The sequence below is a fragment of the Amaranthus tricolor genome, chromosome 10 (genome assembly GCF_026212465.1).
Source record: "Amaranthus tricolor cultivar Red isolate AtriRed21 chromosome 10, ASM2621246v1, whole genome shotgun sequence".
NCBI classification, from domain to species: Eukaryota; Viridiplantae; Streptophyta; class Magnoliopsida; order Caryophyllales; family Amaranthaceae; genus Amaranthus; species Amaranthus tricolor.
In genome coordinates, this window is record NC_080056.1 from 11,705,592 (window position 1) to 11,773,240 (window position 67,649).

General features: G+C 35.6%; 3 protein-coding genes across 4 annotated transcripts; 2 read left to right on the forward strand and 1 right to left on the reverse strand.

Annotated features, from left to right (window-relative positions):
* The first annotated feature begins 21,044 nt into the window (after window positions 1–21,044).
* On the forward strand, window positions 21,045–34,698 carry LOC130825057 (lysine-specific demethylase JMJ27-like). Of its 2 annotated transcripts, XM_057690087.1 has the most exons (14): window positions 21,045–23,138; window positions 23,986–24,113; window positions 24,282–24,381; window positions 24,468–24,600; window positions 24,730–24,793; window positions 25,888–26,072; window positions 26,361–26,560; window positions 27,756–28,085; window positions 28,410–28,599; window positions 28,755–29,113; window positions 29,204–29,276; window positions 29,357–29,442; window positions 29,899–30,018; window positions 34,376–34,698. In XM_057690087.1, the coding sequence occupies exons 1-14, from the start codon at window positions 21,285–21,287 to the stop codon at window positions 34,448–34,450; spliced, it is 3,897 nt and encodes a 1,298-aa protein (XP_057546070.1). In that variant the 5' UTR covers window positions 21,045–21,284; the 3' UTR covers window positions 34,451–34,698. The 2 variants fall into 2 exon arrangements, with proteins under 2 accessions (XP_057546070.1, XP_057546069.1); XM_057690086.1 differs by having other exon boundaries at window positions 21,046–23,138; window positions 25,888–26,560.
* Window positions 30,278–32,661, reverse strand: LOC130825059 (zinc finger BED domain-containing protein RICESLEEPER 2-like). The gene is made up of 2 exons (XM_057690088.1): window positions 32,369–32,661; window positions 30,278–32,283 (listed from the first exon to the last, which is right to left on the reverse strand). The coding sequence occupies exons 1-2, from the start codon at window positions 32,659–32,661 to the stop codon at window positions 31,365–31,367; spliced, it is 1,212 nt and encodes a 403-aa protein (XP_057546071.1). The 3' UTR covers window positions 30,278–31,364.
* Window positions 34,699–41,069: 6,371 nt separating the features above from the next.
* LOC130825060 (CLP protease regulatory subunit CLPX1, mitochondrial-like) lies at window positions 41,070–58,172 on the forward strand. Its single transcript, XM_057690089.1, has 14 exons — window positions 41,070–42,114; window positions 42,565–42,623; window positions 43,238–43,335; window positions 46,623–46,702; window positions 48,791–48,841; window positions 50,486–50,560; window positions 50,646–50,723; window positions 55,255–55,311; window positions 56,401–56,471; window positions 56,561–56,660; window positions 56,736–56,840; window positions 57,269–57,331; window positions 57,440–57,562; window positions 57,663–58,172. The coding sequence occupies exons 1-14, from the start codon at window positions 41,572–41,574 to the stop codon at window positions 57,876–57,878; spliced, it is 1,719 nt and encodes a 572-aa protein (XP_057546072.1). The 5' UTR covers window positions 41,070–41,571; the 3' UTR covers window positions 57,879–58,172.
* The last annotated feature ends 9,477 nt before the right edge of the window (window positions 58,173–67,649 follow it).

Genomic DNA, 67,649 nt, shown 5'->3' on the forward strand with positions numbered 1-67,649 from the left:
GTACAAATTATAGAGGGGGGGGGGGGGGGGGGGGGCGACTAGTGATGTGTTGTCATCAATGCATGAAGATGTTTTTCATGGGTAGATGGGGTGGCAAAGGGGTAATGTCTGTTGGGTCATGTAAAAAAGGCGTAGTGTTAGGAAGATAAAAAGGTAATGGGGTTGTAGGGTGTGTAGGTTTTAGATGATAGGGAAATATTTTTCATGGAAAAGGATATCCCTGGATACACGAAATTTTTTTGTCTTCAGATTGTATACTTAATATGCCTTTTGAGCAAGTGGGTACCCAACAAAAATGCAAGGATCAGATCTAGCTTGGAATTTCTTTCTTCCTTGTTTCAAAGTGGTCACATAGCATAAACATCCATAGGCCTTTAGAATGGTATGATCTGGTTTAATACCATAAAGCTTCTCATAAGGAGATATATTACCCAAAGATTGTAGAGGCATTCTGTTTATTAGATATGTTGTACTTTGGACAACATCTCCCTAAAAAGAAATGAGCAAATTAGACTGAAACGACAACGCCCTTGCTGTCTCAATGAGATGGCGATGTTTACTCTCCACAACCCCGTTTTGTTGAGGGGTTTCAGGACAACTTTTTTGGTGTAGAATTCCTTTGTCAAGGAATAATTTCAACATATCGCCTTCAAAAAATTCTTTCGCGTTGTCACTACGAATTTTTTTGACATTAGTATCAAATTTATTTTCAACATCTGAAAGAAAATGTCGTAAGGCAGTTACTCATTGATTTTTGGATTTTAGAAGATATAGCCAAGTTGTTCTTGTATAGTCATCTACAATAGTAAGAAACATAGTACAACCATTGTATGTAGGATGAACATAGGGACCCCACAAATCTATATGCAACAATTCAAAAGCATGTCCTGATTTTATCTCACTATTTTTAAAAGACAACCTCCTTTGGCATGTAAGTGGGCATATTGTGCATACTAGAGAATCTTGAACATATGAGATAGGGAGATGAGGATAGATGATTTTTAGTCTTTCGAAGGGTATATGACCATGACGCAAGTGAAACAACTTATTTCATTAATCATGTCAAGGCTAGTAGTAAGATATAACAAGCTATCTTTAGGAGTAGGTGACTCTTTATGCAAGTCTTCATAAGGTCTTTTGTCTTGTGTGTAATATAGTCCCTTCTTGAGTTTACCAAGATGTGAGACCTTTTTCTTGGAATGGTCCTGGAACCAAAAATCAAAAGATAAGAAGGTGAGTACAATATCACTATCATGACAAAGCTTCTGTACCGAAATTAAATTGAAATGGAGTTCGGGTACAAATAACACGTTCTTGAGAATAATGTTGTCACTGAGTTGTACATCTCCCATCATGGTTACTCTTAGTTTGGTTCCATCAGGTTTGGTAACTTCATGTTTGTTACCATCAACATTTTGACAGTGTTGCACAAGTGATCTGTTGCACCACTGTCAATTATCCAATTATTTGAAAAAAATTTTGAAACAAGGCAAATGGTACCTGCTAAGTTCCCAGAGACTATCATATTAGCATCATCAGTAGGTCTAGCTTCCTTCTCTTCTGCATTACTTTCTTTCTTGTTGAGAAAATTAAGCAAATTATTCAATTACTTAGTGGTTAATCCAGTTCCACCAAAATCACCATCATGCTCTTTGTTATCAATTTGGATGTTCGCTGCCATCTTTTTCCCTTTTCCATCTAGATAACCGTGGATCTTGAAACATCTTTGAATAGAGTGTCCCTTAATTTTGAAAAAATCACAAAAATAATTGTTCCTCTTGTTACCTCCACCATTGTAGTTAAGAGTTCTTTTAAATCCATCAACCTTTTCATAACCTTTGTCATAGTTCTTTCCTCTCTCTGTAGTAAATGCCATTGACTCAATTGGTGTAGCAATTTTGGCTATATCCTTGTGTCTTTCTTCCTGCACCAACATTCTATATGCACTTTGAATAGTAGGTAAATCATACATTAATAAGATATTAGTACAGACCTGATTGAACTAGTCATTAAGTCTCATCAAGAAATGTATAAGCCTTTGATCTTGCTGTATCTTCAAGAACTTTTTGGTTAATGCACAAGAACAGCCGTTACAGGTACACATAGTGTAACACCCTGATATTTTTCCGATATATTAAATGATTTGCTAGTAATATTATTATTATTATTATTATTTTTTAGAAGACTATATTATTTATTAAATTATATTAAATTAATTATTTTGTTAGTAGGTTAGATCATGAGACTTCAACTTTTAAGGCAATTTAAACCATTTTAAGTCCAAACCTTTTTCCTAACCTATCTTAATTTCAAAAAAAAAATAAAAAAATAAATGGGAAGTGGAATGGATGGCCGGCCATATGGAGTAAGGATGGGAGATTAGTAACTTCTTAGGAATATTGAAAGGTTAAGGAATTATTGCCTTCCATAAGTATTGCCTTAATTTTCCTTAATTGCCTTATTTCCTTAATCTCTTAATTTTCCTTACATCTTTTCATTCCAATCCATTTGCAAGTAAGAAAAACACTCCCAAAACCCTCAAATTCCCACGCCTAATTCTCCATTGATTCATTAATTTTGGTGTTTTGTTCTTGAGCAATTGTGAGTAATTCTTAATCTAGTTTTTATTTTTTAATTTTAATTTAAATTTCTATGATTTTTATGTGTGTTATTTTATAGTTTATGATTTGTTCATGATTTAAAAATTCATGTGTGAAAGTATGATGTATTTTCTATCTAAATTGATGTATGTTTTTTTTAGGGTTTTGGATATGTTTACATATGTGTGAAGAAATTGTTTGATGGATGATTGAAAATATATATATATATATATAAATGGATGTTCATAGAAAAAAAATGTATGTGGTGTTAGGAATTTATTTATTTTTATTGATTAGTAGAAGGAATTTATAATGTTGGTAAAAAAAAAATATATATGTATATATGTGATGTGTATGTGTGAAAACATTTGTGTAAAAAGAACTATATTGAAAAAAAATATATAATAATAATTCATTAAAATTTATTTTTATGTAAATTTTGTTGTTTAGATTTAATAGGACATAAAGCATTGATATTTATATTTTTGTGATAAAAAAAATGATGGAATGACAAAATCCCGTAGGTTTTGAAAATGGTGAAAAAAATGTGTTTTTAAAACATTTTTGGCTTTGAAATTAAGTTAAAAATACTTATACTATGTTATAAATTATGAAAATTGGTACCCGGGGGTTTTGACGCCTTCTGGACACAACGGTGAAGTCGGATTTTCAATTTGACATTTTTAAGTTGAGTTTCTGGACAGATTGTATAGGCTGTCCTGTTTTGTGTATTTATCATGTTATAGTATGAGATAGATGTTCATGATTGTGTGTAGTATTCTAGGTATGGATGTGATTGAATATGTGTATGTTGGATGATTTGAGGAAAATGTGTATGTGTGCTTATTTCCCGAATACGATTGAACCTTGTAGGAAGTCGATTCGTGACCGGAAATTGATAAAGACGCTTGTGAGTTGGTTATCTTGCTTAAGGTATGTACACGCAGCGTGGTTCGCATTAGTCCGATATATCATATAATAATGATATACAAAAGTAAAGCATGGATATATAGTACGAATAATGTTATCTTTCGAATCAATAATTTTTATACATTGTTTTGATAAGCAGAGGTAGTATGACCTCACTAACTTTAAAGTGGACGTAGTATGACGTCAATTGGTGGAAAAGAATTACTCGCGGTATATGAGGGCATTATGAGCCACCGCGGGGGTATGCATACTTAACCATAGGCACCGAAGTAAGGCGAGTGTCTATGGTAGAGACTTGCTTAGGGGTTAGCTCCCCCTAATGTATTGTCTCACTTATGGAGTTTGGAGTGTACCGGCAGTATGGCTGGATAGTACAGCAGTATGGCTGACTAACCTTTACATGAAAATAATTATTCTTAATAAGCATGATCGAAGCATAAGGTTCTGTGAATCGTCAGCTAATAAATTAAAACTTTCTCTTGTGTTTTTATTTATTTGGTATGCGACGTTTGCTGACGTGTACTTTTGGTCTTAACGACCCTGCGATGATGTTGTTACCTATCTGGGCAATGACTAGCAGTAAGTTAAGTTGCAGGTCTGGGAAGTGAGGATTGTCCCTTGAAGAAATAAATTACTAGGATAGAGAAGTCTTGATAAGAACTTCAAATTTTAGTTTAAAGAACATTTGGTTTTTATGAGGCGATTTTCGTTCACAAGTTGTAATAAGTAGATTTAACTTTTCGTTCTTATCCGCTGCTAAGAATTTCTTATTATCTAGTAGTTCGTAATAACGCTATTAGAACTCGATCCGCACGTTTTCCTTAACTTCAAAACCGTTTTAAACTGTTTTCTAACATCCCGGTTTGACTCGGATTATAGTTGTCTCGTTTTTAAAAGGTCGTCTTCTCTTTTCGTACGACCCGAGTTATTCCGAGATGTTACAACTGGTATCAGAGCGGGAGTTTTATTTAGTGTTATTTATCTGTACCGATAGGCTAACGTAGAAAAAAAAAATTTGACGAGAGAAAAGGGGTAGACATTAAGGGGATATGATGTGTTGTGCTTGGTGTCTTCAAGTATGATGTCATGGATAACTTTGATATGTGCATGATAGGATTTCTGTGCTTATATCTCTGATGCTCTGAATTATCTATCTTTGTCTTATCTTAGAAAATTAATTGTCTTGTTTTCTTTCTTTGTGAGTCAGGAAGTTCGATTATTACTTTCTTTCATGGATAAAGGAAAAAGACCGGCCGAGGAGGGAAGTATTACCCGAGAGGAACCCTGGAGAGCTTTAGTTAATGCCCCAGCCTGGGCAGAAATAGAGGCTCTGGGAATTTGGGATAGAAAAAAGGGAGAAAGTGATTTAGATTACACACGACGAATGGAAATGATCTACAAAAGGTCCAAACAAGTGTATGAAAGAATAATGGAAGAGCAGATGATTGCACTGAAAGAGAGGAGTGACCAGTTTCACCTAGAGCTTGACAGAAGGGTAAGAGCAGTGCAAACTGAGGGTCGGGACGGAGTTGACGTTCCAGAGTCTAGTGGAGCAAGGAGAGATAGTAATGAGGAGGATGTTCCCGTAGTAAACCCGAACTCAGTGTCATTTATAATCTTCGACGAGTTGGATTTCGAGAAGGATCCCGAGGAGGATCCAGAAGAGGACCCGGAGGAGGACCCCGATGAGGACCCAGAAGAAGAATTTGAGGAGGATTTCGAAGAAAATTCTGATGAGGAGCAGGGAGAATTTATGGAGGAGGATTCTTTAGGAGTGGTAGAAGAGCCTGATGAGGAAAACATAGGGGATGGATATAATGCTGATGAGGAGGGGGAACTAGCTGATAGAGATGGAATGTTGAGTGATAATGATAGCGGAGTAATTATTCTAGGGGGTTGGCCAGTTAGGCGAGAGGATCTCATGAGTGAGGAAGAAAGGGAGATAATGATGTGGGAGGAGGAACCACCTGAGCCAATAATTGTAGAGCTTTCTGATTCCGTAGCGCGACTTACTACGAGTGATTCCTTATCTGTAGGAACCCCTTATGATTCCGATAGCGCGTCTAGCGATGACTCTGGTGATGCTGATTTTGACCCTGATCAATACATGGAGGATCGGGACCGTATGGATGCGTCACCTTTATTTTCCTGATTGTTTTTACTTTATTTGATTATGCATGTGTACGAGTTCGTATGTTTAGTTCCTTAGTAGAATAAATTGTGAATTATTCTGTTGGTTAAGTGAATTAGTTGGTTATCTCGTACTTTTGTAGTATTTGAACAATGATTATGTGGGAATTTATACCCAAGTATTCTTTTAGATTGGAACTATATAGTATTATTGTTTTGAATTTGAAATTTTGTTTTAAAAGTCTAAACATTAGTAAGAAGAATCGACTCAGTATTGTATTTATGGAAAAATGAATAGATTCGATTATAGACTCATTGTTCAACCCTTTTTCCTTTAGGGCTACTACCTTGTTTAACCTAATGCAGTATACCTGCCATCATGCCACCCTTTTTGAAAAGGTCCGTGCCAAGAGGAAACTCTGATCGCGTGCTTCGAAATCTAGTTTAGGCCCTAGCTGGCGCAAGGAATCTGAGACCGAAATCTTCGGAGGAAAAGGCTTCGTCAATTAGTAAGAGAATAGCCTAGAGTAAACCCTCGACTTATAGTGGAAAAGGTGAACCTTCTATGTTGGAAAACTGGCTGAGAGAATTTGACAAGCTTTTTAGTGTGGTGAGATGTCCTGCTGAGCTTATGGTTGACCAAGCCGCGTTTTTCCTAGTGGAAGACGCTGACTATTGGTGGACGCATAGTAAGATGAGGTTGATATCAGAAAACGACGGTGACTTAAGCTGGGAAGGATTTAAGGGGGCGTTAAGGGACCAATTTTATCCGCCTCATGTTAGGAAGGACAAATCAAATGAGTTTGTTAGGTTCGAAATGGGAAACCTAACGGTAGATGAATATTATCAGAAATTTATGGAATACTTGAAGTTTCTGTAACAGTAATCCGGAAATGACTTTACCTTCTGTGTTAGGACTCAAAGTGCTAGGTTCCTCTGCTGTAGTAATGGCAAAGAATTTTCCTCCTCCCAGGCGCTGGTTCCCCTTGCCTCCAGAAGATGAGGCTTTATTGCCTCCTTTATATTCAAGGCGAAGCTGAGAGTTATTGTTACGCTGGTTCCCTTGATTTCCTGAGTATCGTGCTCCACCATTCCCGGGGTTTCCCCGGTTCTTGCCCCAACAATCTCGAGCCAAATGACCTGGTTTTCCACAATTCAGACACACAGCCTTACCCTCACAGTTGACTCCCTTAGAGTGCCATTTCTTACATCTATCACACAGTTGTCTTTTTAGCGGGTTGGAGTTTTGTGGGTTTCTGTTGCTGTTGAAGCGGTTTCGGTTTTGAAAGTTTGTGAGGTTTTGGTTTTGATTCCCCTTGAAGTTTCCCTCAGCTCTGGGCTTCTTGCTCTGACCTCCCTGGTCTCCTCCAGATCTCTTTTTTCTCGCATCTTCCTCTCTCTTGCAGACCATTTCTTTCTCCACAGCATGTTCATACATAGCTTGAAAAGACTCATATTGACCCATCAACTTTTGGTAGCTGAAGTTGAGACCATTGTAGAAGCGATCCATCTTTTTCTTTTCATCAAGCACATAATCTGGGGCAAATCGAGCCAACTCCAAGAACTTGTTAGCATATTCGGTAACGCTAAGAGAATGCTGCCTCAAGTAAAGAAATTCTGATTCTTTTTGTCTCTGTAGAGCAGCTGGGTAGAACCTCTCCCTTAGTTTCTTCAAGAAATCTTCCCATCTCCAACTGGTGGGTTGTGTTGCTCCACCAGCAGATGTGGAGGCAGCTGAGACACCTTTTAGGGCTCTCCACCAAAGCTCTGCAGGTCCCACTAGATAGAATGCTGCAAGTTTAACCTTAAGATTTTCTGGACAGTTTACCACCTCATGAATTTTCTCGGTTTCATTGATCCAATCTTCAAGGACAACTGGATCTGTAGCACCATTGTAGGTCTTAGGCCTGTGGTAGCATGCCTTTTGTAAAACTTAGTCTCGTCATCCACACTAGCATGTTGGTTGGCTATGAACTGGACTAATTGAGCATTGGTCTCTTGAATGACTCTGAGTTGCTCGGTTAGGAGATTCAATTGGGCTTGAGGATCCATTCTTTCCCCAATTTCCTCTAGGTTCCTGCCAAGAGGTAATAACTAATTAATAATTATGCCTTTAAGACAAATAGATATGTACTTGCATAATACACTTTCTTAACTTTATTGATTTAATGACTTAATAACTTCATCAATTTCCATCTCATTGGATCACTTGTTTAGCAGTTTTTAACACTTTTAATGATGATTCCTCAACTTAATTTACCACCATGCATAGGTAACTTAACCACATAATTGGATCATCACTTGCTTATAAGAAACCTTTAAGACTTCTAGTTTACTAATGGTACTTAGTAATCTGATTTAAGTTAGACTTACTACTTAAATCCTTTCTTTACCAATAATCCCTAAATTTTAAGCTCATTTCTTAATTACTTCCATGAGTTACTCGTTCTCTAATTTTCCTGATATTTTAGACAAGCTTCCAGAGCCTTTTAGATCTCGTTATTTTATTTGAGAGACTGTTAGTTTAGATTTAGACTATTTTAAGGATGTCATTTGAACTTTGGACTTATTTCGATTTGGTTGTAATTTTCCTATATTTTGGACAGTTAAGACTTCCGTTATATTTCTTTGGTTTGGTTCAAGTATTATACTTGAATATTGGTTTGACCTTTAAGTAACCCCTTAATTGTGTTGGCAAAAGTAAGCTTCCGCTTGATTAATACTAAATTCCAGTTAGTGTTTGCCTTCACAATTCGAGGCGGTTACATTTGCCCTGAGGATGTCCCAACTGAGGGAAAGAAAATACAGCGTTTTGAGTTAGGTCTATCGTATGAGATCCAAAAACACATTGAGACTGATAGATATGATACGTTAGACCAGCTATACAAGAGAACTGCGCAAATTGGAAATGTTATCAGGAAGGAAAAAGAGAAGTTGGGCCATAGCGGAGAAAAGAGAAAAGAACTCGTGTATCAGAATGATACGAATGCGAGTAATCAAGTCCAAAATCAATTTAAGAAGCACAAACCGTTTGGAGGCTTTCAGGAGAAAGGTTTCCATTCTGGTCAAAACAGCAAGAATGGGGGAAATTCGAGACTAGAGGCTAGAATGCAGAAGCCTTTGTATGATCGTAATGGGAAGGAAAGAATCTTCAACTGTAGGAGATGCCAAAAGAACCACCCAGGTAGGGACTGCCGGGGTGCGTTAGTGGACTGTTCTTACTGTGGTAAGCCGGGCCATAGAATGTACGAGTGTTATACTCGCATAGGACAACAAGAGTTGCAAGGAGGAAATCATAGAGGTTTCCAACAACAAAGACTCACTAACGGACGGAGTAGTAATGAAGCTGGTAGGGGGAATCACAATGGTGGAAGTTTTGGCCGAAACTTGGGAGGCGCCTCAAACCTTAGGTTTCCGGGAAATAACTCTGGTGTTCAGCAACGACTGGGAAATTCTAAAAACGAGAATTTCTTTTCAAGCCAACGTGGTAATCAAGGAGGTGTTACTACTTCTACCCAGAACGACGGCAGGCTTTCGGCAGTTAACTCGAGGGAGGCAGCGCAGGCGTCGGATGTGGTCATAGGTGCGTTCTGTATTAATACAAAATCCGTTAAAGTACTTTTTGATTCTGGTGCATCGTGCTCGTTTGTTTCAAAGTCTAGAGTTAAGGATTTAGAATTGGAGAACCCCGAGGAAACATCTTTTTCAGTTTCTACTCCTTCCGGGGAGATTTTTCATTGTAATACGTTGTTCCGTGAAGTGCCGGTTAAGATAGGGAAAGTAAAATTTCCAAGTAATTTATTTTCTCTAGAAATGGATGATTTAAATGTAATATTCGGGATGGATTGGCTAAGTAGATACAAAGCGATAATAGATTGTAAAGAACAGTCAGTGACTTTAAGTGGACCTAGGGGAGAGAAGGTTAAATATAGGAGTTTTCCTAAGGGACCGAGGATAAAAATTGTATCGTCATTGAAGGTTAGGAAGTTAATCAAGCAAGGGCAACCGTGGTTTCTGTGTAGTATAAGTAAAGTAGGGGAGCGGGAGTTGCAGCTTGAGAACATTCCAGTAGTCTGTGATTTTAGAGATGTTTTTCCGGAAGAACTTCCTGGTATGCCGCCAAGAAGGGATGTGGATTTCTCGATTGATTTAATCCCTGGGACAGGGCCAATTTCAAAAGCTCCTTACCAAATGGCCCCAAAGGAGATGGAAGAATTGAAAGTCCAATTGGAGGAGTTGTTAGAGAAGGGTTATATAAGACCTAGTGTGTCGCCTTGGGGAGCCCCAGTGTTGTTTGTAAGGAAAAAGGACGGAACGATGCGTCTCTGTATTGATTACAGAGAACTTAATAAGGTCACTATTAAGAATAAGTACCCATTACCACGGATCGATGATCTTTCTGATCAGTTGCAAGGGGTAGGTGTCTTTTCCAAGATTGATCAACGGTCAGGGTATCATCAGTTACGTATCAAGGAGGAGGATATTAGTAAATCAGCTTTTAGAACCAGATACGGACACTTCGAATTTACCGTGATGCCTTTTGGGTTGACCAACGCACCTGCAGCATTTATGGGGTTGATGAATCGGGTTTTTAACGCGTATCTCGATAAGTGTGTGGTGGTGTTCATTGATGATATTTTGGTATATTCCAAGAACCAAGAAGAACATCGAGAGCATTTAAGGATAGTCTTGCAGATTCTGCGAGAGAATCTGTTGTATGCTAAGTTTTCGAAGTGTGAATTTTGGTTAGAGCAAGTGGCTTTTCTGGGTCACATTGTTTCTAAGGAAGGAATTTCTGTTGATCCAGCAAAAGTAGCAGCTGTTCGAGATTGGTCTACACCTCGAAATGTTACAGATATCCGGAGTTTCTTGGGATTAGCAGGATACTATCGTCGTTTTGTGAAGGACTTTTCTCGCATCGCTCGTCCACTGACAGCCTTGATGAAGAAGGAAAAGAAGTTCGAATGGACTGAGGAGTGCGAGAGGGCATTTCAGTTGTTGAAGGAGAAGTTAACTACAGCCCCTGTGTTGACCTTACCTGATCCATCCTTGGAATACTCCGTCTACAGTGACGCTTCCAAACATGGATTAGGTTGTGTTTTAATGCAAGATAGAAAAGTGGTGGCGTATGCTTCACGTCAACTAAGGACTCATGAGGTGAATTATCCAACACATGACATGGAGTTAGCGGCTGTGGTTTTCGCATTGAAAATCTGGCGACATTATCTTTATGGTGTCAAATGCAAGGTCTTTACGGATCATAAAAGCTTGCAATTTTTGTTCACTCAATCCGAGTTGAATTTGCGCCAACGACGTTGGTTAGAACTTATCAGTGATTATGATTTGGAGATTTCATATCACGAAGGCCGTGCGAATGTAGTTGCTGATGCCTTGAGCAGAAAATCGAGGCATTCAGTCTCAGCGTTAATAACCTCTGAGGAGTTGTGTAAGGAGTTTGGGAGAATGAACTTGGAGATAATCCAAGAAGGGGAATTGAAAGCCAAGTTGAGTGCCTTATCTATTCAACCTATCTTTTTCGAAGAGATTATGGCTAAGCAACTGGAAGACCCAAAGTTCATTAAACTTCGGGAGCAGATCAGTGAAGTGAAAGCTGAAGGTTTTACAATTCATAAGGACGGTAGTCTTCGTTTTAAAGGACGGTGGTGTGTGCCGGATGGGTGTGACTCCTTGAAGGAAAAATTATTGAACGAAGCTCATTATTCTAGATACTCGGTTCATCCTGGTGGAGATAAGATGTATCAAGATTTAAAATGCATGTTTTGGTGGTCAGGTATGAAAAAGAATATTGCAGATTTTGTTTCCAAGTGTTTAACGTGTCAAAAGGTTAAGAGTGAACATCGAAGACCAGCTAGGTTACTGCAACCTCTAGAAGTCCCGGTATGGAAGTGGGATGACATATCTATGGATTTCGTGTTAGGGTTGCCACGAACTAAGGCTGGTAATGATACTCTTTGGGTAATTGTGGATAGGCTTACTAAGTCTGCAAGGTTTATTCCGATGAACTGTAAGTGGGATATGGAACAACTTGCTCGTGCCTATATTAGATACGTTGTTCGATATCACGGAATACCTCGTACTATTGTCTCCGATCGTGATACTCGATACTTGTCACATTTTTGGAAATCATTACAGTAGGCTTTGGGAACCACTCTTCTTCATAGTACGTCTTTTCACCCTATGACGGATGGTCAGACTGAACGTGTCAATCAGATACTAGAAGACATGTTGAGAGCAATAGCCATGGAATGGCAAGGTTCATGGGATGAACATTTGGATTTAGTAGAATTCTCTTATAATAACAGTTATCAGGCAACGATTCAAATGGCTCCGTTTGAAGCACTTTATGGTCGTAAGTGCCATAGTCCTGTATGTTGGGATGATTTTACTGAATCTGTCACCTTAGGACCTGATATGCTTATGCAAATGACTGAGAAAGTAAAGTTAATTCGCGACAAAATTAAGGCAGCCCAGGATAGACAAAAATCGTACGCCGATCTCCGACGTCGCCCTGATGAGTACGAAGTAGGCGACAAAGTTCTACTCCGTGTGTCTCCGATGAAAGGTGTGGTTCGTTTTGGTGCTCGTGGGAAGTTAAGCCCGCGTTTCATTGGTCCCTATGATATTGTGGAGCGGATTGGGAAGTTAGCTTACCGGTTAGCGTTACCTAATGCGCTGGGTAAGGTTCATGACGTTTTTCATATCTCCCAGTTAAAACGTTATGTTGCGGCTTCTTCGCATGTCTTAGACCCGAAACAGTTAGAACTTGATGAAAGCCTCACATATGAAGAGCAACCTGTTCAGATTTTAGATAGAAAGGTTCACAGTACTCGTCAAAAAGATGTTGCAATGGTTAAGGTTCTATGGTCCAATCATCGGTCACAAGAGGCAACTTGGGAAACAGAAGTTCAATGCGAGAGAAGTATCCGTATCTTTTTCCTCAGTTTAGTAAGTTACGGGGACGTAACTTTTTAAGGGGGGTAGGAAGCGGTAGAATTTTGCGCGCTTTGAGGTTTATTTTGATCTATTTCTTTTGTTGTGTGCTTGTTTTGTCGTTTTTATGTGTGTGATTGTTGTGTGTTTTGTGTTTGATTTTTGTGTGTTTGTGTTTGTACGTTGAGGTTTTGGGGTCAAAACCTTTTTAAGGGGGGTAGTCTGTAACACCCCGATATTTTTCCGATGTTTTTCATCAATGCATGAAGATGTTTTTCATGGGTAGATGGGGTGGCAAAGGGGTAATGTCTGTTGGGTCATGTAAAAAAGGCGTAGTGTTAGGAAGATAAAAAGGTAATGGGGTTGTAGGGTGTGTAGGTTTTAGATGATAGGGAAATATTTTTCATGGAAAAGGATATCCCTGGATACACGAAATTTTTTTGTCTTCAGATTGTATACTTAATATGCCTTTTGAGCAAGTGGGTACCCAACAAAAATGCAAGGATCAGATCTAACTTGGAATTTCTTTCTTCCTTGTTTCAAAGTGGTCACATAGCATAAACATCCATAGGCCTTTAGAATGGTATGATCTGGTTTAATACCATAAAGCTTCTCATAAGGAGATATATTACCCAAAGATTGTAGAGGCATTCTGTTTATTAGATATGTTGTACTTTGGACAACATCTCCCTAAAAAGAAATGAGCAAATTAGACTGAAACGACAACGCCCTTGCTGTCTCAATGAGATGGCGATGTTTACTCTCCACAACCCCGTTTTGTTGAGGGGTTTCAGGACAACTTTTTTGGTGTAGAATTCCTTTGTCAAGGAATAATTTCAACATATCGCCTTCAAAAAATTCTTTCGCGTTGTCACTACGAATTTTTTTGACATTAGTATCAAATTTATTTTCAACATCTGAAAGAAAATGTCGTAAGGCAGTTACTCATTGATTTTTGGATTTTAGAAGATATAGCCAAGTTGTTCTTGTATAGTCATCTACAATAGTAAGAAACATAGTACAACCATTGTATGTAGGATGAACATAGGGACCCCACAAATCTATATGCAACAATTCAAAAGCATGTCCTGATTTTATCTCACTATTTTTAAAAGACAACCTCCTTTGGCATGTAAGTGGGCATATTGTGCATACTAGAGAATCTTGAACATATGAGATAGGGAGATGAGGATAGATGATTTTTAGTCTTTCGAAGGGTATATGACCATGACGCAAGTGAAACAACTTATTTCATTAATCATGTCAAGGCTAGTAGTAAGATATAACAAGCTATCTTTAGGAGTAGGTGACTCTTTATGCAAGTCTTCATAAGGTCTTTTGTCTTGTGTGTAATATAGTCCCTTCTTGAGTTTACCAAGATGTGAGACCTTTTTCTTGGAATGGTCCTGGAACCAAAAATCAAAAGATAAGAAGGTGAGTACAATATCACTATCATGACAAAGCTTCTGTACCGAAATTAAATTGAAATGGAGTTCGGGTACAAATAACACGTTCTTGAGAATAATGTTGTCACTGAGTTGTACATCTCCCATCATGGTTACTCTTAGTTTGGTTCCATCAGGTTTGGTAACTTCATGTTTGTTACCATCAACATTTTGACAGTGTTGCACAAGTGATCTGTTGCACCACTGTCAATTATCCAATTATTTGAAAAAAATTTTGAAACAAGGCAAATGGTACCTGCTAAGTTCCCAGAGACTATCATATTAGCATCATCAGTAGGTCTAGCTTCCTTCTCTTCTGCATTACTTTCTTTCTTGTTGAGAAAATTAAGCAAATTATTCAATTACTTAGTGGTTAATCCAGTTCCACCAAAATCACCATCATGCTCTTTGTTATCAATTTGGATGTTCGCTGCCATCTTTTTCCCTTTTCCATCTAGATAACCGTGGATCTTGAAACATCTTTGAATAGAGTGTCCCTTAATTTTGAAAAAATCACAAAAATAATTGTTCCTCTTGTTACCTCCACCATTGTAGTTAAGAGTTCTTTTAAATCCATCAACCTTTTCATAACCTTTGTCATAGTTCTTTCCTCTCTCTGTAGTAAATGCCATTGACTCAATTGGTGTAGCAATTTTGGCTATATCCTTGTGTCTTTCTTCCTGCACCAACATTCTATATGCACTTTGAATAGTAGGTAAATCATACATTAATAAGATATTAGTACAGACCTGATTGAACTGGTCATTAAGTCTCATCAAGAAATGTATAAGCCTTTGATCTTGCTGTATCTTCAAGAACTTTTTGGTTAATGCACAAGAACAGCCGTTACAGGTACACATAGTGTAACACCCTGATATTTTTCCGATATATTAAATGATTTGCTAGTAATATTATTATTATTATTATTATTTTTTAGAAGACTATATTATTTATTAAATTATATTAAATTAATTATTTTGTTAGTAGGTTAGATCATGAGACTTCAACTTTTAAGGCAATTTAAACCATTTTAAGTCCAAACCTTTTTCCTAACCTATCTTAATTTCAAAAAAAAAATAAAAAAATAAATGGGAAGTGGAATGGATGGCCGGCCATATGGAGTAAGGATGGGAGATTAGTAACTTCTTAGGAATATTGAAAGGTTAAGGAATTATTGCCTTCCATAAGTATTGCCTTAATTTTCCTTAATTGCCTTATTTCCTTAATCTCTTAATTTTCCTTACATCTTTTCATTCCAATCCATTTGCAAGTAAGAAAAACACTCCCAAAACCCTCAAATTCCCACGCCTAATTCTCCATTGATTCATTAATTTTGGTGTTTTGTTCTTGAGCAATTGTGAGTAATTCTTAATCTAGTTTTTATTTTTTAATTTTAATTTAAATTTCTATGATTTTTATGTGTGTTATTTTATAGTTTATGATTTGTTCATGATTTAAAAATTCATGTGTGAAAGTATGATGTATTTTCTATCTAAATTGATGTATGTTTTTTTTAGGGTTTTGGATATGTTTACATATGTGTGAAGAAATTGTTTGATGGATGATTGAAAATATATATATATATATATAAATGGATGTTCATAGAAAAAAAATGTATGTGGTGTTAGGAATTTATTTATTTTTATTGATTAGTAGAAGGAATTTATAATGTTGGTAAAAAAAAAATATATATGTATATATGTGATGTGTATGTGTGAAAACATTTGTGTAAAAAGAACTATATTGAAAAAAAATATATAATAATAATTCATTAAAATTTATTTTTATGTAAATTTTGTTGTTTAGATTTAATAGGACATAAAGCATTGATATTTATATTTTTGTGATAAAAAAAATGATGGAATGACAAAATCCCGTAGGTTTTGAAAATGGTGAAAAAAATGTGTTTTTAAAACATTTTTGGCTTTGAAATTAAGTTAAAAATACTTATACTATGTTATAAATTATGAAAATTGGTACCCGGGGGTTTTGACGCCTTCTGGACACAACGGTGAAGTCGGATTTTCAATTTGACATTTTTAAGTTGAGTTTCTGGACAGATTGTATAGGCTGTCCTGTTTTGTGTATTTATCATGTTATAGTATGAGATAGATGTTCATGATTGTGTGTAGTATTCTAGGTATGGATGTGATTGAATATGTGTATGTTGGATGATTTGAGGAAAATGTGTATGTGTGCTTATTTCCCGAATACGATTGAACCTTGTAGGAAGTCGATTCGTGACCGGAAATTGATAAAGACGCTTGTGAGTTGGTTATCTTGCTTAAGGTATGTACACGCAGCGTGGTTCGCATTAGTCCGATATATCATATAATAATGATATACAAAAGTAAAGCATGGATATATAGTACGAATAATGTTATCTTTCGAATCAATAATTTTTATACATTGTTTTGATAAGCAGAGGTAGTATGACCTCACTAACTTTAAAGTGGACGTAGTATGACGTCAATTGGTGGAAAAGAATTACTCGCGGTATATGAGGGCATTATGAGCCACCGCGGGGGTATGCATACTTAACCATAGGCACCGAAGTAAGGCGAGTGTCTATGGTAGAGACTTGCTTAGGGGTTAGCTCCCCCTAATGTATTGTCTCACTTATGGAGTTTGGAGTGTACCGGCAGTATGGCTGGATAGTACAGCAGTATGGCTGACTAACCTTTACATGAAAATAATTATTCTTAATAAGCATGATCGAAGCATAAGGTTCTGTGAATCGTCAGCTAATAAATTAAAACTTTCTCTTGTGTTTTTATTTATTTGGTATGCGACGTTTGCTGACGTGTACTTTTGGTCTTAACGACCCTGCGATGATGTTGTTACCTATCTGGGCAATGACTAGCAGTAAGTTAAGTTGCAGGTCTGGGAAGTGAGGATTGTCCCTTGAAGAAATAAATTACTAGGATAGAGAAGTCTTGATAAGAACTTCAAAATTTAGTTTAAAGAACATTTGGTTTTTATGAGGCGATTTTCGTTCACAAGTTGTAATAAGTAGATTTAACTTTTCGTTCTTATCCGCTGCTAAGAATTTCTTATTATCTAGTAGTTCATAATAACGCTATTAGAACTCGATCCGCACGTTTTCCTTAACTTCAAAACCGTTTTAAACTGTTTTCTAACATCCCGGTTTGACTCGGATTATAGTTGTCTCGTTTTTAAAAGGTCATCTTCTCTTTTCGTACGACCCGAGTTATTCTGAGATGTTACACATAGGTAGTGGATCAAGGTGGTCAATCTCGTCCTAAAGAGACTTCACTCTTGTGAAGTAATCGACAACGTTCATGGAGGAATTTCGGTTTAGATGCTAATTCTTCTTGCAAGCTGTATAGTTGAGCAGAGGAAAACTTATCAAATCTTTCTTCTAAGTCTTCCCAAATCTCTTATGCATTACTCTAATATATGATACTCTTGACAACAACTCTATCAAGAGAAGCTATAATCCAACCTATGACCATATTATTGCATCTCTCCCAACATTTAGAGTCCTTAGATTCAGACGCAGGCTTAGATGCAGATCCATTAACAAAGCTCATTTTATTTTTGCTGTAAGTCCTATTATCGCGGACCTCTTCCAGTCGGCATAACCGAAGCCATCAAAGGGCGTGAAAACTAGCTTAATTCCTGCATGATCCGAGGGATGCAGATAGTAAATACTTGCTGGATTTTATGTAGAGTCAATTTCTTGTGAGGACATGATTAAAGAATAAGATGAGAGGAAAAAAAAGATGGATAAAAGAGAAATAAAGAATCAGATATTAAGGAGAACCAATAGAGGCTCTGATACCATGTTATAGGTATAGAGTGCACACCATAAATGACTTACTGATGAAGAAGAGAGGTTTTTAGAAGAAAGAAAGAAAGAGCTATTATTATTGATTATTTTGAATTACAAAGTACAGGAGCACTTATATAACAAATATCAAAAGACCTAACAAACTTTGCTAAAGGAAAATAACAAACTGGAAGGCAATAACAAACCACTAGCTGACGTGTACAAAAGAATAACAAACTTAAAGAAAACGATTTAAGTAACAGAATAATCTATAATGGGTTGTGTACTGATAGCCTTGGCGCCAATATTATCAATAGTCTTAACAACTAGTAATAAAGTGAAAATAAATAATAAATAGGAAAAATTATTCTGAATAATTCGATCGATTGACCAATACTTGTAAATAATCCCATCTTTTGAAAAATTTTAAATAATCCATCCTTTTCATTCATTTTGATGTGAATGGACCCTCGAAAAACTAAACTGACTATTCCAGGTTACTTTTAGCCGCTACATTCGACATGTCATCCTCCTCCTTTTTTATAAGCTTGCTTCTACGGAGTAAATCCATATTCAACCCCAAAATAGGAGAGAGAAAAAAACATTTACATTTGTAATTTAGTGAAACTCTTAATAAATTTAAAAGGTATATGAACTGTAATTTCTCTTTCTCTCGAAGTGTTGGTTCAATTTCCAGAAATTATGTGATGTGTTAGCATGGTTTCAAAACAAAGTTACCAAGGGTGAAGAAAGATTTCCCGCTAGTGAGAATTTTTATTGGTATCCAAAATGAAGAAGAAGAGGTAGATTATGACTTTATTAAAGGTTAAAAATATTTTTTAATTAGAAAAATTAAAGGTGTTTGAATAATTTAAAAGGAAAAAGAATTTACTGGTTGTAATCAATTCTTGCAATAAAGGTCTATCCGTAACAAAAAGTATAAAAATATACAATAAGTTAGAATATTTTCGAATCTTTTCCCATAACATGGCTGAAAAAAAAATAATTCCCACTTTGCATTATGTGGGAAAGTATTTCCCATAATACCGTCCACGTGGAAATTTGCTTTTTTTAAAAAAAATTTTCAGACAAAACCGCCACTTGAGATGGCGGTTTGCCTTAAGCACCAAACCGCCACATGAAGTGGCAGTTTGGTCAAGGCAAACCGCCATCTCAAGTGGCGGTTTGGTCCCTGGTAAACCGCCACTTCATGTGGCGGTTTGCTTGTGGCCTGAAATTTTTTTTTCTTTCATTTTAAAATAGTGAACGCAACATGCATTAAACTAGTTCAATACCATCTATTCCATAATAATCAATTACGAACCGGCTTGATTTGAAAAAATTAATTATGAAAATAATGCAAAGATATATTCCATCTAGTAGCTCATGAACTATTGCTGGCCAATTTCCCTCTCCATGACCAATCACTGCTTGTCCTTCAATGGGCAGTCCCATGATAACTGCCACATCTTGCAACGTGATCGTTGCCTCGCCAACTGTGAGGTGGAACGTATGTGTCTCCGGCATCCACCTCTCCACCAATGCAGTGATAAGAGCTCGATCGAGCTCTAAGCCCCTGCCCAACAACCTGTGAATGTATCTGAATCCAGCTAGTTCGACTACCTCTAATACCTTGTCATCCACCTCCCACTGTAATGTACTTGCCTGGTAGTGCTGACGAGTAACCAATTGGGCAGTGGAGCCCTCCCACGCAGCTATGCTCCTGTGTGTCGCTTGAAGCGTAAGCACTGATGGATCAACTGGGCCCGGCATCGCCATGATCACTGTTACATACATAAGTGTCACAAACATGTTTTTCATGTGATTTTACATACACTTTATTGTTGATTATGAGTAAGGGAAGTGTAAATGTGAATACAAGAATTTCTCATATTAAGGTATTAGAACACTTATTAGAACTTTCAATTCAAATATAAAGCTAAAAATACCATGAATATATACTAAAACCATTAAACTAACCCAACAAAGTAATAAACTTTCATTAAGGCATTTCATCAAACACTTTATATGCATAGAAACCAAATCATAAAATTCAACTACAAATGTGTAAAATGTAAGCTCAAATCATGAAATCAAGAGAATGTAACAAGCAATTAATGTATTTATAACTTTAAATGACAACAATAATGAACAAAATATTCAATTTGCAAATTGAAATAAATTAAGGTTTATATTAATACCTTAAATGATGATGAAAATGAACAAGTAAAGAAGGAGAAGATGAGAATGTAGTTGATTAATTTAGTTGAATGAGAGGAATTGTGAATATGAAGTAAATGAGGATTGAAGAAATTTTTTTTTAGAGAACAACCCGCAGCTTGAAATGGCAAATGAAGTAAAGTGAAGAAAGAAAACCAGAAACTGGGGTTTTGTACAGCCATAAAACCGCCACTTGAAGTGGCGGTTTGATCCATATATATATATATATATATATATATATATATATATATATATATATATATATATATATATATATATATATATATATATATATATATATATATATATATATATATATATATATATTTAAAAAAAACGGAAATTCATCTATACCGCCATTTCATATAGCGTTTTAGTTCAGATTTCTAAACAAAATCGCCATTTCATGTGGCGGTTATATAAAAAAAAAATTAAAAACTGATCCTACGTGGACGGTATGTTGGGAAATACTTTCTCATGATACGTAAAGTGGGAATTATTGTTTTTGGGGGCAATATTATGGAAAAACACTCAATATTTTCAAGAGGTAGAGTTATTAAAAAAAAAAGACAAATAGATTGAATAATTCAAAACAACTTTTTCCTAATAAAAATACACTAATACTACTCTCTCCTATTCACCTTAGGAGTCCCATTTGACTTTTTACGGATTTTAAGGAGAGTCAAAAGTGGGACCCTAAGGGTAGGAAAGAGAGTGATATTATGGGTTTTTTAATGTAAGGAAGGAAAATTAGTATGGGTAATTGAGGGTATAATTGAAAATAGGATAAAGTTACTAAGGGCATAAAAGTCATAAACTCATACCAAAAATATAAATGGGACAATTAAAGTGACTTGACTATAAAAAGAAATGAGACACATAAGCTGAATACCAGGGAGTATTAGTTTACGACTATTTTGGGAAAATGTCGTTAGTAGTAACCGTAAGGCATTGACTATAGAGCAAATCTCTAATCTTTCCCCACGTCTTAGTTTTTATACAGTTCTTACTCACAAAGTGACAGTGTGACACCCAATAAATTCACATTTGCAATCACATAATTTTTTGATATCAAATCAATTCCAAAAACATTATTATCATTTACTCCATTTTCCCTGTTAAATACATCATCATATCCTTCTTCTTCATACCATCGTACGGAGATACCCATCAACTTCAATACATCCAATTATTAATTTATTGAAAGGGGAAAAAATGGAGATTCCGACGCCGGAAAACGGCGAAAGATGTCGGAGTACAGGGACACGGAATTGGAGGTGTCGTGAAAGAGCTCTCCCTGGAAGAATTTACTGTCTAAAACATTATAATGAAAGCATTAACCGGAGACAACTTCACCGCCCTAATAAGGAAATCTCCGACGCTAATCTGGTCGGAGATTCTTCTTCTTCTCCTTCCAATATTGCTGTTGAACCGTATCGACCGGTGATTGATTTCGGGTTGCAAGATAATTCCGGTTGGACCGGTGGTGAGCAGGGTTTTGTAGGGAATGATGGAATTTGCGTTAGTGAACCGGGTTTTGCCGTTAGAGAAGTGGATATGATTGGAAATGATTATAATGCGCTTGGAGATCCGTTTGATTGGGTCTATATTGAACCGGGTTTTGATCCCCAAAAACAGGTTTTATTAAAAAGCGGCATTGTAAATGACAATGTAGTCCTTCTTATGACGAGGGAGGCTCAATTTACTCCGAACCGCACCAGTCCTGAACCGAACCTTAAACCAAATGATCAAATTTCAATTGGAGGTGGTAATGAAAACACCAGCATTGCCCTTGGTTTTGTAGAACCGGGTTTTTTTGATGGAAATGATGGTTTTGTTATTAGTGAACCGGGTTCGGCTTTTGAAGGAAAAGAGAGGGTTTTGGGAGTAGCAAAAGACTATAATATCCTTGGGTGTGATGGTGAAAAAAGTACATGTGTAAGTGCTCAACCTGGTGGAATATATGGACAGAAAGAGTGTAAAGAAAAGGGTGTACTAATTGTAGATGAACAGATGGTAAGCAAAAGTATATCAAAAATGATTGGGAAAAACGAGGTTGATGGGAATTTTGATGAAATTGACGCCCAATGTAGTGAAGTTAGAATCAAAGAAATGATGAGTCAAGGGCAAAAACGGAAAAGGGGTAGACCAAAAGGTTCTAAGAGCAAGAAAAAGATGGTTGATGATCAAAATATGAGAAATAGGAGTAGAATTCAGCAGTCAAAAAGAGTAAGTGGGGTTTTTGATAATGAGAGAAATGATGATGTTGGTAAGAGGGTTCGGCAATTGTTTGAGTCTGATAGCGAACAAGAAGATTGCTTTCTGGGTATAAAAGATGTGAGTTTTGAAGATGAAAAGAGAATTGTGGGTTTTGAAGATCAAAAAGTAAGTGTTGATGAACAAGTTGTTAAGGCAAAGAAGAAGAGAGGGAGACCAAAGGGCGTGAAGAATAAGCCAAAATTGGGTGTTAAAAACAGTGAGAAGGAGAAAGAACAAGTTCATGTTAGTGCAGCAATGGGGTTTCGTTATGCTAAGATTAAGAATGGTTCAAAAAAGAGAAATAAGGATGTAACCTTTTCTGGTGAAATGAATCATGAAATTGTGATTGCTTTGGAGCGCCTTGAATCGGCAATGGGGAATAAGGCGGAAAGGTGTAGGACCCATCAAGGTTCAACGGAGACAATGAAGGATATCACTGTAGTGACTGAGTTTGAGAAGAAAGTTGAGAGGCGTGGGCGGCCCAAAGGGTGGAAGAGTAGAATGCAGGATGTGAAGGATGATCCAAGTTTTAAGGGAACTAATGGGGTTAAAGCTTGCCCTTCTCTGAAACGAAAGAAGCGTGGGCGGCCTAAAGGATTGCGAAACAAACGGTTAATCCTTGTTGATGGAGTCATTCACAAAGTTATATCACAAGGCGGAAGGGGATTCATGGTGCAGGAAGATATGGACATTTTGGGATTTCAAGGGCAGTGTGTAAATAAAAAGGTAGATGAAGAAAAAGTGTTTGATACATCAACAAGTAAACAGAAGATCTCTGACCGCCAGTTGAGAGCAAGAATTGGGGTGGAGGTAAAGCTTCCTTGAAATTTTGAGATTTTGTATTATATGAGTGCTAATATCATCTTTAATGGAGTCTTGAAAATTGAAAAGAGTATGCTAAGATCTCTTTTTGCATTTTGTAAGAATATGAACTAACAATTAAATGATATCTATGATTTTTTTTTGGTTGGTCTAGATCCCCAGCTTGTAGAAAATGTTTGAGATGTTTCACACCATTATGTTATATTTGTCAATTTTGAATGTCTCTTAAGTCATAGAAATTGGGATGGATGACAAACTCAAATTTAATGCTTATATAAATAGAGAGAAGAGTGAGATCCGATAAGAAGGGTGTTTAAAATAATTTGGATAATAAGTATTATACATCCTTGATTTCAAAAACATAAAAAAATCTAAGGTCAATGCAGAGCTAGGAAAAGTTAAATTGTAAAGGTCAATATCTATATATACAGAGAGGATACTACGTAAAATGAGAAATGCTCTTAATTTATAACATAATATAGTGACCAAAAAAATTATTCTTATTTATTTAGCTTCTTAATTGATCCTACGTCTATATATATGGAGCCTTCTACAATATGGATAAATTTCTGACATAATATTATTTCATTGTAATGTCTAAAGTTATCCTTGTTAACTTGCATATTTTTCATGGAGCCTTCTTCGATATGGATAAATTTCTAGAATAAGGAAACTTAAGAAGATACTATAAATTTGAGTTTTCATCTTTTTGTAGTCCCTAAAATAATAATTGTTTTGCATGGTTACATAAGCAGCATTGTAGCTAATCGGTTGCGTAATGATGTGTTAATATCATGCTCAGGTTATGTATATCACTCATTAATTTTGTCGTCAGGGTGGCAATAAATTGAAAAGAGAGCGAGCCTTAATGTGCCACCAGTGTCGCAGATCTGAGATAAAAGATATTATTGTTTGCTCATATTGCAAAAAGAAGCGCTATTGTTACTCTTGCATTTCAAATTGGTATGTTTGGAAAACTCAAGCTTTACCATTACAACGATTGCTCTTTCATCTTTTCATAGAGTTGACGTTTTATGATATGATCATTTGCATTTCAAAATTATGAATTTACAGTCATTCATCAGTTAGATGAACGTTTTGATCTCTAAATAAGTACAATGTATCGTTCAGGTATCCTGAAAGAACAAGGAAGGAAGTAGAGGAGGTATGTCCTTTCTGCCGTGGTAACTGCAATTGCAAATTATGCCTCCAGGATAAGCTAGTTATGAAGGTGAAAAGGCGTGCTTTCTCTTTTGTGCTATTTTTGACACTCTTGATGCTTAGAATTTGAATGTTTGAAAAGAAATTTGTTTTCAGGATAGACATAAAAATATGGATAGAAAGATCAAGTTAGAGAGGCTTATGTACATAATGTGCAAAATCAATCCCCTCCTAAAGCGTATACAAAAGGAGCAGAAAGTAGAGCTAGAAGTGGAAGCTACAACACTTGGTAAGCAATTTTGCTTAATGTCGGATATAATTCGACAACTTTTGAACTCATATTACTTTCAGGTTTCAAGCTTTCGAGCTGTTGGTATACTCGAGAGAGTTTTTATCATGTATTTGCTTCTCTTTGTAGGAAAAGCTCTTAAAGAAGAAGATATAAAGACGACTGGACTTGATCAAGATGACCGCATATATTGGTACGTGCCTATCCTTTTGGCTTGCCATAAATGATACATCTCAAATTTGTAACTTGATCCTGGGCATGTGACTGGTGCATAACTTGATAAGAGTGTATTTTTACTGCACCAACGAGTAGTTGATGAAATTTCCCTTTGTTTTTATTTAGCAGTTTGATAATATATTTGATTGTTCCCAAATGTGGATTATTAGTACTTGAAGACCTTGAAAAGTTGCATTAGTTTTTTTTGCTGCCAAAATTCTTAGGGAAAATAAAATTCAAATTAGATCAAGTTGAAATTAGATCAAGTTCAAACTAGGGGACTTGGGGCTGCTTGTTAAAACCCAAATCTCAGGTATATTTATCCGAGAAAAAAAAACACCAGAAATGCTCATATGAACAAGTTTAAAGAACACGCAGAAGACAATTGAGTGTATATGGTGCTGTTGTTCATGTTTATGATTCCGACACTTGCAAGTTTCATCCTCAGCTATTTAAGATTTTTTATGTTTATGGTCTTAAACAAAGTGTCCCATTTCCCATATCCATGTTTGTGCTCGCAGGATTTAACACGGGTACTTTGTGTGAAATGGAAGTTCAAGTATCATAGATTCATATTCTATTGTCTAACCGTGAAAGAGGGGACAGATAAACGATAAAGGAGAAGGATAATGTATGTAGATGATCATTGATTGATTTTTGAGTTGTAGATTAGTCTTAGATAGGACCAAACATAAGTATAATATTTGTTAGCAATGATCACTCACGTTAATTTTTTGGTTCATGTAGCTGACCCCATACTGTTGGGATTCGGGTTTTCGCCTTGTTGTCTACAAACAGCTGTGACTGTGCAAAGGCAGTAGCCAAGCACAATTACTCAATTGGCTAAGCCTAATTATTTTTCCCTTCTTAACATGTATTCCTTTGGCTAATTTGACTGCTTATTGGCATGCACTGCATGAATTTAATGTTGCTGAACTTCCACAAGTACTTAAAATGTGACATTATAAATTTGGCCATCTTGTTTTATTCTTTGTACGTAAGTCTTTCTCCGACACTTAATTTGAAAATTATGGCTAGCATTTGGAACTTAACAATGTTCTTATGTAACAGTGATAATTGCAACACATCCATTGTTAATTTCCACAGAAGCTGCCCCAGTTGCTCATACGATCTCTGTCTATCCTGTTGTCAAGAACTTAGATTAGGTGTTAGATCCGAAGACCTGGATCCTGGATCCTCATATCATGATTCATTGGCTAATAACCACAAACTTGATGCTGATAAATTACAACCAGGTAGAGGTAGCCGGAAATCAAATTTAGATGGTAGCATTATTTGCCCTTCAGAAGGATGTGGTGGTTGTGGACTTCACATACTTGAACTACGACGTATATTTGAACCTAACTGGGTAGACATGCTAATTGAAAGTATAGATGAGGTCACTACTGATTTTCATCTACCCAAGATAGATTCTTGTCAAGAATGCCCCATATGCCTCAGCTTCTCGGATGCTTCTGAAACAAGAAAGGCTGCTTCAAGAGAAAAGATGCATGATAATTTTTTATACTGTCCTAGTGCTGCAGATATCGATGAACATCAAATTGACCATTTTCAAAAGCATTGGACGCGGGGTGAACCTGTGATTGTTAGAGATGTATTCAAAGAAGGATCTGGCTTGAGTTGGGAGCCGATGGTGATGTGGCGGGCGTTCAGAGGAGCTAAAAAGATAATGAAGGAAGACACTCTTAATGTGAAAGCCATTGATTGTTTGGACTGGTGTGAGGTACGTGTTAGGTTTTCAAGGTATGCTATTGGATTCTGAACTTGCTATGTGATCGACCTGAATTGTTTCATATGTTGAAATTTGTAACGTGGTTCGCATTGCTTACCAGTATATATGCTATGCCTAGGGCTAGGCCGATCCTTTAAGTGACATTCTTGTTGCTGCGATGCTGATGGAAGCATCGTATATTCATTCCCTGACATACTCTGATTAGAACAATTGTTTGGGAGTAAGCACCAAGATCAAAAATGTAAAAGCTTTAAACTGGAGATTACAACCACTAATTCGATTACAAAAATGATAAACAAGAAAACTAATGTAAAGATAAAATCAGAATTTTGATATTTCTCTCGAGGCAACACAAGTCTTTGCTAAAGCTTTCTTTCTACCACTTGACCGAAACAAACCCAACATATGTAAAGAGAGAATTACTCAAAACTTAGTAATTGGAAAGTGTTCAAATGAAAGAATCAATTGATGGGAAAGGACAAAAATTGAACTCAACGCAGTTGGTTAGGTCACAAAGAACATGTTTTTTCAGAAATTTGTGAGAGAAATCTAAAATTTTTCCTTTAATCAAGTTTATATAACATAAACAAATGGGCAAAATATAACTTCCAACTTTTTTAATTATTAGTCTAAAGACTGTAGAGCACAATATTGGTATCAATTACCCCCTACGTACGGAAAGATCCATAACTGCAAATCCGCAACAGAACGAAGCAGTGCAAAGTTGAGCACTTGACGACTCGTTGAGGTCAACCTCAACGTCTCGTTGAGCCTTTGATAGCCTGCCACTATGTTTCATTTCTTGCTTTTTTGTTTTCATCGACCACCTGTTGATAGATACCTTAACTACTCGTTAAGCCCTTGTTCTGCGACACTACTAAACCCAGTAGATACATGCTCCTTCATGATCTAGCATGCATTCCTCCTATATCCATGCTCTAATTTAGTTCTATTACAAAACTTATCCTTGAATGCTCTAAATTATCAACGACAATAAGTCTTAATTGTGTTGTAGAATAAGGAGAGAAATTTCTCTTATTTATTTTGGCAACATTGGTTGGAATTTGGTAGCTTGACAAAATGTTGTGTTCTATTAAAGTTATCTTCTGATCGAAGAAGACAGTACATGTTTCTCCATAGCTAGAAGGTACAGAACAACCTATCTAAATCACTTTTTCCTTTGCAGGTAGAGATTGATATTTATAATTTTTTCAAAGGTTACTTGCAAGGTCGGCAACATAGTAATGGTTGGCCAGAGATCTTAAAACTAAAGGATTGGCCTGCTTCAAATTTGTTTGAAGAATGCTTACCGAGGCACTTTGCTGAGTTTATTATGATGCTTCCTTATAGCAATTACACACATCCTGAATCCGGTATTCTCAACCTTGCTACAAAAGTTCCCAATAGTGCTCCAAAGCCAGATTTGGGACCAAAGACATACATTGCTTATGGCATCGTAGAAGAGCTTGGCCAGGGTGACTCCGTAACAAAGCTGCACTGTGATATATCTGATGCGGTATGAATAGCATTCCGAAATTTATAAGAAAAAGAGCAGAGCTTTTATATCACACTTGACACTTTTATATCATACCTATGCCACTGTCACATAATTCACTAATCTCCTTGCGAATCACGAATCAAAAAAAGCGAATTATGGTTGAATTTGGGCTATTTTAGGATCATTTTGAGCAAATCGTGAATTCAAAAAGCGAATTAACTGGCGAATCATGTAACACTTACCTATGCTATTATGATTCATGTTAAGGCTTTCGCATTTTTGTGCTATTATGATTCATGTGTGTTAAAGCATTCACGTAGGTTTTCACTTATGCTGCTTCAGGTTAATGTGTTGATGCACACAACAAAGGTTAATGTCTGCTCCATGCAGCAGCGAGTCATACACAATTTGCAAAAAAGCTCCAGAGTTCAAACGCCATTGTCTTCAGATAAATTGGACAATGATACTACAAAAACCATTGATGTTGGCCTCAACTTCTCCACCGACACGTTTTTCTGCGCTTGTGGAACTGGTAATTTCTGCCTTTCCGTTTTCTGCTAATACATTTAAAAATGATACAAAATAACACTTTAATGTTTGAATTCTCTGTGCTAACAGAGTTGATACTGTAATAAGTGTTGGCCAATACTTTGTGCTAACATGAATCAAAATCACACTCTGATGCAGGTGAAAAGTGTTCTGCTAAAGACTTTCCGTGTGCAGAGGTAGCTGGTTCTGCAAGTGTTGATCATTTGTCAGAAATATCTTTTTCTGCACAGAAAAGGGAGAATGATCAGAGAGTAAATTATAATGAAATTCACTTTGCTAATGGAGCTGGCTTCTCAAAAAGTTTTGACTGTCCAGAGCTTGCTTGCATTGATGGAGAGTCGAACTTATTTTCCGCATTCCCTGGCTTAGATGAAAATATAGTCAAAGGAGGTGCTGTATGGGATATATTCAGAAGGGAAGATGCTCCTAAGCTTCAAGAGTATTTGAAAAGGCATCAACAAGAATTTTATCACATCAACAATCTTCCTGTGAAATCTGTATTGGCTCATAAAACTCTGAATTTATTAACTCTTTTTGTTTGATTTTCCCACTTATGGATTTACCTTGCTGTTATTTATTGTACCTAGGTTGTTCATCCCATCCATGATCAAACCTTCTATTTGACTAAAACCCACAAGAAGCAACTGAAGGAAGAGTTCGGTAAGAAAAGCATAGTTATTTTGCTATTTGTACAACCACTTTTACCAACTTTCCTAATGTATAAAGAAAATTTGTTGCAGGGGTGGAACCTTGGACATTTGAACAACACCTAGGCGAGGCCGTTTTCATACCGGCTGGATGTCCACATCAAGTTAGAAATAGAGTAGTAAGTCCTCAAAACCATGTTATGGTTGCTTAGTTTACATATGCATTTGACGGTTTCAACGTGCTCACAAGTTGTTGGTTCAGATGTGAGAATTTTCTTATGATGTGTTCATCCATCATGTTTGTACTTCCTCCTATTCTATTTAAATGTCCCAGTTGTTTTTTGACATTGTTGACCAATCATTTTAATTACTAGCACAATAATGTTTTATTACGTGCTAAAGTGGTACGTGTGTTTAGGCTTTGTAATAGATCATGGCTTTAAAAAAAAAAAAAAAAAAAAATCTGCAAACCTTCAGCCTTGAATTGATCCATCTGCTTGACGATTGGCATTCTTAAACTTTGTCAATATCAAAATTTCAGCTACATTGTCTCTTTTCTGGAAAACCAGAAATATATTTGTCATCATTTCAATCGTAAGAAGAGTGACCTTGGCTAAAACGTTATATTTTTTCAGTCTTGCATCAAAGTGGCGCTTGACTTTGTATCCCCTGAGAACGTTGAAGAATGCATTAGATTGACGGAAGAGTTTCGCTTGCTTCCCAAGAACCATAGATCTAAGGAGGACAAATTGGAGGTTTGTGAATACATTCTCGTTTCATAGCTTATCATGCTGTGTTCATTTATGTTTGAAGTACTTCGCATGAGGTTGGATCTTTTGTTATAATGCATTAGTTGCAAGTCTTGTAGACATTGGCAGAGGTAGAAAGCCTTCATGCATGATCATGGCAATGCGTTCCCCTAGTATACGAGGGATTGTATAGAGGCTCACCTTAATTTAGGTGGTCAAGACTTAGGAGTTCATCAACCTCGCCCCTCATACATAAGGGCTTTTTGATGCGCTTTTCTTAATATCTAAAAGAGCTACTTTTCTTACGGTAAGACCGTCTCATACAAGAGTTTGTGTACTTGAAATAGGTAAGCCAAGTAGGGATGCAAACGGGACGGGGCGGGGCGGGTATTGGCGTTACCATCCCCATCCCCATCTGGTAAATCAATTCCCATCCCCATCCCCATCCCCGCGGCGGGTATAAATTTTTTCCCCATCCCCGCCCCGATGGGTTTGTACCTAATACCATCCCCGCCCCCCCCACCCATCTGGGTATCCATCCCCGTCTAATACCCATTTTACCCGCCCCACCACCCGTCAAATCCCCGCTTAATACCCATCTGTGTCGCATATTTATATTCAATTATTTGGGCCTTAAAACCCATAAAACATATCCAAACTCCAAAGTCTCAAACAAAAACACATATCCAAAGTCTCAATTCAAACAAACATATATCCGAAGTCTCAAACAAACACATAATCAAAGTCTCAAACAAATATACATGTCTAATACAAAAGTATTTTAAGTTTCAACATCAACTCAAAATCATCTAAAGTAAATCAATCCAGATTAATCTCATCACTATCAAATTTCATTTCGCATTCTTCTTCCAACTCTCCAACAATTTTAGCAAAATCTTTGTCCTTAAATTCTCCACAATCTGCAAATACAAATGTTTTTATAACCAAAATTTATCAATGCATAAAAATTACACAATATTGATAGGATTAATGCTTACTTTTGAGGGCAGCCCAAATACAATTTTGAGAACACATTAAAGCTTCAACGACTTGAGTTAGTAGTCGACTACGATAAGGATCAAGAACTCTACCACTTGTGCTAAAAGCTGATTCGGATAGAACCGTAGAAATAGGAATACTCAAAATATCCCGTGCTACTTGTTGAAGAACGGGATATGTGCTTCCATTTGTTTTCCACCAATTTAGAATACCAAAATTATCTTCAAGTGGTATGTTAGCATTTTTCAAATACTTGTCCAAATCAGATTTTTCATAAGTTTGATTTTTGTCTCGCTCTAGAAATTGTGCAAACTCTTCCATATCAACATCATCACAAGAACTCCCACTACTTGCTAAATTGGAAGGTAGTTGCCTCTTACTTTGAGTACTCTCACTCCTAGACTCATAATCATCACTAATCTCCTTAATAGATTGCTAATTCTACTAACCTCTCTATCATACTTATATTTATCAAATAACTTTGCAAAATAAAATCGAATAAGAGCCATTTTATACCTAGGATCAAGTATAGTTGCAACTCCCATCAAACCATTCATACTATCCCAATATTTCTTATATTTCTCTAACATTACTTCCTCCATCTTCACAACATAATCATATGGAGATGAAAGCCAAGTAGATAGAGTAATTTTAAGTTTGCAAATTTTAGAAAAGTAAATATTAGCCGTAGGAGTTTTTGAGGCAGAGAAATCAAGGGTAAGTTTAGCAAACACTTCCAATAACTCACATATTTTCCCAACTTTTTCCCAATCTTCAGGAGTTGGTGGGTTTTTGTATAGTTTATCTCGACCACTTAAAACAGCAAACACTTCCTTATAACTAATAGCAACACAAAGCATTTCATATGTTGAATTCCAACGAATTTTACAATCAAGGGTTAATTTCCTTTTGTAACCGGAGGCTAATTGATTAGATACACCTTCAAACTTTTGCACTCTCTTATCAGAACCAGTCCAGAACCCAACATTTTCCCTTATTCGATTAACTCCATCATACACTACAGCATTTAATCCATCTTGAACAATTAGATTAAGTATATGTGCACAGCAATGCATATGTAAGAACTCACCATCCAAAAGTAGAGAACCATATGGGAAATAGTCCTTTATGATGTCCATCATAGCATCATTAGTCGTACAATTATCTACTGTGATAGATGCCAATCTCAAATCCAAGTTCCATGATTGAATGCATTGTTTTAATGCATCGGCAAGAACCTCGACATTATGTGGGGCAGGGACATAAAGAAACCTAGTCAAAAAAAATAATTGCATCAAAAGTAAATAGGTAAGTAAAGTATGTTAGCACAAGTACAATTAGTAGTTGATAGTAATACCTTATGATTCGACTTTGCAACTTCCACGCATTATCAATGAAATGTGAAGTGACTGCCATATAGCCTTTCCTTTGATTACTTGCAATCCACATGTCCGTAGTTAATGAAATTCGACTTTTGACTTTCCTCAACAAAGCTAGAATATTGTCCTTCTCATCCTCATATCTCTTCATTATATCCTTCCTAGTAGTGGTACGACACGGTACTTTAAAACCAGGTTGTAAAGTCTTAGAGTACTTCCTGAAGCCATAGTAATCAACCATGCTAATGGGGTACTCATGCAATATAATCATCTCGGCCAAGTCCTTTCTTCCATCTTCTTAACGGAATTCATAAGGAGCCGAAGTCAAAGAATTACTACTATCATTCACATTATGTTGTGTACCGAATAATCTTGTTTGCCGAAGATCTTGACATATTCGCTTTCGACAACTTTGAATGTGGTCCTTCAAATGAGAAGTTCCCGCCTTTGCACCGGCGGAAAGTAGCTTATTACAATGATTGCACTCAGCCTTCTCTACCCCACCAACTCTCTTTCTCTTGAAATCATTCAAAACCGCCGAAGTGTGCTTACTTGTTATAGGTAACACGTTAGGATCGGAAACAACATGTGCTGGACTTTCATACTCATCGACGCTAATAGGAGTACAACTTGCAGTAGTTGATGGGTTTGAAGCCATATTTATCTAACAAGTAAGAATTGTCTAACAATTACAAGAAAACTAAGTACATATGCCCTAAAAGGTAATAAAAGAAAAGCTAAACGCACATCATACACCAGTCAATAAAAGAATTGTCTATACTCATACTTTGTCTATACTCGAATCTCGAAGATAACCAAACACACAAGAGCATCCCTGAAAGCCATTTTGAAAACAACTAAACCCAGAAATTTCAAATGGGATCAACCAACCCTATTATCTTTTCAAAACCATTTATTTATAAGAAGTGAATAAATTCAATTAAACCCAAAAAAATCCAGAATAAATTCACAAAATGAACAAAAACAACCAGGAGAACATCATCACCATTTTTTTCCAGACACATATGCTCATATGCTCTATGTAAGATGAACAATCCGATATTCATACCAACAGATACAAACTGAAAACCTTTGCAAACTTCCAGACACAAAAACAACAATTCAAGACAAAAATAAAATAAACAAAAAGCAAGGACTTGAGTGTATAAAAAAAACAGAGAAACAGAGAAACCGCTAGCATCAATCTGTTGATGACGAAGTGCAACAAGGAAAATAAACAGAGAAACAGAGAAACCGCCAGCATCAATCTGTTGAGAACGAAGTGCAACAAGGAAAATAAACAGAGAAACAAAAAGCAAGGACTTGAGATGAAAATATGTTCTTTGATGCTTACCTGTTGATGACGAAGTGCAACAAGGAAAATAAAGCATCAATCTGAAGAAGATCTTGAAGAAGACGGGATTTTAAGGAGAAGATGTGAGTCTGTTCCAAGGAGAAGATGATTGCAATTTGCAAATGACGGCCAGCACAGCACAGTGAAGAAAAAGGGATTTCAAAGGCCCAAAGTAGATTTAGGGTTTTGAAAAAATTTTTTTTTTAAACAATATAAACCGGGATTTTTAAAAATTTTAAAAAAAATTTGAAAATACTTTCAAGCTTTCCAGAAATTTGAAAATAAATTTAAAAAAAAATTTGTTCACTGGGGTGGGTCGGGGCGGGGTGGGGCGGGGCGGGGATGGGGCGGGTATCACCTAAAACCCATCCCCATCCCCATCCCCATCCCCGTCCCCGCGGTGGGTATGAATTTTATACCCGTACCCGCCCCATGACCCATCAAACCGGGACCCATCCCCGCCCCTAGAGCCAAGCGTAAAGCTCAATGTACCTTGTTTTTTCAAACCTCTTAACACTAGTTTAGTTATCTTGCGTCTTTTATTAATTAGTTATTATTAGTACTGGCTGTGTAGTAGTAGAACTATATATTTTTCGTCTTCTGATTCAATGTACATCTAACTCCATTTTAGGTGAAAAAGATGGCACTTTATGCTGCAGATTCTGTTGTGAAAGAGTTTAATAAACTGAAGATTGATTCCAAATGAGGTTTTCGATTGTTGTTTCAATTGATTCACCATTCATCTCATTAATGTATTTGTAAACATTTGAAAATTAGGTTTAGATTTGAGATCTCATTGGCGACAAGGATATTAATCTCCTACCTGTAGATCATAGGATTAAGCAAATCAGTATATCAATAAAAAGTTCATATTATTTACAGAAATGCCATTACACTTTTTAAGCATGTATGTACACCTTTTAGATGATGTCAAATCATTTACAAAATTGCTACTGAAATATGTATATCATTTAAGCTTTTATGTACACATATAATAGGTTTTCACCACTTTAGTTGATTTTCACATGATCCAAATCCTTTATATATATATATATATATATATATATATATATATATATATATATATATATATATATATATATATATATATATATATATATATATATATATATATATATATATATATATATATATATATATTGGGGAGGGATTCAATAAGAAGGGTGTTCAAAATGAGAAGGATAAGAAGCATTCAACATCTTTGATCTGAATAAAATAAAAAAAATCCAATGTCATGATTGAGCGAATAGCAACTAATAGAAAATGTGTTTGAAGTTATAAACTTATAAATGTGTTTGATTAGTTGGCTATAGGACTTAACGACCCTAAAAACTACATATTATTATTATGTCATTAAGAAAAATTTAATATAATAATAAATTGCAGTCAGTTCCGGATAAATTAGGCACGTATGAACCAGATAGAGATGTTCATTCGGGTGATCAGGTCGGTTTCGGACGGGTATAATTCAATTCGATTGTATTTCAGATCGGTTATATTTTGGATGCGTGTTGCGACAGGTCACATTCGGGTCGGGTCGGTTAGTCACGGTTCGGTTGAAGATCGGTTATTCGAACTATCGGATTAGCATCAGTTCGGTATTGGTTGAAGTTCGTGTTGAGTTTCAATCGGTCGCGGGTTGTCAACGGTTAATAATTGGTTCGGCTTTACCGGATACAGATCGGATTCGGGTATTTTTCAAGTAGAACTCGGCTACGAATTACGAATTACTAATTACTATTGATCGAGTCAGCATCAGATTAAGTTATTAGTCATTTTTTAATGATGATAAGGTTCATTTACTTAAAGCAAAATAGTGAAAATGCAAATCAATTAGTGATCAATATTACATTGTTACTTTTACTTGTTTGACCAAAAATTAAAATTATAAAGTTCTATCAATTTTCATCTAATTCAATTAAAGTAGTTAAATAAACATTGACCATTGATTATTAACTCTAAATATATGAAACCATGTATTTATAAAATTATTTTATTAAAATATTTATCACTTTATTAAAATAACTAATAAGATGATTGAATATGAGTCGATTATACTTCTATGTAAAAAATTGGTTCAGGTTTACAGTAGTTCGATCTAAACTTTGTTCGGGTTAAGTCGGTTTTAGCCGGATCGAGTTTGGTCTCGAGCATGATTCAGATCGAATATGACTCGGGTCGGTCATTATTAGGTTCGAATAATCTCGGTTAACATTTATGTGTCGGTTAGAAAAATCGGTTACAACTCGAGTCATTTTTCCCATTTTCGGTTGTCAACCGGTTCGGGTATAGCTTCGGGTCAGATAACGTCGGTTCGATAAACCTAAAAAAAGAACATAGTTTTAGGTCGATTTACTTTCGATTTCGAATCGAATTTTTGGGTCGGATCACTTTTAAACAGCTCTAGAGCCAGATAGACCCTCTATCCACCACTATGATTTTATGAATATGTCACAAATTATTTTCTTAACACTTTTATGCATTCATTACCCATCAAATCACCTGTTGTTACCAAAACTAAAACAAATTAGATGTGGGGTTGGTTCATTAGTTGGCAAATGGTTGTTGAATATTTGTTTAACCAACTTGAAATGTTAGTTTTTGTGTTGCTTTTTAAGCTAGTTAAATAAGCTATTTGTGACAATATTTTGTAAAATATATATTTAATGTTGGTTGTTTATTAAAATAAAGCGAGACAAGCCAAATACTGGTAAAGAATACAAATCAAATTAGCTTTTTATTTTGGCTAAAAGCTAACTTTTCAATTAAAATAGCCAATTACTAAATATATTACTCCATCCGAATCAATTTAGTTGTCCCATTTTCTTATTTGACAAAGTCTTTTTAGTTGTCCCATTTTTATTTTTGTCAATCTTTTTTTATCTAAATATTCTTAGTTCACACAAGTAATTACGAATATACCCCCATATACCTTACTTACTCAACTACCCTTCACTACTTACCCTTTACTACTTACCCCTTTTAATGGACCCCACACAATCCTTAATAACCGTGCCCAAGCAAATGAGACATCTAAATTGGTTCGGAGGGATATTTGACTTTTTAATTAATTAATTAAAAAGCCTGAAGTAAAAAGCTAATCAAAAATTCACTACAAAAACAAATTACAAATTAGTAGGTCGACTGTATCCTAAAAGTTTATAGAAGGTAACACTTACTTGACAATTTCAGTATGCTTAAAACACCTATTTGATGTATTGTAAACCCCTACTTAACGTATCCAAAATGCCTAGTTGAGGTATCCTAAAATTCTACTGAGTAAGCATGCAGTTACATTACATTTTTCAATTTTGTATTTAAAAAATCTAATAAGCCAACCCAATTGAGACCATCCATTTAAAAGACCTCTCATAACAATTAGTGATTACAAATAGTGTACAAATGCAAATTCATTTGAAAAAATCCCTTTTGTTTCCTCTCAATGAAGATTTGTTAGGTGAATAACCGTGATTTATTAATTTGATAAATTACATATTTACATGTAAGTAACAAGTATTTATAGACTTATAACTTTAATAATTTTGTTTTCTATTTTATTTTTATTATATTATTAAATTTTCGTTTAACTTATTAAAATAATTTACAAATCACCCTAAAAAAATGAGCTAATTCCCAGAATATTGCGTAAAAAAAAAAAAAATTCCCACTTTACATAACTTGGGAAAGTATTTCCCACAATACCGTCCACGTGGAAAAGTGTTTTTTTTTATATTTTTTCAGACAAAACCGCCACTTGAGATGGCGGTTTGCCTTAAGCAGAAAAACGCCACATGAAGTGGCGGTTTGGTCAAGGCAAACCGCCATCTCATGTGGCGGTTTGGTCCCTGGTAAACCGCCACTTCATGTGGCGGTTTGCTTATGGCATTTTATTTTTTTATTTTTTTTTTCTTTCATTTTAAAATAGTGAACGCAACATGCATTAAAGTAGTTCAATACCATCTATTCCATAATAATCAATTACGAACCAGCTTGTTTTGGAAAAAGTAATTATGAAAATAATACAAAGATATATTACAATTATGGAAACTCATACAAGAAGTTCAAGTCATATAAGAATATACAAAGTTTGTTAAACTACAACCCCCGGCCCCTTTTGTTTTGCGCACCGGTGGATGATGATGGTGTGAACTCGTCAACCTCCGCAATGACATTAAGAGCAGGAGCTCGTCGTTGACTAGCACGCTGATATGTGATAATCCTTTGCGGAGGCGATGGATGTGGCGGAGGAGTGTTGATGGAAGACGGGGGAACGAACGGCGACATAGTAGCGGATGTCGATGGCGATCTGGAAGATCGACCTCGAGTAGATGAACGCTGGCGGCCTCTTGTGGACCGAGAACTGGATCCTCCGGAAGAGCTACCTCTATGAGCTGAACTCCTTGGAGAAGGAGTGTGGAATGTGTCATCTACCTCGCCAATGACGGGTGGAGTTGGTATGAGGTACTCATAACCCGCCTGACTCAATGCATCGGTCAACGACGCGTTAATGGAGCCTAAGGTCTGAGAACATAGCCGATACCCCTTGAATCGTGTCATTACATTGTATGAGTACCGATCGGATGCGCTCAGCCTGTTTGTTATCATTATATTGTTAAAAGAGTTACTTAAAACTATTACTATTTGTTATAAGTGTTGAAAGAAAACGTACCAGTAACGTAGATGTCGGATAGTAATGTGATCCTGGCTGCGCAAATGCGGTGTTCGTTAGGCGTAATATGGAGATGCGCCTGTACCAACTCATGTACATAGCAGAGCTATGACCTGTGAAGTTATCTCCTCCAACCAATGTAGATGCTCGGTTGTTCCACGCATCTACATGCGATCTATGTCGTACGAGGTAGTTCTTGTCCCCAGTCCTCCGATCGATCGCATGTAGTTGAGGTTGGGTGTCACAGGCTTGCGGAATTACCTGCTCCAAACCGAATTGACGCATGACACGATCCGGGAGATGTAGCTCGACGATGTCAAAGCAAATAAGAGGACAACGCGATCTCCAAATCTCGTGGCCCGATGTACATATGTGCGGTAGAGCTTCCATCTTAGCCGCTGTGTAAGGCTGCCATGTCATCTGTAATAGAAATCAATATGCTTAGTAATGTATACAATTTATTCATAACTAATACAAATAGTAAATGTTACTAACCTGCTCGTCCCGTTGTTGATCTAGTGCGTCCCTGTAGTAGACGAGAGTATGTGGGGAGTGGGATCTCGAAAGATATACGCGAAGCCAGCTGCAAACAAATAAACATTGATTAACATTTTCATCTATCATAAAATAGTGAAATTATGAATTTGAATAGTGAATTGAGTGTTGTTACCTTACTGCCAAAGGATCCATCCCGCGCCGATGCTGTGACCCTAATATCGGTTCAAAATCATCCGCGTCATCTTCCTGATCATGTTGCCCATCCGGTCGAACCGTCCGAATAATGGGCCTCCCTATATGAATGTGCTCCCATGACCATATCTGTAACAACATCAAGCATCCACCCATGTCCTTAGCACCCTTACGAGATGCTCGACATAAGTTACGATACAAATACGCTAGGGTAGCACTTCCCCAACTGTACTCATCTACGCGCTCCAAGTCTCCCAGTAGAGTGAGATAGATCAACTGTACCGAGTCGCCGCTCTTGTCCGGAAACAAGATGCATCCAAACATGTACAAGATGTAAGCTCGGGCATGTCTGTCAACCGTCACATCATCTGCATCATCCTCAAGCGCGCTAAAATGCTGTCGAAGCCAAGTCAGCTTCAATGACGATCCAACGATGATCTTCGGCTGTGAGGGGTCTTGAGGGTTTTCCGGCCAAACCCCTAGCAGCTCATGTACTAATGCTGGCCATTTTCCCTCCCCATGACCAATGACTGCTTGTCCTTCAACCGGCAGTCCCATGATAACTGCCACATCTTGCAACGTGATCGTTGCCTCGCCAACTGTGAGGTGGAAGGTATGTGTCTCCGGCCTCCACCTCTCCACCAATGCAGGGATAAGAGCTCGATCGAGCTCTAAGCCCCCGCCCAACAACCGGTGAATGTATCTGAAACCAGCTAGCTCGACTACGTCTAATACCCTGTCATCCACCTCCCACCGTAACGTACTCGCCTGGTAGTGCTGACGAGTAACCAATTGGGCAGTGAAGCCTTCCCACGCAGCTACGCTCCTGTGTGTAGCCTGAAGCGTAAGCACTGATGGATTAACTGGGCCCGGCATCGCCATGATCGCTGTTACGTGTTTTTCATCGCCATAAGTGTTATAAAAATCATAAAAATATCATGACTTCCCTCGCATTATCCAAATTTGCAACCAATTCAACATGTTTTTCAATGGGATAATGATCTTTCATGTGATATCTCCACCAATTTGCTACCAATTTGCAACCAATATCATGACTTCCTCACCCCAATACACTATAACGGGAAGTGTAAATTTGAATACAAGAATTTGTGATATTAAGGTATTAGAACACTTATTAGAAAGTTCATTACAAATATAAAAGCTAAAAATACCATGAATATATACTAAAACCATTAAACTAACCCTACAAAGTAATAAACTTTCATTGAAGCATTTCATCAAATACTTTATATGCATACAAACCAAATCCTAAAATTCAACTATAAATGTGTAAAATGTAAGCTTAAATCATGAAAACAAGAGAATGTAATAAACAATCAATGTATTTATAACTTCAATTGAAAACAATAATGAACAAAATATTCAATTTGCAAATTGAAATAAATTAGGGTTATGTTATTACCTTGAATGATGATGAATATGAACAAGTAAAGAAGGAGAAGATGAGAATGTAGTTGATTAATTTAGTTAAATGAGAGGAATTGTGAATATGAAGTAAATGAGAATTGAAGAATTTTTTTTTTAGATAACCGGCAGCAGCGAAGGGAAGGAAGCAAATGAAATGAGTGAAGAAAAAGAACAGATACTGCCGTTTTGTACACGTATAAAACCGCCACTTCAAGTGGCGGTTTACCCAAATTTTTTTTTTTTAAAAAAAAAAAAAATTACCAAACCGCCATTTCATCTGGCGATTTTCTTCAATTCACTAAACAAAACCGCTACCTCAAGTAGCGGTTATATTAAAAATTTTTAAAAAAATTTTTTTTTCAAAATAATCCTACGTGGACGGTAAAGTGGGAATTACTTTCCCATTTTAAGAAAAGTGGGAATTATTTTTTTATTTTGCAATATTGTGGGAATAGACTCTAAAAAAATCCATTTAAACAAGCCCCCAATATGAAATGACAGGTCACAATTTTAGACAGGAAGCAAACGAAAGATTCAAGAAATATACAAATGACTACAAAAGACTAAAACGACATAGTTTTAACAAAGTAATAAGTAAGAAAGAGGTTAGAGGAGAGAGAAAGTACTGGGTTGTTCTATGCCTTCATCTTCATGTTCTTTGTGTGTAAATATCTACCCCTCTCAATCATCATCATTCTTCTTCACAATTTTACGGTTTTTAATTTCCCCAGAAAAACAATAAAATTAATAACTACCCAATTTCATCATTTTACATCTTACATATTTCAAAAAAATACCCAAGTTTATAATAAAACAATATCTCTTTCTTATCTCAAAATTTCCATTTAATTCATCTATATCTATATTAATTAGAAGTATTTGCAAAGTCTTAGTCCAACCCATTTTGATTCATCCTCAAATCTAAAAAACCCATGTCTAAATTTCTCTAATTTCTCAATCCATCCGTTTCTTTGAATTTTCTCTGTTTTCTTCGAATTTTTTCTTATCTCATAGGCATCATGGCAGCAGCAGCTTTAAGATCGAAATCTACCAAAGAAACTGCAGTGTTAACAGCTTACCATTTCAGACATTTTGTGATGAATCAGATGCATATGGGTACTAGGATGACAAGCTATCACACTATCCACAAAGCTAGACAAGAAGATTACTTTATAAACACCCCTTTTCATTTCATGTCAATTAAGCCTGTTTCACTTCGTGGGGGATTCATTGATGATAATAAATTTAATAACTTCATGGGTTTTAGTCATCATAAGAGGAAATTGGGTTATGGTGCTAGTGTTTTGAAGTGTTCTGGGGACCCACCAGAGTTGTGGCAGCCTCCATCTGATGGGGTTGTTGTTCGAGGTCGAGGCAGCGGAGGTGGAGGAGGAGGTGGTAGTGGTGGTTCAAATGCCGGTGCGGGTGGAGGTGGTGGGTTTGGATCCAATTCAAAGGATGGGTGTTGGGGTGGGTCAAATTTGGGTAGTAGTTTTCCTACTCCTAAAGAGATTTGCAAAGGACTTGATAAGTTTGTGATTGGACAAGAGAAAGCTAAGAAGGTAGCATCTTTTTGCCACATTAGTTACCTTTTATAAATTGGAATTGTTATTTTTGTTTGTGTGAGATTGCATTTATTTGTATTGATGTGTTTGATGTTAGACACTGAAGAAAAAGAGAATTGTGGTTATGGTAGTATCCCTAATTGGTATTAAATGTATTTTGTTGTTGCTTATAGAGTTTCGAAAAATTATGTTACATGTATTATCTGTTTGGCTGTTTGGTAGTGTGTTTTGTATTCATTAATTAGTTTATTGATGATCAAACACTATGTGATTGGTTATTTGCAACTTCTTTTTTAGGGTGAAACAGATATTGATATGTGGAAAGTGTTTCAGTTCTTGTTCTTGAATCACTGCAGTACTGATTTTCATTGACTAGTGGTTTCTTGTTATGCATAAATCAATACCCAAATCCTGTAACACTCTTCTTGTTTGATATGTTGTTTGCAGGTGCTCTCTGTTGCTGTTTACAATCACTATAAGAGAATTTATTATGAGGCCTTGCAAAGGTGTGTTTTTGTTGCATTCTGTGTGTCTCTCGTATAAAGGTTATAGCGAGCATCGCGGTGGAATATGAAACCTGTTATGTTGTTTGAGTGTATATTAAAGCACGAAGTCTGATCTAGAATTAAATGGTGTATATTGCGCTAATAGTGCAAAATTTTTATTATTTTGTAGTTCACATATGCTGAAATACCAACGGTTGACACTCTTTATTTAAACAGTGGGCAAAATTGCTTTTGGCTGTTGTATCCCAAGATGATGAAGGATACTGCGGATAAAATCTTCGTTCAATAGTTGAACTAACCTTTTGTAGGAATATCCTACATGGATTTGTATTACTTGCAATTAGTTGATTGTTTGTTAAGGATGAGGAAACACAAATGCTTAATTGTGGTAAATTTATTATATTGAGGTCTTACAATGTGGTTTTTGATAAATTGTTTTGGCGTCTTATGTCATGAGTCATAAGATACAACATTCAATTGTTAACTGTCCAAAAGGCCCTTATTTTCATGATTGTCTTGCTTAGAGTTACAGTTTTAATACATGTTAAGATTCGTCTTTTGTGAAAAAAGCTTGCTGATTTTAGCTAGTTCTAATATGTGACATGGAAAGCTAGGCAATCAGGGGAGTCAGGGAATGTTAAATCAGATCCTACTGATGAAGTTGTGGAGCTTGAAAAAAGCAACATACTTGTAATGGGTCCCACAGGGTCAGGTAATCTGTTGTCATCCTTGATGCCGATTTTTTTACATGTTCTCCGTGTTTTTCATAATATTTCAGATGTAAATTACATTAGTTTTTCCTTTGTGGTGAAGATGGAGTGGTTGGTTTGCTAATTTGAATTCCTCTAGCTTGAACGCCATTGTGCTTTCTTTGGTTTCAGAGTGTGCTTTTGGCTTTGCTTTATATTTTCCTTGGGCTGTGCATGCTCTCAAACCATCTGTATATGGTGATAGATATTACGAAAAACAAAATAGACATCTACTTCCAATATATTTAAATCTGTGATAATTTCTTTTGTGTCATCCTTCATGTCGACTTTGAGAGAAAGGGACGTGAGGGCCGATGGAGGCTCTGAATTACAGGCTGCTATTTTATGTGTGAGTTTTAATTATAAATAAAAAAGATTCCTCTTAGAAACTAGTTGTTGTCAGAGTTGCATTAGAGGTACCTACTATCAATGTTTCTCTTCACTTTGGTGGATGATGTTTCTGGAGGTTTCTGGAAAAATGGCTGGTTGAAGGGATTATGGAGAGAAGACGGGAGTTCCTAGTGTCCCATTTTTAGTATGTAGATGATTACTTCTATCGTCTTATGATGAAAATTTGATACTATATTGATGAATATTGCTTTGTTAAAATCTATAAGGTGGTGTCAAACTTGATAATAAACATCTCTAATTATTGTTTAGCTGGATTATTCTTGCACATATTGTGCTCCAGGAATTGCTGCATTGGTTGGGTGTCAAGTTGAGCGTTGTCCTATTAAATTTTTGCGTTTCTTCCTATACCATGTGTGACAATGTTATGGAGGTCAGTTCTCTTGGGGATTTCAGGACCTTGATGGGTGAAGGAGGTCTGTCCCTTGGTAGAAGGATTGCATTGACCCAATCTTGTTTTTATAATATTTCCCTTTTCATTCTCTCCTTGTTCGAAATTCCGGTGGCTATTGCGAATAGGTTTGAGAGGTTAATGAGAGATACCTTATGGTCAGGGGATATTCAAATGGATTATCCAATGAGCTGGAAATAAATATACTGTCTGAATAAAGTAGGTTCTTTGGGTACTAGCAGAGTGATTGAAGTATATTGCAGTTGTAGCCTTGTAGGTAAGTGCTTTTGGTGGTATTGCCTTGAACCCCAGTCCTAGTGGCATATAAGACAAGCATGGTTTTTGACAAAATAGGGGGATGTGCATTTATAAAGATAAAGGCACATATTAGGGATTTTAAATTACCTTTTGAATGCCAAGTGCAAGTTTGGAGGTTAAGATATGGAGAAATCATTATTACTTCTGAGTCTCATGATACATGAAGGATTTCATCTTGATTTTTTTTATTGGTTGTTGTTGTTGTGGTAAACTTGTAGCATTGTAGATGAGATCTTTTGGATGGTCAAAGGAAAAGTGCCATAGTGTGTAATTTGTTAGTGACTTTACAACTTGGTAAAAGTGAGTAGCAAAGACATTATTTTAAAAATAAGGAAAATTCCTCATGGTAGCATTCAGTTTTCATCAAATGCCAGTGGTAGCACTTTTGTAATATTTTTCCACATGGTAGCATCCAGTTTATGTACTATCTAATTGCCGTATCATTTTTCGTTAAATTTTTGTTAATTTCCGTTTAATTCATCATTTTGTAAGATTTTTTCACGCGGTAGCATCCAGTTTTTGCTCTCTAATGTTTAATTCACCATTTTAACGTTTAATTCACCGATTAATTTATCAATGCCCTTAAATGTTGTAACAATCAAGTAGATATGTATTAGTGTTTGGAATGCACCTTTTGAACTTATGAAATGCGCGTTTTGAGCTTATTAAATGTGTTTTTTGAAATATTTATTAGTGTTTGTAATGCACCTTTTAAACTTTATAATGCCACCAATTTGAATGAAAATAAAATAGTTACAACATTTAAGGGCGTTGATAAATTAATTGGTGAATTAAACGTTAAAATGATGAATTTAACATTTGAGAGCAAAAACTGGATGCTACCATGTGGAAAAATCTTACAAAATGATGAATTAAACAGAAATTAACAAGAATTTAACGGAAAATGCTACGGCAGTTAGATAGTGTATAAACTGAATGCTACTATGTGGAAAAATCGTACAAATGTAATACAACTGGCGTTTCATGAAAACTGAATGCTACCATGTGGAATTTCCCTAACAAAAATTTGGAGCAATATTTAGGAGTCATACCAGGTTTATAAGGACCGTACTTAAAAATACTCATTTTGAATGGAGTACATGGAATGTGAGTCTAAGGAAGGTAGGAAGACTTGGGATCTCAAAACTTGATGTTGTACTAAAGACAATGCCTACAATTATATCATAAGGATGTGAGATGTAAGACATGTTTTACTTCACCATATATTGATGTTGAGTGGTTTAAATGGAGTCCTCTAATGTTAGAAGAGATAATAAGGTTCCACTTTTAAGGTTAAGTTTTACATTCGGTCATATATACATTAAATTTATTAGGCAAATGCTCATAAGATAACGGTCATGAAGAATCCATTTAATGTGCTACTAAACAAGAATATATGGAATTGGGGTTTGGGAATGAAGTATTAAGAATAGTGAGAAAGCAGGATGCATGATGATGCCCTTTTATGAGATGCAAAGAAACTGTTGAGGAGTTTGAAGAGAAGAAGAGATTGGTTGAAGATTGCTATTGTTTTCCTTTCGGACTCATTTGTCGTCACTTGCTTTTCTCAAGTTACTTTTGTGGAATATTATGTGGCTCCTTTCTTTTTCTTTTAATGCGCTTTGACAGTTTGGCCTCAATTTTACCCTTTAGGGTGGTTTGTTGGTGTTCTTGTTTTTTAATACTCGTACTGTATTACCTTTTTCCGCTCTTATGTCTAGGGAAAGGCTTTAACTTTTTATTTTACTAATTTCATTCTTCTGTTGAATTCTGAAATTGTGGATCTTTTGGAAATTGCCTCTCTAGCTATATATGGGTAATGTTGCATAATTTTAGACTCGGGGGATAGCGTAGGGTAGGAGACAATTTCTACGAAAATGCCGCATGACTCATAAGAATTGTTATTGTTCTAGTGAGATTGGTCTCTGCCAAAGCTGTGCTTTTGTCTTAATTTTTCTGGTTTCTAGAACTTATTTGCCACATCTTATGACACATCTTAGGGGGGGTGTTATGTGAAAAATTGCCAATTGCTACTATTTAGAGTTTAGAGGACACTGAAACATTGCTCTAGTTCTCTGAAAAATTGCCACTTAGTTGTCTCATTTGAACTTGTGTGTGTTTTCTCAAGGACAGGGAAGACATTACTTGCAAAAACTTTGGCAAGGCTGGTGAATGTGCCCTTTGTAATTGCAGATGCAACCACATTAACTCAGGTAAGTCATATTTTAGATTTATTATTAATTAAAAGATGCCCTTAGTTTCTGTTACTATTTTTTTAACAATTAAAGTATTAAATTTTGAAACCTTTTTTAAATTTTTTTTTGTCTCATTTTAAAAAGTAACCATGAAGGGAATTCTGATGAACTTTGCCTGTGATTTAATATGAAATGACCCATGTGATGGTCCAAAATAATTCATTTCTTTGTGATGAGTGTCTTGTTGCCATCTAAGAGATAATATTAATGGAAATGAAATTGTCCGTCCCAGTGTTACATGATTCGCCCATCTCACCCACAAACCCCGATTGGATTCGATCGTCCCCAATCGAGGTTAGTTCGGTGCTAAATTCGCAATGAATTACTGCTCAAATCCGTTGAATAATCCGTTGAATAAATCAGAAGTAGAAGATAAAATAACAAATTGGGATTAGTTGTCCATGTAGTTGGGGACTATCGAGTCCAATCGGATTTATTGTTTTGTCTTCTACTTCTGAATTGGTTATTCTAGCAATCGCAAACTATGTGACACTGTTTAATAATAATAACCACAAACCTTTAACGCAAACTGCAAGCTGGTGTATTAACCAGTGTCAGACAAAAGTCAAGCTGGTCTATTAATTAGTAATAACAAACCTGAATCTGTCAACGAACAATACGAACTGCAAACAATGCGACACTGGTTAATAGACTAGCTTGACTTTTGTGGCCAAGCTACAATCAACCGATTATTTATTTTCATTACACCACTTTGTTATAATTTGTATATCAATCATCTGGCCAAAATATTTCTCGAAGTGTATTAAAACTATTAGTTTCACATCTATCGACTTGTGCTTATATAAAAGTAATCTAATATGTACCTTATTCTTTTAAATGCGCTTACCTTGCTTAATTTGTGGTAGAAGTAGATTGTGTCCAAAACTCTAACAATTGTTGGTTTGATTATTTATTATAAACTTTGAGTGGATGATGAAATGTCATACTTTGGTTCTAGTATATTTAGTAATGGGGGAGGGGAATGCTAAAAAATGACCCCCCTAAAATTTTTGCTATCTTTATAACAGACTTTGCCTAAATTATGGAACTTCCTCCTTCATGCGACGGTAGTTTCATGTAGATTAATTTGTGGCTTGGGTTGGCCTATCTTTGGTAGCTCATCACTTTACTACAAGGAACCAACCTCTATGTTAGTCTAAATATATGATGGATAAATCCCGGGAATTGGGCATATAGCTGTGTTTTCTTTTCCTTCTTTTTTTGCGGCACCATTCTTTCAACTAATGTTTTTCCTAAGTTAATTTTTAAGAACATATGGTTTGGGGTTTTGTGCCATCATGACCATGGAATAGAAACTCCTCCAATATGTTACGTAACGCCCCTAGTTTGAGATTTTTCGTGACTTTGAATCCTATTATATAACGGTGCATGAATTTTCACGGTTAAAACGCTGCGTTGACCGTTATGTAACGTGTAACGGCTATTATTTCATCGTTACAATTATATTTGTCTCTTTTGTTAAAATTTCATTATTACCCATTAACTTTAATCATCACTTAAATTATAGTTACTCATAATTATAGTTGTTTAAACAAAATACTTAAATTATAACTGAATTAATAATCCACTAAAAGTACTCAAATAGTGCTATAATAATAGATATGGGCATATTATTGCATAATAATAGTTGTTCAGCAATAAAAATGCAATTTTAGGTTCAAAACTCCCCATATGTTATTTTTTTTTTTTACAAAAATTCACACCGCATCGGCAGCTATTCGCGTTATTAGTTCATCATAGACGTTTTCCGCTATACTGGTTTTGTTTCCGCAAATGCATCCATGACCGCGGTTTTTTTCCATGATTGCGACACCACTGTCAATAGTGTTTAGCATTAGTTATGTACGAGATACATGTATTTGTGCCTTTACGGTAAATTTTATCATTGCTTCAATAGATTGACCAATATTAAAGTTGAATTTGACTGGGATCAAGTATGAGAAACTCCTGATGGTGTTCTTCTTATTAAACATTGTTATAATTTGTCAGCTGCCTCTAACATATGTGATACTTTGATACCTGCAGGCAGGATATGTTGGTGAAGATGTGGAGTCAATTTTATACAAGCTTCTCATGGTAATTTCTGATTTTCCTTGTGAAAGATGCCAAGCTTATGATGTTTAGGTTGAAGAATTTTTTTGGTGGCAAATTCATTACTTGGCCCCATGTCCAATTAGGTTTGGTGCATTTTATTCATGGAAGCATGTTTAAGTTCATGAGGACTGGATAAAGTTTTATTTGACAGTACAAGTTGTATTAGTAATAATACAACAATATAAGTTTGTTAAATGTCAGTGATAACGAGTTGACAAAATGAGGAAAGTGCTAGCAATGTGAGGACAAAATATTTTTTCTGTGGTTCTGTTTTAGCAATAAAAAATTGGGATTTGTAAGAGCTTATGACACTAGATAAGAATTAATGGAGGAGGAGAATATATGTGGATGATCATTTGAATTGATTTTCTTAGTTGTATATTAGTATTGGATAAGGTCAAATGAAGTATAATTATTGTTAGTGATGATCTCTGATGTTGATTTGTTTTGGTATATGTAGTCGAATCATATTAGTGGGATTAAGGCTTTGGCATTATTGCTCATGCCTACTATTCATTGTTGGTTCTCTGTAAAGTGAGTACAGTTTTAAACAAATTATTGAATCCTTTAATTAGGTGACCCTAAAGAAAAAGGTACTCAGGGCGTGTTTGGTATCCATTTTTGAAGGTCGCTAACAGAAACGCATAACTCATTCCGTTACATATTGTTTGTTTCGACTCTAAAGTAATCGTTTAGGTTACTTTCATGAAATAAAATCCTCTAATTTGTTACCGCTTGTAATAGTGGTGTAACAAATTCTCTTACCTCATTCCCTTCGCTCTCTTTATACCAAACTAATAATAACATTAACACTTACCGTTACCCTTAGCTCTAGTTATGCATTTCCTTTCCATTACATTTTAACTTGTCATACCAAACACCCCCTCTGTTTGTTGAATATACGAGACAAGAGACAGTGTTAAATTTTTCTTCACCAACTCACTCTAGAACCTTTCCCTATAATTTATGTTCTAAAGAGCTTCATTTATTGAAAGTGTTACCTTCTTCAAGAGCTTTCTATCTAGTCTTGGACACGGAGTCAAACTTTTAAACATTGGCTACTCTAGTTGCATGTTACATTGCTTTAGATAGTTTCTCGTTTTTGTGGAACTGAGACTGGAGGATAGTGAGGAAATTAATAAAGCTAAAATATGCATTTCTATTCCAATGCTAGCCATTTCGTAGTTTTCTTGGTGTGAGCTTTCATGGATGGAGAGGGCATCAATGCATTTATTGATATTTGTGTGTTCTATTGTTGTTACTTGTTTAGAGTTAGTAGTACAACTATCCCTTTGAAATTACCACTGATAGTGACATGTTTGACGGGAAATATCACTTTTAGTGGCAAAAGCAAAGGGACATAGGAAGTAACTAATAGCCTTGCTTCTCTTTTGAAAATTAACTGCACATCTACACTTGCGGTATGAACGATCTTTCTGCTAAGTGCTTAGTTAATTATTAGGAAAAGCTGGCCATTATAGTCACTCAAGCAATGTTGTGATTTTTTAGCTGCTTTTAGGTGACATTTAGCTCAATGCATGTTGACTAGAACTCCAATATTCGATGGAGAGTTGATGATTTCTATGTGGAAACATATGCTATATTCTTCTGCGTTTTATGTTCCAGGTTGCTGATTATAATGTAGCTGCTGCACAACAAGGCATTGTGTACATCGATGAAGTCGATAAAATAACAAAAAAGGTTTTCTCTAATTATATCGTGTTATGCTGGTTTTGCAGTCAACTCTTATTTTTACACAACTAAATTTGATTTGTTGAAATTGCAGGCTGAGAGCATGAATATTAGTAGAGATGTTTCAGGAGAGGGTGTCCAACAGGCACTACTGAAAATGTTGGAAGGAACTGTAAGTCTATTTGTTGCTGTCTGACATATGTTGTGTTATTAAGAACTCGCAATTACTAGAAATGCTTTTTTGTTTTGTTGGTATGAGAAACATAGGTGTCATGCAGTTTTGCCTTTTGCTTTTCTGCATGTTATTGATGCTGCTTTGTGCTTATTTGAGTCAGTATTTAGAAGCAAGATAAATTGATATTTAATATAAAGCTTTCAAGATTTTGATGATGCCACTTGTGTTGGAATCATCTTACCCAATGTAACATAATTCGCCTGTTAATTCGCTTCTTGAATTCGCGATTCTCTCAAAATGACCTTAAAATAGCCTAAAACTGACTATAATTTGCTTTTTTGATTTGCGATTCGCAAGGAGATTCTTGAATCATGTGACATTGATCTTACCCAAGGTTTGTAGTCAGGATTTATCTTGTTTACTATGAGTAGGCAGAGTACTAAACATTACTGTGTGAATATGAAAGGTAAATGATCATGAACTGGGCCCTATCTAAGATAGATGTGTTAAATACTGGAGAATTGGAGATAGATAAGGCTGTGTGTATGTGTGTTGATGACTACCTACTCCTACTTGGAACTCTGAGTAATATTCATGCGATTCTTGATGATGTTTGCGACACATGCTGGTGTGGGATCACCTCAGAAAAAGGCTACATGTGAGGTTTTTGAACATTGTTGATGTTCGCAAAGCTATGAGGACTGATGATTTTACTTTTTTGATATAAAAGGCTGCACAGAATAAAAGATTTTATGAATGATTTTTTTTCCATTGAGGAATTTTTGGAAACAAGTAAACATAAAACATTGGTGCCCAAGAATGAAGCTCCTGCTTATATGATTGAATTCAGGCTGAATCCTTGTTGCTTACTTACATATGAGTGATCAACAACGTGGCAAGTAAATTTTTATTAGAATGCTGAAGGTCATAGGCATACATAGTGCTAATCGGTCCGGAGGTGGAATAGTTAATTTCTGTCAAATTTGGGTCATCTTTCACGCTATATATATGGCTCGTACTCTTGAAAGTACTATAATAGGAAAAAATTATTCACTATGTCATGATTAAGGTGACTACTGGATTCTCTTCTAGTTATCTCAGCTTCTAACAGCCTCCCTGTCGGACTCCCTCACCGCCCCTGCAGAAATGCACAACAACTATGGAGAAGTTCTCTTAGATGTGAAAATCAGAAATCCAAAGAATGAGCAGCGAAAAAGTGGGAGAGTGAGACTTACATTTAGTAGCAGAAATTATAGGTATAGTGTTAAATTCTGCAATGTAAATTCCACATCTAAAGCTTTCATGGTCCATCACTAAGCACTTTGCAAGTTGCTACCATGGTGGGGCTGTTGAAGCCTTGAAGGCGATGTGAGGTCTGATGGGTATGGAAATGTTGAAGTTGAAGTTGACTGCTGGGAATGGAAATGTTGAAGTTGATACTCCCATATGGTAGAAGAAGGAAGGAGTTCATTCTCTCCCTTTCAAACCAATAGCTGATATTAATGTTTCATTTCCAATTCACTTTCCATTTCCTCCTAATTATGTAAAGGGATTTGAATGTGTTATCCTTTCCTTTCTTTTGCTTTTCAATTCCTTTCCATTCCATTGTGGTAAACCACTCCTTCTCCTTCCAATTATGTAAAGGGATTTGGGTGTCATGCTTTCCTTTCTTTTGATTTTTAATTGCTTTCCATTCCATTGTGATAAACCACATGCCCACTTTGTTTGGGAGGCTAGTTTGTTTCTTACGGTTGCACCCAAGTTTTCTAGATGTTATGTTTTATATATTAGTCTGAGTCGGTGTCACATGATTCGGTCCTTTTACCCACGAATCGTGGTTCAGTTCGACTGGCCCAACCGGGATTCGTTCGCCGGTTGATTCTCTTTGGTTTGCGATTCCAATCGTTAAGATCAAATGCCCATACTGGTTGTTGCATGAAAGGATGAGAAGGAGAAAAATGGACAAAAAAAGCACCAGAAAAGTAAAAAACGGAGAAAAAAAACACAAAAGAGAGATGAAGAAGAAGAAGGTAGAAGAAAACAATACCTTTTTTTTCTTTCTTGGAAAGTGGAAAGGTCAAAGCTCCTTATTTATGGTAGGATGTTGACATCCATATATTATTTGTATTTTTTTCTTTCGCTTTTCTTTCTATTATACTTTTTTCATTGTTAACTTACTTTATTACCGTTCCTTTCTATTTTCCTTTTTTAAATTATATGTTCACTTTTCCTCTTTTCAAAAAGCTTTTTCATTTATTTAACTCTAATTTTTTTATTTATTCTTTTGTTATTTATTCAAATTTAATATTATTAAATAAGTACATTCAAATTTAATACTCCCTCCACACCAATATAAATGTCCCATTTGCTTGGGCACGGATATTAAGAGTGGTGTGGGGTCCATTAAAAAGGTGGTAGTTGGGTAAGTAGTGAAGGGTAATTAGTGAAGGGTAAGTAGTGAAGAGTAGTTGGGTAAGTAAGGTATATGTGGGTATATTCGTAATTACTTGTGTGAACTAAGGATATTTAGATAAAAAAAAGATTGACAAAAATAGAAATGTGACAATTGATATGGTTTTGCCAAATAATGAAATGTGACAATTATATTGGTGTGGAGGGAGTATTATTTGATTATACTCTACTTTGTCGAATAAATAGTATTAAAAACTCTATCGAATCAACTGTACGAATCATGAACCTAAAAATCGAACCAAACAACTTAAGCGAACGAACAACAAATTTACCGACTAGTGAATCGTGAATCCGAATCTATACAACGAATCAGACTGAATCACGAATCATGTGACATTGGTCTGAGTAAGTCGAGCCTTATCTTTGATGATGTGGGGGAGTTAAAGCGACAATTTTAGTGAATAGTGCTTGTGTGGAGAGGAACGCTCTGATATGGTAATTGGAGTTCCTCTTGGTAGTTCAACTTTTTCCAGTCTGCTTGATAGGCATGTCTGTCTTTTTGATGCCATGACAATGGTACTCGGAAGTAGGATGGACTCTTGAACGAGCCTTAGGATAGCTTGATATGCAGTTTGAAAAGACTGCTACAGATGTAATCTACGAAAGAAAGCGAATTTTATGCCTAAATATGCCCCTTGTGCATAAGAGGAGGATCAGATAGAGCCAAAGAGGGATGTCGTGTGACTATACTAGGGATTTTTGGTCAAAAACCATTGCCTGGGGGATTGGGGATAACAAATCGTGCTTGTTGCCTCAGGAGATAAGTTGGTGGTATGGCTAGTTCAAAGTTGGAGGCTTAAAAGGACTTGGAGAAAGGAATATTTGAAGATTCCAAGGTAGACAAAGGAAATTGGTGTAGCTTATTTGACCATTCCAATATCAAGGCTGTTAAGATGCTTCCCGAGGTTCAAGTTTGTTAGGATGACAATGCCATGTTTTTTTTGCCCAGATGTATTCTGTTAGATGGGACTGCTGCTCATTTTTTTTTATTTTGTTGTAACTGTGAGGTGGCTGCTGTGATCTAATTTGAATGATTTGGTTAGAACTTGGAATAAAGGCTCTGCTAATGCCTTCAAAACATTTAGGGTGTGTTTGGATGCAAGGAAATGGAGGAAAAGAAAGGGAACGTATTTGGTGGGATGAAGAAACTCTTGTTTGGATAACGAAATGGGAGGGAAGGGATTTGGAGGGGAGGGATTGGATGAATGATTTTTGTTAAGTTAACAATCTTTTTAAAGTTGGAAAGATTTAAAGGGAAAATTTTTATGTCCTTTCCTTCCCTTCCCTTCCCTCCTAAAGAAACAAAAGTTACTTCCCTCCCTTTTCTCTTCCCTTCCTTTCCCTTCCCTCCCATTTCTCTTCCCTTCCTTTCCCTTCCCTCCCTCCCCTTTCCTCTCCTTTTTTTTTTTTTTTTCTCTTTGAAGTTGTTATCCAAACATAGTGTTATGCTATTTGATTGTCTCAAGAGCAGACAATGATTGGAGCTGTGAGCAGCAATGAGTTGCATGGCTGAACTTTCTGTTTGAAATGTTATGTAGAAGAATATTTCCTACCACTATGTTTGGATAACTTTTTGGAAGGAAATGAAGGGAAGAGGAGGGGAGGGGAGATTGGTGTGTTTTCCCTCCAAATTTTCAATGTTATAAGGATTTGTTTAATATGAGAAGGAATGAGGTCTTCCTTCTAATTCCTTTCCCTCCATTTCCCTCCCTTCCCTTATTGGTATCTAAATGAGGGAAGGGAAATGCAATCCCTCCATTTCCCTCAATTTTCTCTTATTCAAACATAGTTTAAGTGTGTCCAATCCTTTTGTTGATTAGCCTAAGAAATAATTTAGTGGAATTTGGATTTTTCTATTGCTCCTAGGTACATAAAAGAAACTCATTCTATTTTATACAATTATATTCTTCTGAATTGCTGTATGCTATAGTTGGAATTTCGGAGAGCCTTTTGTCACATTAAGTTGCATGAGCTATTGAGCTTTCTCAGTTTTATTGGTATTGTTAGCTAAGTGAACAGTATTTCATTAGCTGATATTTGATATTTTCTTGACCAGATTGTCAACGTTCCCGAGAAAGGAGCTCGGAAGCACCCTAGAGGTGACAATATTCAGGTATTAATGTATTAAAGTTAATCTTTTTTTTTTTTTTTTTAGTTTCAACATAAATGATTTGCGTACTTGATAACTTCCATTCCTCACTATGTTGCCCTCCTTCATAAGAAATTTAATTAAAAGAGTGAGGAGAGAGAACTCTTGAAGTCATTCAATTTTAATTGCCCGTTTTATGTCTTGTGCAAACAATATTTAAATTAGTTAAATCAAATAAATAAGGTTTTGGGTTGGTATAAAATAGGTGCAATTGTCAACCAGTTGCATGTGCGACTTGCCAGTTCCTTTTCTTCTAATTATTTGAATAACAATGGTCTCCAAGCGTAGCTCATTATTGTCAATGCTACATTAAATTGATGGAATATATAATGGCATAACTGATAAGTATATTTGAGTTGGTCTTTACTCTACCTCTTGGTTGGATAATCGAGCTATCCATTGACATTCGTTGCATGACTTCCTTCAGCTAGCCAGAACATTAGAGCTACGAGGATATTCAGTTACCAGGTAGCATAGATGCATATTGGATATTTTGACACAATGGATTATAATGACTGATTCAGACGTACTTCCTCTAAATTTTTTCAACCTTTTACCTAAAAAGCTCCCGCATAAATTGGTCAATGGTTGCCATTAATTAGAAACAAAAGAATTATATGTAGAACTTCAAAACCTGAATCGCTAAAATAGTGTAAAAACAAGGTTACAACACATTGTGTCGGGCGCATTGTCAAGGTTGTCAAAAAAAAAAACGAATCGATATTTCCCACGTTATAAAGGTGTAAATAAACCGCGTTTTGGACTGTGTCAAAGAATATCTTATGGTTTCGACGGATATGTAGGTGTTACAATAACCGCATCACTCCCGTTGCCGCACCACCTTTCTGCTACTGCAATCGTGACTGTTACCGTATTTTACCACTATGCCAAGGCTTTGTTAAGAGCAATTAGCGGGCTGAAGTTTATGTACTTTGACATGCTTAGACAGTAAGACGCAAGATCACACCTGGCCCAGCCTGGGAATATTGTAGCGTTGAGAATATATATACTTTCTGTTGATGGTTTTTCATTCTTGGTTTATTTAATTGGCAGATTGACACGAAAGATATCCTTTTCATCTGTGGGGGTGCTTTTATTGACCTGGAGAAAACCATTTCAGAAAGGTTTTATATATTTGTTCTGTTTTTCACTTCTTCCTTTACAAATATGAGATGTTTATGGTGCTGAAGAAACAGTTGATATCGTGTTCCAGGCGCCACGATTCTTCTATAGGTTTTGGTGCTCCTGTACGTGCAAACATGCGAGCAAGTGGTCCAACAAGTGCTGCTATAACTTCATCTTTATTGGATAATGTAAGTTTGATGCGAGTCTAAGTTCAGTAATTCTCTGAAGGCCACCTGAATGTATGTGTTGTTTGCTTATACCAGGTAGAAAGTAGTGATCTTATCGCCTATGGTTTGATACCCGAGTTTGTTGGAAGATTTCCTATCCTTGTTAATTTGTCAGCCCTTACCGAAGATCAACTTGTTGAGGTAAATACTTTTTCTTTATGTATGAACTACTCGTTTATGATATTTGGGCACATACAAATGTAAAAAACATGAATCTTGGGAACGGTTAAATTCCGCCTTGATACGACTTAATTCTCTTTAAGACAAAGTAGCCTTCTCTGGTGGAACGAAAAAGTTGTTTTTTATGTCGGTATTGGAGGATACGGAGCATATTTTTCAAGAAATTTTTCATGTAGATAACTCGGATAGTAAGAGTGAAGAATGGCATGTTTGATGGCCCCCCTAAATATTTGCTAAAATATACAAAATTTCCAAAAATGGAAGCAAAAATTTTGTTCTCTGAATACCGTCCATGTTGGACCACTGAATCGCTATCAGTTTATTTTGAGTTTTTTCCTATCTCAGTTGAAAACTGCTGACACAGTTGCATTGATATAATTGTTGTATAGGTTCTGACGGAGCCAAAGAATGCTCTAGGGAAGCAGTTCAAAAAGATGTTTCAAATGAACGGAGTACGTATTGTTTCCATTTCATGCTTCCCTCTCTAATACGGGTTTTAACTATTCAAACCGAAACACAATCGAGGATATTTATGCTGATTCTCTTGTTTTTCGTTTAAGGTGAAACTACACTTGACGGACAAGGCATTGAGATTAATTGCCAAAAGGGCAATCAGTAAGAATACAGGGGCTCGGGGATTGAGGGCTATACTGGAGAACATTCTTATGGATGCCATGTACGAGGTATAACGTGATCACGTCCCTTCGTCTCTTTCTTATTCAGATGTTTCCTTCGGGATGGGATTATTATGTTAGTTCTTATCAACTACATTATGCCATGCAGATTCCTGATACAAGAACAGGTGACGATATCATTGATGCTGTCGTTGTCGATGAAGAAGCGGTAGGATTGGAGGGGAAAGGACGTGGAGGTAGAATTCTCAATGGAAAGGGAGCGTTGGACCGATATCTTTCACAACAAAAACAAAAAGATGTTGAAGGTTCAGAAGGAGAAGCCGAGGCAGAACCGGAGCTGCCTTCTGTTGTTGCAAGTATGTAAAATTAAGGATCAAGGGATCCATCCCATTTGTATTTTGATCATTGTACAGTATTTATGAAAGTACAAAATAAGAGTAATCCTTTTATAGAAGATAGCTAACTGAAGGAGCAAAGGGGACTAAAATAGGAACATATAAATATTTTTATCATTTTCTACAAATTTTAAATGCCTACTCCCTTTTCTTTGAGAAAATGAACTTGTTTGTACATCATAGTGCTTTGTCCCTTTTCCTGAAAATGGCCAAATGGAATAACTTTGTTAAGATATTACTCTTAACCAAGTTTTACATCACAACCATGTCATTTTTATGGTTTTGAAATTTTAATCATAATTTTTTATTATTGTGTAATACTACATTTTAAATAGTAATGCATTTGAATGAATTTTGTAAACAAAATGAGATTGTTGTAGTGGAATAAAAATGACCATAGCTCGTTAAAAGATATTCCTTTCAATTTAATCTATATTGTTTAGTGTCTCATTTTATGACTATGTTTATATATATTACTAGATAGTGCCCATGTGATGTATGGCTTTTTTTGAATTTCTGAAATATTTGTATAAACTAATAAATTAAAATTTTAAGAAATAAATTTTACATTACAGTTATATTTCATTTCACTCTCAACAGTTGTATATATTACGTACATTGTATAATATTTTGTATTGTGCAGGCATGTGATTGTGAAAATTTTGTTAATACAAATAAATCACGACAAAAGACAAAAAGTATATTATACTTTAACCATCTCAAAATATCCAATATGTCAAATAATACTCAGTTAATAAATAAAATTGAAAAGATTTTATAAATAATTGAAAAAATAAAATAAAATATATGATTTCTAATATATTAAATAATGTGACCTAGAATTTAAAAAATAATAATCAGATTGTAGTAAGTCAAAGATGTGAAAATAATTTATGGGAGTAATAACAATGAGATCATCATTTAATTTTAGAGGAAAAACTTGTATTAAGGAAGAGACACTTAAGCAATTTTTTAAAATGATGATGTTAGTTGTGTTTTGTACTAGTAATAGTTATAATTATAAATAGTAATATGTATTTCAATTTAACATTAGTAACACTTATACAGTTTTTAAAACAAATTATTTTGTAGTTTCAATATGATTTAGAAGTCATATTATAATAATTTGATTACATATATATGATTAATAATTTTTTATTCAAATAAGAATAATTTGCGAATTACAGTTTTCAAGTTTAACACTTTTGTGAATTACAGCTTTAATGTTTATTTTTTGCGAATTACAGCCTCCAAAGTATTAAAGTTTACAAGTTCAGGCCAAAAACACAGAATTCCAACCTCTGTGTTTTTGCTTAAACTTATAAACCTTGATATTTTGGTGGCTGTAATTAGCAAAGAATAAATGTTAAGATTATAATTTGTAAAAGTGCTAAACTTTAAAACTGTAATTGACAAATTATTCTTTTTAATTCATAAACAGTGATCACTAATTGCACAAATATGTGCATTAACTATAAAAGTAGTTATGCAATTGTGTTAGAGGTTAGCTGATTATCTCTATTGTTTTAAATTACTAGAAAAATTGGCATTAAATAATCTTATATATTGTCCATTGCAAAAAATAATTTAAATAAAGGTTAATTCAATATTTTCTATAATAATAAACTGTCACTATTATTTTACACGAATAGCAAGAGAGAGGAACCATTCAATTGTGAAAGCCACTAAGGATGGACATGGTTCTTGGATCTTAAGGGTCTAAATTCAATCCAATGCTAATTTAAGAGTTGGATTTAACTACTTTTAGACTTTATGGGTCCGAGTTGGATCTGAGTCCACGACCTTAGCGTCCGGGTCTAGGTTCGAGTCCATATGCATGAGATTCAAATCCAACTCAGATCTGTCCCATGGACCCATTTATATATTTTTTTCAAAATTATATATTAGCTAATATGTGTATATTTGGTCGCTCAATTAGTATAAAGTATTAAAGGATCCTTGTTAGTTAAACATGTTTAGATAATTTTATACAAATGGATGAAAGTTGTATAATATATTTAAAAAAATCATGAAAAAAAAAACAAATTATTATTTTGGACATTGATCCAGACCATAAACAGCCTGACCTAACGATCTGGGTTTGAGTCCAAAATTTTCAAACCCTATAAATCTAAATTCTGGTCTAATTAAAAAAAATAGAGTTTAAATCTGAATCTAATTGAAACCAATCTAAATCTGATCCATATCCATTCCTAAAAAAAGGCAAGCAACTACGCACCCAAACATAAACTTAATTCAACCACTTAACTAGTAGCTAGTAAAGTAGTAAGTACACTGCACACTACTAAACTTAGGTAAAAACTAAGATATCTAAAAGCAAATCAATATGACTATTTGAGCATTGAGCACCATCATAAACCTAATCCAACCTTTAAAGTACTTTTTTCGTTGTTTTGAATTTGCATCATATAATTTAAAATGCTCTTACATATTTAAATAATAAAGTGTAAATTTAAAGAGACATAGAAAGTACTATATTTCAATATCACTAATTATTCTAATAAATTAGGTTAGAGTTGTAATTTTTAATCCAATCAATTAAACAGGTTAGATTTGAATTAAGTCAGAACATAAACCTCACAATGAGTGACAAGCTTAATCATACTTATTAAATACTAATCATTTATGATGAGTAAAACTTGTCATATTCATATTTATCAATTACCACCAAATTTATATACATACTCCCTCCTATAAATATAAATATAACTGAAAAGGAAACTTGCTAATTACTACTAAAATTCTTTCTTGAACTTTTGTTGAGAAGTAACGCCTAACTAATGCACAATACAAATTTAAGTACACCAAGAAATAAGAATTTTCTAATAATGTGTACTACCAGCTACTACTAGGAAGTGTTTTATGCGTTTCTTTCATTTAGCATTGCTTTTGATTTTAATTTGTCTAATTAATTTTACACTTTTTTTCTTTTTTTGACAAATGATCTTACTCTCGTTGTTTTAATCTCATTCACAAATTTGTACTCTCTCTTTATCTTAAGTATTCAAATCTATCGCCTATTTGTTTTTGTCTCATTATTCACTCCAAATTCCTTTCCTTCAATTTTCACCAGTTTTATAAAATTTTATAAATTATGCAAAATAAGAGAAACATATCAAGCATATTGTAACCAATGTTAGCAAAACTCATACTCCCTCCTATCTTTAGCAAATGGGAAATGTCATAATAGAAATTCAAGTACACCAAGGATGTCCTAACAAATATATGTACTACTAGCTACTATTAGGAAAGATTGAAAAAAATAAGATAAATAAACAATTTAATTCCAAATATAAGATTCGGGAAAACTTATGTCTCAAAATAAGTTTCCGTACATCCAAGCCTAGCCTCGGGTAAGTCGCTGTTAGTAACAGCGAATGAGGAGAAAAAAAAAATTAAAAGGCCCTAAGTCGCTGTTAGTAACAGCGACTTAAAAAAAAAAATTTTTTTTTTTTTAAATTTTGATAGTACTGAACTTGAAGTCGCTGTATTTTTTTTGTTTTTTGAGCAGCTCGTTTTTTAACCTTCAAACAATTCTTTAATAGCAGATGAACTAACTATATAAACTTGTTATTGTTTGATTAATCTTCCGATGTGGGACTGTGGGTTTTTCCTTTCAATTCCCTACCCTCCCTTGCCCTATCGATATCCAAATGAGGAAATGCAATCCTATGTCCAGAACTGACGAGTGTGGGACCTTGTAGTTGTTCCCATGGGCTTTGTGAAGACTCTCTGTGTGTTCCCTTGCCGCCCATTATGTATTTTAGATACCTCGTAAACATGGAGGCAGTCTTTTGATCACAGACTAAGATTTTTGTTTTAAAAATATGAGTATAAGGGAAATTGTTTATTTGCATGTACCCTTCAAATGTGATCTGCATGTATGCTCTAAACTCTAAAGTGGTCTACACTATGGAGTTTAATGTAATTATTAAATAGTTATGAACTGCCCAAGCCATAAAGAAATCTTAGATCTTGTTCTATAGCTGACATAAAATTCAAATTGCCAGTATCATTGACTAGTATTTTTGCCGTATCTACATGTTTATTTTCTATAGTGGTCTGCACTTTGCAATGTGAACTCCACTGTAAATACCAAATAGTTTCTGAAATGTGCGCTTGGTATGAACTTGGATTTTTTTGTTCTCTAGCGGACGTAAATTTCAAATTGTTGGTATTCTAAATGGAAATGCACTTTCTTTGATCAATTTATAGGATTTTCTGGATCTGGATGATGATGTGCTTGCAAATGGTGTTTCATCAAGTCCAATAGTGGAAAGCGATCAACTGGTTAAAAGCCCCATCTCCGTCAGGTTCATCTGCTGCTAACACAATTGCACAATCAGCCGTGAGTTCTCCTATGTCACCATCTGCTGTGGATAGAACTGCTTCACAGAGTGAAAAAAGTAACGAGATCACTGCATTTTGCTCAAACTCTGACAAGGTGGTTCCATTTTCATTTTCTTCATCCCCCAATGTTCAATCTGCAGCCGTGAAAGACATGAAAATGGAGTTGCCAAGCAGGTAATTATATTCTATTCCTTAAATTCTCTAACATGAAAGGTAGAATCACACTATTACCCTTTTGGCTGTCGCCTTTTTGTCGTTAAATAGTGATAATTAGAATGATTTGTTGTGTAATTTTTCTTGAAATGTAATATGCCATTCCCATGGTGATGAAACTTTGGTCGTAAAAAACCTATTTTCAAAGATGAGATGCTAACTTATGGATGAGATGCTAACTGCTTTCAAAGATGAGCCGACATCAGTCCCACATCGGTGCTCTATTCGTGAGCTAATTTTTGGTTTCATTTATTTTGATGTGTTCTAGAAAACAATCACACATCGGAAGATTAGTCAAACAATAATAAGTTTATATAGTTAGTTCATCTGCTATTAAATAATTGTTTGAAGGTTAAAAAATAAGCTGCTCCAAAAACAAAAAAATACAGCGACTTCAAGTTCAGTACTATTAAAATTTAAAAAAAAAAATTTTTTTTTTAAGTCGCTCTTAGTAACAGCGACTTAGGGCCTTTTAATTTTTTTTTTCTCCTCATTCGCTGTTACTAACAGCGACTTACCCGAGGCTAGGCTTGGATGTACGGAAGCTTATTTTGGGACATAAGTTTTCCCGAATCTTATATTCGGAATTAAATTGTTTATTTATCTTATTTTTTTCAATCTTTCTACTATTAGGAAGTACTCCATATGTACCTCTTATTTTGTATCAATTTTAGTAAAAAAAGGTAAAGGATACTCTTAATATCCCACATATGGTAGGGTTCGAGTAGGAGGTTTTTCTTTTTCCTGAAAGATGCAAACAAATCATACACGTTCTCCGAAGGAGGGAGTAAAGAGAGACGCGCGCACTCAAGAAACCCCTCAACTGATACCTGCGCCTAGTAGGGGTCGAACCCCAAACCTTCTGCTTCACATGCAGATGCTCTATCTATTGAGCCACAAACGCTTTTGGTAAAGGTAAAGGTAAAAGATACTCCAAGTATCCCGTACAAGGCAGGGTCGGAGTGTGGGGTTTTCTTTTTTCTTGAAAGATGCGAACAAATCATACTCGTTTCCCCAAGGAGAGAGTAAAGAGAGATGCGCGCAGTCAAGAAACCGCCCAATTGATTTAATTTTAATTTTTTTTGGAAATTGAGATCATCATTTCACCACAAACAAAGACAATACAAGAACAAGGGAGGGAAATAATCAAGCTCCCACCTTATACAATGCATCCGTATGAAAAGGGTATTCACCTTCTAGGAAGGGTTTCACCCCCTCACTCTTATGTGTAAAGGAGGGAGACAAAAACCCTAAGAAACAAAGCAAAGAAATACAAGCTAAAACTCTAAATCTCTCAACCATTGCTGAGAGCTAGCCTTATGTGGGTATAGAACAGTTAACCTTTGCTTGATCTCATGCTTGACTTGATGCATCACATGTTGAACAGATCTCACACCGTGGTATTAAACATCTTCATTCCTTGTCCTCTAAATATAATAGCTTAGACTACATATACTAGATACTATGACTTTCCTCTTAAAGCTAGAAACCTTCCACCTTCTTTCAGCAACAGTAAACAGAGAATGCCTCTGAATATTGATGCCTAGCCAAGAACTCAAAATATCAATACACTGCTAAAAGTACATTGAAAGAAAATGTGCTCTACAATTTCATTGGCATCTCCGCAAATTGGGCATTGATAAGTGCAAATATTTGCACTTATTTATATCATTTTATACTCCTCAATGATGATTTTCATTAGTAATTTCGTGCTTATTTTGAAGAGTTATGCTACTTTACCCATTTTGGTTATTCATGTTGATTTTGAGCGGTTTTGATCGTTTTTAAGCATAATTCTTATGGTTTTAATGATGACGGAGTTTACTAAGGAGATTATTTCTCGTTTGGAGATGTTTTACAATGAAGATGGGCAAAAGAGTTGAAAGGTGTTTAAAATGCAAAAGTTTTAAAGTGAAATTTGATACATGCTCACTCTTTTGGTTATAACTTTTTATAGAAAGATTTCATTAATTTGAAGTTTATGACATTGGAAAATAAACTTCAAGAGCTTTCCAACGGTATATTATATGTCCAGTTTTGACAATCGAGCAAGAAATGATGACCATTTGAATTTGCTGCAATTTTTCAGCACAAAACGCCGACTCGACTTTTGTGGGAAAAAAGCTGCCGCTGAGTCGGCTGTAGGTTCTGGAAAAATATGTCTGTGTTTTCATCAAAAGCCGACTCGGCTTTCATGCTGAGGTCCTCCACTGCTGACTCGGCCTTTTCCCCTGACATGCAGCGGTTACGTTTTTTTTAATCATTTTTATAAATAGAGTTAGTTTCTTTTTTGTAAGTGGAAGTTTTTCCCCTTAGTTTTTCTGAGTTTTCATTATCGTTCCTTTGTGATCCCATCATCTTTTATGGAGTAAAAACTCCATTGTTATATTTAATTTCTTGCCATTTCCATTTATGTTATTTTCATTAGTAAGTTTTCTTTATTTACAGCTTTATCATTTACTTTTATGCAATGAGTCTATCTATTATCTTTATGTTTAGTATTTTGTTTGAGTTTATTTATTTTTTATTACATGTTCTTTATTGTTATGTCTAGAGAGTAGGTTTCCTCTCTAGGGTTAGGGCATAAATCCTAATTCGAAGCATGGGATGACATTTTATTGATTGATTGTGTGAATTTGAGTCTATAATTAAATCTATGCTTAATGAATCTCAGTTTCAATTTCTTTATTAACCTTTTCAATAAAACGAAAGTTTGAGATTAGGATTAATTTAGGATTGAGATATATTTAAGTTAAATTCCTACTAGTTTAGCCAATAAAACGAAAGTTTGAGGATTAACACTAGTTTGGTCTTAAACCGATATTAATCAATAAAGCGGAAGCTTGAGATTAATTAGATCACATTAATTATGTTAATGACTCAGTTTCATACAATCATGAGAGTGATCAACTCCCATGTTAGAATTTTCTGATGCCCGACACCCTATAATTTGTTATATCACTATTATCTTCATATTAATTGTTGTTTTTGCTTTAGTTCTTGCATCTTAGTATTAGTTTCCCCATCATATCATTTTCTTAATCTGCGTCTTGTAATCATAAAACAAACAAATTGATTAACTCGCCTCCTTCTGTTCGACCCACAACTACACGTCAACTGTGCGCTTGCAGTTATTAAAATTTACACCTATCAGGCATGTACCGTTATCAACAACCCCAATTTGGAACAATATGTGCTTAGTCTTGAGTTTAGTTTTCAGAGCAAGCTAAATACTAAAACAAGCTTTAGGTACCGAAGCTCTAATCCAGACAAACTAACTCCAAGGAACACGAGGAGTCAGATCATAATACTACTTATAAAACTCTTTCAAGCTGTAGTTGCTTTTCTGAACCTATTGAGCTAATTTGTTCCTAGCACTATGGATTTTCCTTAAAACCCAGCTTGCAGTTGTAGGGGGGATTATAAGTAGGCAGTTTGCACCTTTGGTGTACACGCAATGTACCCACTGTACCCAAAGTGATTAAGACATACTGAAGATATTCTAGGCTAGCTTACCCACAGCCACTAAGTTCCAGACTTTAATATTTCTGATACCCAAACCACCATCTTTCTTTGGGCAGTATATGCGTTTCCAACCTATGTTACCCGAGGAGGGGTTGTTCGCACTAGCATGCCACAGATATGAACGACAGATAAGGTTTACCTTCTTAATTACGACTTTCGAGAAAATGAACAACATACACCAATAGGAGCTTATGCTCATGAGGAGAGAGTCTTAGCATACCAAGAACGAATACTAGAGGTCATCTTATCAACCAGAACATCACAATCAACAGCGGAGATACTCCTAGATGTTAGAGGAATTCCCAAGTAATGAAAGGGGAAAGAGCCAAGGAGAAGCCTAATCTCCTGAGCTATCATTGTAACACCCCTTAATTTCCGACTCTCTAAAAGAAACCAAAACTGCAAGGAAACATAGGAAATTCGGTTGCTACATTTAAAATAAAATAAAAATAAAAATAAAGAAAAGGAAAAGAAAAAAAGTAAAGTTTGATTGATTTAATAAAGGGATTATAGATAAACTTCCAAACAAAAATCGTGCGAAAATTTTGGCAGTATCTGCCTTGAAATTGGTGCACCAAAAGAAAATAAACGCGCACTAAAACATAATCAAGAAAAGGCAACATCGGCTTTGTAACAAAATATCACAGCGGAATGTTCATCGCCTAATCCTCTGTCGACATGCTAAGCATGGATCGTGGTTCCAAAGTAAACGCTTGAATTTGAAGAAAGAAAAAGAATGATAATTATTTGAATCATACAAACCACAAAAACAACGCAGCGGAGATAACTTATACAATAAGGAGGACATGATCCTCAAACTCAAAACATAAACAACCTGAATGAAAATATACTACAGGTAAAGTCAAAACAATAAGAATATTGCACACTTCAAGACTCTCACTCATTCCCCCCGTATGCAATGCATTGAAGCTCCATCACCTGTAATGTCTATCTATGATGTCCCTGCTACTCAACGTAAGATCATAGACCAATGCGTCATAGCAGGGCCATCAAAGATAAGCCATTAATAATGCAAACAAGCAATACACGTCAAAAACTAACAACATGTTATATATATGACTAATAATCAATATCCACAAAACAAGATAAAGGAGGCATTCCACTATGTAAGTATCAACTCCAACTATTTCTCATTTCAATGTACTTTTCAATGCCTTCCCCATTTTCCTTCTCTTCTTTGATTTCATATATTCTCTTATGTGACAAGAGGCCACCATATTGGGGTTTGCAAGACCCATATGGCAACAACTTAGCCAAGGACGATGACGGCCATGCCGGCGCCCAATGGCAAAGTATGATCATACCCCCGTACAACGACCATATACAGATGATCCATGCCTCCGGGAATTATACCAACTAGGGTGCCAATCTAGTGGAGTCACAATAACAATCAACCAAATATCTCATCAATAAGGGACTCATTCCCATACATAAAACATAATTCAAAACTTATCAATAAGGAATCATTCCCATTCCATCTCAAATAATCCAACACTTCACTCTCGCGACATCAAAATGCATTCTCTACCATCTCTACAAAGTTGAATAATGTTTAATAGCAAATCATAGTCAACATAACTCATGTAATATTGTTACGCAAAGAAAACATA

Coding starts and splice junctions, on each gene's coding strand:
- LOC130825060 (XM_057690089.1), top strand. CDS start 41,572: ATGGCAGCAGCAGCTTTAAGATCGAAATCTACCAAAGAAACTGCAGTG. Junction 43,336..46,622: donor AATGGGTCCCACAGGGTCAG/GTAATCTGTTGT, acceptor TCTCAAGGACAG/GGAAGACATTACTTGCAAAA. Junction 46,703..48,790: donor ATGCAACCACATTAACTCAG/GTAAGTCATATT, acceptor TGATACCTGCAG/GCAGGATATGTTGGTGAAGA.
- LOC130825059 (XM_057690088.1), bottom strand. CDS start 32,661: ATGATTATATTGCATGAGTACCCCATTAGCATGGTTGATTACTATGGC. Junction 32,284..32,368: donor TTGCAAAGTCGAATCATAAG/GTATTACTATCA, acceptor TTTTTTGACTAG/GTTTCTTTATGTCCCTGCCC.
- LOC130825057 (XM_057690086.1), top strand. CDS start 21,285: ATGGAGATTCCGACGCCGGAAAACGGCGAAAGATGTCGGAGTACAGGG. Junction 24,114..24,281: donor TACTCTTGCATTTCAAATTG/GTATGTTTGGAA, acceptor TGTATCGTTCAG/GTATCCTGAAAGAACAAGGA. Junction 29,114..29,203: donor ACAATCTTCCTGTGAAATCT/GTATTGGCTCAT, acceptor TATTGTACCTAG/GTTGTTCATCCCATCCATGA.